Consider the following 72089-nt stretch of genomic DNA (forward strand, 5'->3'; position numbering starts at 1 on the left):
ACATTCACTTTTTTTTTTTAATTGTTTACATCCAATGTTTAAAAAAAAAAAAAAAAACAACAAAAAGCCACTGTTTACGTTCAGCACTAGCAATCATGTCATTCTGCCTATTTGCAATGAGACGAGCCAGTCCTTTACATGCTCCCCTAGGGTCCACATCATCATGCAATCTAACTAAGCTGCTCCCAAACACAATTAAATGATTAACCTTAATTTGTAGAATACCCACTCCTCGCCTTCTCCGAAGGAGGAAGAGGAAGCTGTCATGACATTACCAGTCTGGCTAGAAGACTGCAGAAGAAGGGTGTGTATAGGATTTGTTTTAAAAAACTGGAAGGGAGGGGGTAATTGCCTTGAGCGCCTTTAACATTTGATTTCATGGCACCTATTATTGAGGCTAGTGGCGAACCAAGTCTTGGGCACTGGGTATGCCTGGCTAGTAATGAGTAAATGGAGCAAAACTTGGTTTGCTGGACATTCAAACACATAAAAGTTTGCAAACCTTTTAAAAAAATAAAATAAAATTAGGCTCTCCCTCTTAGGCAGGTCTTGCTGGGTAGTTCTAAGTGGGTGGCGTTGAGGAGAGCAAGTGACATGGCAGTGCAGTAGAGGATGGCTCTGATCTCTCTTCTCATTCCTCTGCAAGGACACTGCCAATTGGCATGCTTTGCACTGGAAGTCCTTCAGCTACTGAGGAAGGGGGGTGACAGAGTTGGGGTACATTATAAAGGGGGGGGTGAATGGAGTTGGAGTAATTTGTAATTACTTGAGTTGGAGTAATTTGAGGGGATGAAGGGAGTGTGGGGTGTAGGAGGGGACAGGGTAAAAAGCAGGGAGTACTTAGGAGGGTACATAGATTCAGGTGCACATAATTTAAGAGGAGAAAATGTCTGTAATAAGGACCCCAGTATCTGGGGGGGGGGCTACTTTTATGGTGAGTGTACGGTTAGTGGGCTGCACACTCTGTAAGGGTCATATAGTTGGGAATTTAAAGTAAAGGTCCGGGGACAGTGGTGTGGGTAGCGTAGAGGCAGGTGGGGCCCCTCACCCTGGATCACTCTGTGGGCTCCCTAGGGAGGACTGCTGTCACACTCCCTACTCACCAAGGTATACTCCCATTACCCTTTTTTCAGGGGGCAACTTGGGTTACAGCCCTGTGCCTGACTACTCAACTGGACAGGGCCAAGGGCCACTCTGTTTTGACACTGGCCCCTTAAACTCAGTTGGATAGATTAGGCAGCAAGTAAATATGTTGTCCCTAAAACCGATCAGTTGAAAGCAGAAAAAATGGGCATCACCTCACAGCTTGATGTGTATGGTGCTGCATAGCTGCAGACTGATCAGGTTGCCTTTGCTGACCCGTTGTCACAGCCAAAAGCACATACAATAGGCATGTCAGCATCAGAACTGGACCGTGGAACAATGGAAGAAAGTTATACTGGTCTGATGAATCCTGCTTTTACATGATGTGTATGGCCGGGTGCGTTTGCATTGCTTACCTGTGGAAGGGATGCCACCAGGAAACAGTATGGGAAAAAAAGCAAGCCAGCAGAAGTGTTTGCTTTGGGCAATGTTCTGCTGGAAAACCTTGGGTCCCACTATTCATGTGGATGTTACTTTACTAAATACACATTATTGCTGAACAAATACATCTTTGTGGAAATAGCATTCTCGGATGACATTTGCCTTTCTTCAGTACGATAATGCACTCTACCACACTGCAAAAATGGTTCAACAATGGCTTAAGGAACACAAGTTTGAGTTGTTGACTTGGCCTCCAAAATCTTCAGAACTCAATCCATCGAGCATCTGTGGGATGCAATAAAAAAAAAAAAAAAACAAGTCCTATCCATGGAGGCCTCACCTCGCAGCTTACATGACTTAAAAGGATATGCTACTGATGGCTTCATGCCAGATACCACAGCATACCGTCTGGGGGTGTCCATGCCTCCATGGGCTGTTTTGGTAGCAAAAGGGGCACCTACACAACATTGCGTAGAAGGTCACAAAGTTATGGCTGATCGGTTACACATTATAATACACACACACACACACAAACACATATACACATTATATATATATATATATATATATATATATATATATATATATATATATATATATATATATATATATATACACACACCATTAGATCCAGGCAAGGTTTGTTAGTCTGTGTATGAAATTAAGCAGATTACTTGGATTGCGACCAGGTTTTGCTACTATAGAGCATTCAACTGCCATTTTCTTTTTTTATTTGCTCTTGTTCTCTTTATATGTATGTTTCCCCAAATTAACACTAACCCGACCCTTTAAAATGTACTACATTATAAAGTAATTTTATTTACAATAATATCCTGGAACACTGTTGATGAACTGAGAAAAAAAGAAAATTGCTAAATAAAATATTTATTATAAATGATGCACAATTACAGGATCTGTAACAGAAGACAATCCACTGCATGCTACAGTACTTTGTGAAATATTAAAACATCCCATTCTATTTAAAATGAAATATTATAGTATTTTCATAATATGTAACGGTAAATACTATTGAATTATAAAAAAAAGTATTGTCAAAGTTATGCCTTTTAAAGGTCTACCGAAAAAAAATGCAATGCAAACTTTGGAACCCAAACGCTAAAAAGCTACACAGGCTGCTAAGAGAATCACTTGCTAGCAATCACCTGATTCATCTAGAAGATTTTAAAAGCAGCTCAACTGTTTCTAAAATCATACAATTGCGATTTGATGATTACTTAACAGATAGAACAAACGGCTGATTGGCTGAGACACAGCAGCGGTGCCACTGGCTCCCGCTGCGGTCAAAGTCAGCTAGCTAATCAGGGGAGAGGGGGCGGGGCCTCCATGTCTGAACAGACACAGGGAGCTGTGACTCGGCTTGGGTACCCCCATAGGAAGCTGCTTGCTGTGGGGCCACTGAACGGAGGGGGGAGGGAGGGGCCAGGATCAGAGAAGAGGGACCCGCAAAGAGGAGGATCCGGGCTGCTCTGTGCAAATCCACTGCAACAGAGCAGGTAAGTATAACATGTTTATTATTTTTATAGGAAAAAAACAAGACTTTACAATCACTTTAAGGGCTCTCTATTAAGTAAGCTACACAAGCAGCATGTAGTAGCATCTTGTTGTTATCAACTGCACATGATTATAGCATTGTGGAATTACGCAAGACTGATCACCACTACATGCTTTTTGTGTAGCTTACTTCACAGGGAGCCATTTGCTACATCTGTAATAGAATCAATTAATATTCCTAGCTATTAATCGTTAGCCATATAAGTACCACAACTGAGCTAGTAAAATCTGTGTAGCTCAAGCCTAATGAGGTGACCATCAAAAAGTGGTTAAATCTGTCAGCAGCGAGATTACAGGATAAAGTTCACCTTTTTAAAAAAATAAATGGACATTTTTTTGCAGGTAAAAAAAAAATGTTCATTTACAATTTTTTTATTTTTTTTTATTTTTTTTTAGGAGCCTGGAAACATTGCACTAGCAATCAGCAGATTATGGGTGCAATGCACGTCTTCTACAGACGGTCAGTGTAAGCTGTGTCTGCCCATACATTGTTTGGCCAGGTAGTTACACAAAGATAGGCAGAATTAATGAACTACCTAGAACGCTTAACAGTGCTGTGGTGGTTCATTTAGAACTTCAACCCAACATTCGCAAAGGATATCGTTATTTGTAGTTCAGTCATTCACAGAACTCTGTAAATGAATGATGTGGGCGGAGCCCTGTGCGACCAAGGTCTTTTCAAAAAGTTACAGCTAGTATGGGGAACTTCTCCCCATACTGCTGTCACTCAGAGGGCTCAGTTTGCCAAACCACTGCAGGAGCAGGAAGATGTTACATGCTCCACCATAAAAACGGGTGGAACATGGGAACTTGTTCCCGAAGCTAAACTTATCCTTTAAAACAAAAACATAAACAGGACATTGTGCAGACTATACAATAAAATAATTTTGAATTCCATTATTTCAGGCTATATTTGCAAATGCATCTAATTTTAGAGCCTCATCATGCTCAAAGCGCTTGCTCTATGCATACATTTTCTATTATCTTTACAGGACATCCCTTTAACAATACTTCTGCCTTTTTTGCACAAGTACAAAGGTACTTAACCAATACATATTTGCTTCTTCCCAACATGGCAAAACATAATTTTGCTTGTGATCAATATCTTAACAAAACATATCTGCAGCTTAAAAAAAAAACTCACAACAAAAGCAGTCACTAATATGTCAAGAAAGTTGGAAAAGGCTGATAACTACTGCACTAGAAGACAAGATACCAAGTTTTCCTGATTTAAAAGATATATATATATATACAGTACAGATTTGTTAATAGTTGTATCGAATCATCAATGATAAGTTCATGTTGGATTATCTGAACATGAATAGAATTATGCTTCACTTTCCCTGGCAGATGAACTTTGCACTTCTTCATCCAAGAGAGGAACAATCAGGTTATCTTTGGACATAAGGTTATATTTCATTACAAACTTTGTGAACCGATGACACAAAAAGGTTTCATTCTATAAGGAAAAAGAAACATAATGCAACATTACTTTGGCTACAGCAGTGCATAATACAACTACAAAAATCTACTTTTCACAAAATGTAACTTCTCAGACTTAGTTTAACTTTTTTTTTTAGTCCAAAACATAGGTGGTGTACAAATCAGCTGTAAAACCACATGAAAAGGGGAGGAATTTCACTTTAACCACTTCAAGACCAGGCCATTTCTGACACTTGTTGCTTACAAGTTAAAATCAGTATTTTTTGCTAGAAAATTACTTAGAACCCCCAAACATTTTTTTGGGGAAAAAACAAAACAGTAAGGTCAGCTCAATTTATTTGTATAGTGTTACGCTGAGTCAATAGATACCCAACATGTCGCACTTTAAAATTGCGCACACTTGTGGAATGGGGACAAACCGCGGTACTAAAAAATATTTATAGGTGATGCTTTAAAAAAAAAAATTAACGGTTACCAGTTTAGAGTTACCGGTGAGACCTAGTGCTAGAATTATTGCTCTTGCTCCAATGATCATGGCGATACCTCATATGTGTGGTTTGAACGGTTTATATTTGTAAGCGTGATTTTCACATGCATTTGCCTTGGCACGCAAACATGGAGGGATGGGGTGCTTTTAAAAAAAATATTTTTTTTTATTTTTACACTGTCCCTTTAAAAAAAAATAATAATAAATCTGATCACTTTTATTGCTGTCACAAGGAATGTAAATATCCCTCGTGACAGTAATTGCCAGCAACAGGTAGCCTTTATGGAGGGATGTAGGGTCTAAAAGACCCCAAACCTCTCCTCTGCACTTATAAGTATTCAAAATGCCAAGACAGGCATTTTTAAATACGGCAAATTTTTTAAAAATTGCACCATTGGCTGTCAAGTAAACCGGAAGTGAGGTTGTAACGTTGCTTCCGGGTTACCACATCAGATGTGCCGGCTGGTGGCTCATGTCTCCCAGTGGGACGAGAGCCCCAGGCAGAACAGCAGTAGGACGCCCCTTCGATTTTGTGGCAAGTGGTTAAAGTAAAGCTGCCCGCACACTGCAATTTATTTTTTGTTCATCCAGCAGGCTAAACTAAATAAAGCCAACAGATTCCTCCAATACATTGTATTCTAACAGAGCGACCAGCCAATGTCAGAATACACTAATTGATAAAAATTTCCCAGCACGTCCCTTTGACAGAAGTCAACCAACCAATCGAACTGTCAAGCACAGATGACCTCTCACTGTTTGAAATTCATCCAGTCCATGCTGAACTGCGTGAATTTCAGTTAGTATATGGCTAGTTTAACTGAATCAAGAACACAACTGCAAGAGCAACATTCGTAGCTAATAGAGTTCAATGGAGTCCATATTGTTGGTGTTCGACTTGCAGTTCTATGGGAAAAATATGAAAAATGTATGTGTCAAGGTGACCAACAAATGATATGGTTCCCCAACGCACCTGTATCCATTGTGTTGTCGGTTAGGTAGTCTATGCAAATTTTCAGGCTTGCTTAATGCAAAGCACATTTTTAGTACACCGAATTGGACCACCCTGGTATGAATGGGCCCCAAGGTCAAAACATACCTTTGTTTTTTTTCTAATGCATTTTACATTGAATTCAAAAGAAATGCATCAAACTGCATGTCAATATACTTTATATAGCCTGTCAATGCAGACAGATGTGCATTTTAACACACATTTTCATGTATTTCAATTGACACCGCATCAGGTCAAGACACGAGGTGTTTTTCCAGTTGTAAAGAACTGAATGCTATAACCTGCTATATATAAAAGTAGTTTTGTATGACAGGTGTCCAGTAAATTGAAACTATTATAAAGGCAAATGTGGCCTCTTTATTAGGTCTTTAACATGAATACGTTAGACATTTCTATTATTTTGTCTGTCCCCTGAATACTGTGGTTTTGACAAAGCACTTCTATATTGTGAAATGCGTCAAACTACCTGCAAATCCATCATCCAAAAATGGAAAGAGTATGGCACAACTGCAAACCTACCAAGGCATGGTTGTCCACCTAAACTGACAAGCCAGGCAAGGAGTGCATTAATCAGAGAAGCAGCCAAGAGGCCTATGGTAAGTAATTCTGGAGGAGATGCAGAGATCCACAACTGAGGTGGGAGAATCTGTCCACAGGACCACTTTTAGCCGTGCACTCCACAAATCTGGCCTTAATGGAAAAGTGGCAAGAAGAAAGCCATTGTTGAAAAACAGCCATAAGAAGTCCCATTTGCAGTTTGCAAGAAGCCATATGGGGGACACAGCAAATATGTGGAAAGGGTGTTCTGGTCAGATGAGACCAAAATGTAACTTTTTCGGCCTAAAAGCAAAACGCTACATGTGGTGGAAAACTAACACTGCACACCACCCTGAACACACCATCCCCACTGTGAAAACATGGTGGTGGCAGCATGATGTTGTGGAGGTGCTTTTCTTCAGCTGGGACAGGGAAGCTGGTCAGAGTTGATGGAAAGATAAATGGAGCCAAATACAGGGCAATCTTAGAGGAAAACCTGTTAGAGTCTGCAAAAGACTTGAGATTGGGCCGGAGGTTCACATTCCACCAGGAACACAACCTTAACCACTTGCCGACCGCCGCACGACGATGTACGTCCTATTTTTGAAGAGGGATATCTCGGTAACGGCAGCAGCTGCTGCCACAACCGAGATAGCCATCTCTTCAGGCGGCGGTCGGCTGTACGATAACGGTGGTCTCCGCGGCGGATTCGCCGCGAGATCACCGCTATCGGCGGCGGGAGAGGTGCCACCCCCCCTTCCGCCGCCCTCCCGCACCTTCCGCCGCTTACCGGAGCCGATCGGGTCCTTTCATCTGCTGGGCATAGAGACAAGTGAGGCTAAGATGGCCCCCACTCGTCTCTATACCATAGGAGGGCGGAAGCGACGTCAAAACATCACTTCCGCCCATACCTCTTAAAGGTATATTTTTTTGAAATGTCAGATTTTCATTTTTTTTTTTTTTTTTTTTTTTTTTGCATTTTAGCCCAAATATGAGATCTGAGGACTTTTTGACCCCAGACCTCATATTTAAAAAGGACCTGTCATGCTTTTTTTCTATTACAAGGGATGTTTACATTCCTTGTAATAGGAATAAAAGTGATCCATTTTTTTTTTTTTTTAAACAGTGTAAAAATAAATAAAATCAATTAAAATAAATAATTCTAGCCCTAGACCTCCTCTGTAACGCAAAAAATGCAACCTGTAGAATTTTTTAAATGTCACTTATGGAGATTTTTGAGGCTAAAAGTTTGACGCCATTCCACGAGCGGGCGCAATTTTGAAGCGTGACATGTTGGGTATCAATTTACTCGGCGTACCATTATCTTTCACAATATAAAAAAAATTGGGCTAATTTTACTGTCGTCTTATTTTTTTTATTCAAAAAAGTGATTTTTTTCCAAAAAAAGTGCGCTTGTAAGACCGCTGCGCAAATACGGTGTGAAAAAAAAGTATTTCAATGACCGCCATTTTATTCTCTAGGGTGTTAGAAAAAAAACAATATAAAATGTTTGGGGGTTCTAAGTAATTTTCTAGCAAAAAAAACTGTTTTAAACATGTAAACACCAAGTCTGAAAAAGAGGCCTGGTCCTTAAGTGGTTAAACATACAACCAGAGCTACAATGGAATGGTTTAGATCAAAGCATAATAATGTATTAAAATAGCCCAGTCAAAGTCCAGACCTGAATCCAATTGAGAATCTGTGGCAAGACTTGAAAATTGCTGTTCAGAGATGCTCTCCATGCTCTCCATCCAATCTGACAGAGCTTGAGCTATTTTTCAAAGTAGAATGGGCAAAAATGTCACTCTGGTTGTGCAAAGCTGGTTTAGGTGGACAGCCATGTCTTGGTAGGTTTGCAGTTGTTCCATACTCTTTCCATTTTCAGATGATGGATTGAACAGTGCTCCATGAGATGTTCAAAGCTTGGTATATTTTTTATAACCTAACCCCGCTTTAAACTTCTCCACAACTTTATCCCTGACCTGTCTGGTGTGTTCATTGGCCTACATGATGCTGTTTGTTCACTAAGGTTCTCTAACAAACCTCTGAGGGCTTCACAGAGCAGCTGTATTTATACTGAGATTAAAATTACACACAAGAGAACTCTATTTACTAATTAGGTGACTTCTGAAGACAATTGGTTCCACTAGATTTTAGGGGTATCAGAGTAAAGTATTTATTTGTAAAAAAGTTTGAAAACCTTTTATCATTTTCCTTCCACTTCACATGTGCCACTTTGTGTTGGTCTATCACATAAAATCCCAATAAAATATATTTACATTTTTGGTTGTAACATGACAAAATGGGGTATTAATACTTTTTCAAAGCATTGTATATTTATTTGTTACCTGTCCCCATCCACATAGCAAAACTTTATATATATATACTGTATTTATTGGCGTACAACACGTGCCTGGGTATAACATGCACCCCAATTTAAGAGGGAAGTTTCAAGAAAAAAAACTTTTTTTTTTTTAAATAAACTACTTTGAAGCAAAATAATGGTCAGTGAGCATCAATGCAGCCTGATTAGTGCCCATCTGCAGCCTCAATACAGCCTGATCTGTGCCCATCTGCAGCCTTGCTCCTCACTGCAATCTAATAAGTGCGCATCTGCAGCCTGATCAGTGTCCATCTACAGCCTTGCCGAATAGACAGAGCCAGATCTCCTGTGTACTCGGCGTCATGCCCAGTCCCGCCCCTTGGCCCGGATCCTATGATGGACATAACACCAGTCCAATGCTGGGACCTCAATGCTAGGAGCTGTCCAGGGGGCAGGACTGAGCGTGACTGCGAGCAGAGCCGAGTACACAGGAGATCTGGCTCGGTCTATTTCGGCGGCGCTCGTTCCCTTTCCCCTCGGTGGCAGCCTGTATCGGCGTATAACACGCACACACAATTCCCCCCCCCCCCCCATTTTAACCACTTCAGCCACGGAAGAGTTTACCCCCTTCCTGACCAGAGCACTTCTTGCGATTCGGCACTGCATCGCTTTAACTGACAATTGCGCGGTCGTGCGGTGTTGCACCCGAACAAAATTGACGTCCTTTTTTTCCCACAAATAGAGCTTTCTTTTAGTGGTATTTGATCGTCTCTGTATTTTTTTTTGTGTGCTATAAACAAAAAAAGCAACAATTTTGAAAAAGAACACAATATTTTTGTACTTTTTGCTATAATAAATATCCCCCCTTTTTTTTTAAAAAGCCATTTTTTTCCTCAGTTTAGGTGGATATGTATTCTTCTACATAATTTTGTTCTAAGTCAAACAACGCCTGTACAGGATAATGCCTGCTCATATGGATACTGATGGAGCAGGCATTATCCTGTACAGGCGTTGTTTGACTTACTTTTTAATTAAAGTGATCAAACGAATCTGGTAAGCAGTTTGGACTTACATCTTCACAATTGGTGTATTGCTGCGTGTTTGGTGGAGGGAGTCGCAAGCCTGTTTTCCGATTTGCTGCTATATCACGATCAATATTTGTTTCCACACTTGGATCTGCAGAATTTATCTTTGTAGAGACACGTCATTGGGACTTGATTTTTTGGTGGTTCACCAATGTTCAGTATTTTTTATTGCATTTATTGATATTATATATGCATATTTGTATTTGTTGATTAGATTATTGTCCAAGTATTTTTTATTAATGTCACAGTTATTGATAATGGTGGTGTAATTTTTTATTTTTCAGAGCGCCCCTTAATTATTATTATCCATTTATATACAACTAGGATATTAATAAAGAAGAATATCAAGAGTTACAAAGAATTTGATTATATAAATTGAAGATAATGAAATACATACCTCATACTCATCAAAAATTTGCCGATGATGAAAATAAGCATGTGAAAATATTCTATAAATCCTACGACACACTGATCCTAGTTTGGCAACAGATGATTCCTTTATGCTAACCCTGTGGAAACAACATTAAGAAGCTTATTTTCTAGATGATTTTGCACAAAAAAGTATTATCCATACAGCCTCAATCCACTGCTTCTGGGCCGTTGGCATTACATAAGAGTTCTACACCTACAAAACCCAAGTTATATTTAAACTATGAACAATTGTTTTTCTCAAACTCTTCACATCTTTTAACAGTTTGCTAGAGATCCTAAAGATTCTCATCTTAGAGATTGCTTGTTTTTCTGCTGTAGAGAAACTGTCGTAATCTTTTTCTGGGAAACCCTTATAAACAAAATTTAAAACTGAATTTTGTTAGACAACACCTGTGATTACAGACCTATGCACTGTTACAATAAAGTAGTTTGGGAACTGGTAAATCAGATTATTAATGGTCTCATGTGAGCCCTAGTTCACACCAGTGAGGCTTTGAAATCGCACTACTTCAGCACGATTTCAAAGCCGCAGATTAGTGTCCTTTGGATAAGCATTTCATTGCAGCTTCATTTAACAAAAGTCAATGCACGTCGCAATGAAATCGCAGAAAAGTAGTGCAGGAACCTTTTTTTTGAGTCTCTGCGATTTGAATGGTTACATTGTCGAAAATAGGGTGCGACTTGTCATGCAGTTTTGAACTGTCAAATCACATGACAAATCACGGACAAACATCCAAGGCATTGGGATGCCAGCACGTATATACACATTGATTGAATAGCCCTAGGTGTACACATGCCCACAACTTTTCATGTTCAATATTTTTTATTCATTTTATGTTTCAACATACAAATACAACATGGCACCTCAGAGATATTTGTATAAAACAGTCAAATTTGCCTCTGCGGGTACTCAAGAGTCCACAATTTAACAAATATAATTAGACCATAGTAGGAAAAAAACAAAAAGGGTTTTGGGGTTAAAAAAAAAACTTCCCCTTCTTCAGGGCTCTAAGCAGTGGGACTCTTTTTTTATTTATTTATTTTTTTTTAATAAAATTTTTATTACTTTTACTGTGAATGACAAGCAGTCAATAAACCTAAACAGTAGATATACAAGGAACACGGAATACAGATACATGGTTCGTAACCAACAGCCATATGCCTAAAAGCCTATATGCGTACAGCAGAATCTATGGGATCGAGAACACAACCTAGCAAAAAGATCATGGCAGAACAATACAGAGTCAGCATAGAATGTAATCTAAGAGTCACTACGCTGTAGTTCAAGTCAGGGGGGCTCCTCCCTAAGTGTCTCCCTGGGTATTTTTAGTACGCCCAAAGAGTTAGTAATATCCCTCTTAAGATACCATTCTGTGTATCTGAATGGCTGCATAATCCTGTGTATATCCTCTTTCGTGAAGACATGTTCCATAAATTTGCGCCATCTTCAAAAGAAACGTGTGGTTGATTTAAAACTTAGCAGAATAGTATCCAATCGTTCTAGGTAGAAAAGAGTTTCCAGGGCTTTTTTCACAGCCTGTATTGAGGGCGGTGAGGGTTTGATCCATTGTGTCAGGATAGTTCTTCGTGCAACTAGTAGACACAAATGTGCCCATTGGGGTATAGCTGTATAGCTATCTGTGAGGTGGGGTTCAGCCGATGTGGTATATCCGAAGAGACATAGAAGTCGGTCCCTGGGCAGGTCCTGGTTTGTCACAGCATGAATAAATCGTAGCACCAAGTTCCAGAAGGTCTCAACATGTGGGCACTCCCATAAGCGATGGAGAAGTGTAGGACGCAGTTTTGAGCACCACGGACAACTTTCCTGGTTAGGATCAGTTCTGTTAATACGAAAGGGGTAATACGCCCTATGAAGAATCTTAAATTGGGTTTCTCTCCATGTTTCAGAAACTGTAACCTTTCTAATTTTAACATAACCCTCTAGTAGTTTCCCCGGAAGATCCATATCCTCAAAAATGTCTGCCCACTTTCGAAAAGGTTGTAAGCGGTATTTGGCAGAGTGGTATTCAATAAGGGAGGTATAAATAGTAGAGATAGAGTAGTCACCATTGTGTATTATCGTATCTATGAAGGATTTCTGGAACTGATTCGTTACTTGTCTATGCCTGTCACCCAAATAACTAAGGAGCTGGCGGTAGTGGAAGAAATGAGTTAACGGCAAGGAGAATTCTCTCGCTAGCATCGGGAATGGCTTGGGTTTACCTGAGTCTCTCGAATAAACATCATATACCTTCGTGAGACCCTTAGTTGCCCAGTAAGCAAATACACTATGCATTGTGGAAGGAGGGAACATGGGATTTGATTGGATTGGCAGATATCGGGAAATATCGGACGGTAGCAGTATCAATTTGCGCGTCTCCCGCCACGCTATCACTGTATCTCTAATCAATAGATTAGATCGGAAATGGGTGGGTAATTTGTTTGGATTCGAATGAAGGATAGCCGATAGGGAAAACGGCGAGACCGCCGCAGCTTCTAAAGAGTTATTCGAGTACCTGGATTTTCCTGAAAGCCAATCTAGACCTTGGCGAAGCAGACATGCTAGATTATAAAATCGGATGTTGGGTAGGCTCGCTCCTCCCTCCATCTTCGGGGGGCATAGTTTATTCAAAGCAATCCTCGGTTTCTTCCCGGCCCATAGGAATTTCGTCAAAGCTGAATGAGTCAACCTAATATCCGAATGCTTAACTAAGAGAGGAATAGTTTGCATTGGGTATAGTAATCGGGCAAATGAGACCATCTTAAAAAGATGACATCTCCCGAAGAGCGAGAGAGGAAGAGCCGTCCAAGCCTCTAGTTCGTGCACAATTTTCGATATCACCGGAGGGAAATTAAGTGAGTAGATAGTTGAGGGTGTCCAGCCAATGCGTATCCCAAGGTAAGTGATATAGTGGTTTGCTACGGTCAAGGGGGAGTTAGAGGTCCAGGCAGTGGCCAGATTAGGTCGAAGGGATAGAATTTCGCTTTTGTCAAAATTAATGCGCAGCCCGGAGTACGACCGAAACGTTTGGAACATGTCCGTAAGGCGTCTAAAGTCTCCCGACGGATCGGTAGAGAATAATAAAATATCGTCCGCAAAAAAGGCAGAACGAAGCGTGTGGTCCCCCAACCTGATTCCACTAATCACGTTAGGCAAATTGATCAGTCTCGATAACGGCTCAACGGCTAAGTTGAACAATAGGGGAGACAGGGGACAACCCTGTCTCGTCCCCTTCGACAAGGGGATTGTGGCCGATATAAAGTCAGGGGTCACTAACCGTGCCGTCGGGGATTCGTACATACGGCGTAAAAATTGCAGGATCGGACCAGAAAACGCTAACTTTTCCAATACTTGAAAAAGCCAAGACAGACTAATGTTGTCGAAGGCCTTTTCGGCGTCTAACGACATAATAGCTACATCTTTGTCAGGGTGGGATTTGGCGTACTCTAGAACAGTCAGAACCTTACGGGTGTTTAACGTAGCCGAGCGTCCTTTAATGAACCCCGATTGAGCTGGGTGTAGAAGTGATGGGAGTAAAGACGCAAGACGAGTGGCGACAATTTTCGACAAAATTTTCACGTCTACGTTAATCAACAATATTGGTCGGCATGACCCTGGTAGAGTAGGATCTCTATCTTTCTTGCCGATAAGTCGTATGTATGCCTGAGTTCCCGTAGGGAGGTATGGACCGCCCTCCCACATTGACTTAAAGACAGCTTGTAACGTGGCCGGGACAAAGTCTTTGGTCATTTTATAGAATTCGGCAGTGAGGCCGTCTGGACCCGGCGCTTTAGACGACGCCAAAGATTTAATTGTGATCTGAATGTCCTCAATCGTAACGGGAGCATTGAGGGCATCCAGAGCTTCAGTGGTGAGTTCAGGTAATTGCAATTGATGCAGGAGGGTCGCCGCTCCCTCCTGATCCACCGAATCCGTCGAGTACAATCGGGTGTAATAGTCCGTAAGGATTTTGCTAATTTCATCGGAGGAGGTGTGCAGCACACCCGTATCATCTTTCATGGACATAATACGCGTAGTTTTTCTAGCGCCGGCGCACATCCTGGCGAGTAGCTTACCTGCCTTGTTACCGAATTTGTGAAAATAAAGAGTGGAGTATGACGCTTTGGCCAATTCCTGCTGTTCTGCCCAAAGATCAAACTCCCTCTTGGCCTTCGTCCATAATTTAATATTGGCCTGCGAGCGATTAGATATTAAACTTTCGTGAGCATACCGTAAGTTCTCGCTCGCCGTCATATATTGTCGTTTGGCGTTACGTTTAAATTGAGTGACATACGATATGATCTTACCCCTTAAGAAGGCTTTGCCAGCCTCCCAGAATAAGTTCGGATTGGTAAGGTATTCCCGATTGTCGGAGACATATTCCGTCCATGCCAACTCCAGAACCGAACGAAAATCTTCGTTGTCTGCTAAGTACGAAGGGAATCGCCACATAGGTGGCAGGGACCCCGCGCGAGTATCTAGCAAGTTAAGGGCTATTGGGCTGTGGTCCGAAATCCTAGGGTCGTAGATTTCAGGATCCCGGGTCAATTGGAAAAGCGCTTGGGTGACAAAAAAATAATCTATTACGAGAAAACGAGTCGTGAGGAGGGGAATAAAACGTAAAGTCGCTACCTGTCGGATGAGCTATCCTCCACGGGTCCAGTAGTCGTAGTTGGTCAACCGTTCTGGCTAAGAGCGTTGGTGAGGTGATAGGTCTGTCCCGAGTCGACCCTATTGCTGCGGATCTGCTCGAACGGTCAAGGGTGGGTGACATCACCGTGTTAAAATCACCTCCCAAAACGTGTAAAGCTTCTGGTATCATCGTCGTCCAGATAATCAAGTCACGAAAAATGGAATTACGTACCGGTAAAGTCCTTTTCCAGGAGTCTTTCAGGACAGCCACCTTTGAGAGACACTGGCTCCTCCCCTCTTAGGAAACACCGCCTTCATTTTCATGATTTAAGCCTCCTCCTCCCTTCGTTCCTCAGTTCTTCCAGAGTACCTCCGGCCAACTGGGGAGACACAAGAACACGTCAAATAAACAAACCTTTAAGTCTTACCTGACGGCCTCATGTAATGAGTTCCCGATGATCTGCAAAAAACTTGGGTGGGAACCGGTGCTGTCCTGAAAGACTCCTGGAAAAGGACATTACCGGTACGTAATTCCATTTTTCCCCAATCGTCTTTCAGGACAGCCACCTTTGAGAGGATAAGCGAGTACCCTGTCTTAGGGTGGGACCTACTGCTTGCAGCACCTTGTGACCAAAGGGCTTGGTCTTTGGCTGAGAGAAGATCCAATCTATAGTGCTTCACGAACGTAGAAAACTTGAACCACGTTGCGGCTCTACAGATCTGTTCAGGAGACACACCAGCCCACATTGTCTGCGGAGTTGCCGCTGTCCTGGCTGAGTGTGCTTTAATTCTAACTGGAGGCTTTAATTCCCCAACCGCGCAAGTCTGCCCAATGGCTGACCTTAATCATCTGGTTAGCGTACGTCTAAAGGCTTTGGAACCCTTCCTAGCCCCTGGAAGTAACACCAAAGGTAAATCAGACTTCCTGAACTGGCTTTGTGTAACCAAAATAATGAAGGACACGTCCAAGAAGATGTGTTCCTGTTCGCTCACTGGTTTTGAACGAAAAATAGGCAGCATAATCTCTCGGACTCTCTGAGGATTAGAGACTACCATTAGGTAAAAAGGCCAGAATGATCTTAAAAACTGAATGGTCTGGAAAGGGAGTGCCTTAACAGAAAGGGTTTCGAGTTTACTCACTTTCCTTGCCGCAGTGATCGCCACAAAAAACAGTTTTGAGAGTGATCAACCATAACCAGCCAGATTCCAATTGCTGAAAAAGGTTCCTTTGTGGGAACCTGTAAAACTAATGAGTGACCCCGACTGGGAAGGGGGCGACCAAAGGCTTGGTCTTTGCCTACTTAAGGCTCTAGGAACCTTACTATACCAAGGTCTGATGTTAGATGCCCTTCCAGGAATACGCTAAAAGCGAAAACCTGACTCTTCAATGTTTATGGGGCTAAACCTTTATCTGCCCCTGACTGCAGGAACTCTAGAACGGCTACAAGGCTGTGCACATTGAAGGAGTTCTCTGAGCATCAGCTGTTGAACCGTCTCCATACCTTCAAGAAAATGGTCTGAGTTTCTATTTACCTGCAATTCAGAAGAGTGGCTATTAAACAGTCTGAGACCTCTTTGTCCTTCAGCAATTCCTTCTCAGTAGCCAAGCTGCAAGAATCCACCTGGGGACCGCAGACTGGACCCTGGGAGAAGGGACACTCCTAGACCGGGAAAACCCGGGGGGGGGGGGTTCTACTGACAGGCCCTTCAGAATGGAGAACCACGGCCTCCTGGGCCCAAGAGGTGTGATTAGAAAATGGGTAGTAATCTCCACCTGAAAACTTCCCTGACCCTGCAGGAATCAGAACGGGAGGGGAGAAAGCATAGCACTTAGAGAAACCCTAACTCTGTGCTTTAGTGTGTCTGCTCCCGACCTCCCATCTCCCCTGTTCATGGAACAGGAGATGGCTTCCTTTGCGTTTTCCCTTGAGAAAAAGAGAGGTCTATGCAAGGAATCCCCCAACTCTGGGTGATCCTATTCGAAGAACCTCCTGCTTGAGAACCTGGTTGCTCTGAGGAAATCTAATATCAGGATTTGCTCTCCTTCAAGACAGATCACTGAAAAGACAGGATTTTAATATTCGGCCCATCTGAGGATGGCCTTCGCCAGGACCCATAAGGATCCGCTGCAGGAGTCCCCGTCCTGTCGACGCAAGCCACTGCCAAGGGATTGTTTCCATGACTCTTACATGAAGTCTCCAGAGAACTCTGAGAGGTCCTGAGAACCAGATCTACTGTTCTCAACTCCCTCCAATTTGAGGATCTCTTAGATTCCTTCCTGTACCAAACAGGAGTCTAGGTGTGTACCCCAACCTAAGCCGTTCGTATCGGTTGTAACCACCCTGGATACTGGGAAACTCCATTCTAGGTCTTGTAACAAACGTGCTCCCTTTCCCAAAGGGACCTCTTTACCCGAGTTGGAACCAAAGAGTCCCAAGACCCCTGACTGTGGTCCCAAAGCTTCAAGATGAATAGTTTACAGAGGACGGTAACATGACCCCGTCCACTGAACTGCTAGGAGCGTGGCTGTCAGTAAACTCAACCTGCCTAACTGAGTTTTTGACAGTTGCCCTGGAGAAACAACAGTGCTCTGTCTATCTTCTGGATCTTCTCCAAGGAGGGAAGACCTTTTGTTCTGTTGAGCCCAGCACCTACCCCAGGAAGGTGACCCCCTGGTAAGGAATTTAAGTTGGGTTTCTCTAGGTTCAGAGGCCAACCCAGACTCACTAACAGGTCTTTTGTTACCTGTTGATCCCAAATCGACTGCGTCAGAGAAGGTACAAACCGGAGAAGATCTTCAGGACACACGATCACCGAGACTCCCCTGAGACGCAGGAATGCCAGAACTTCTACCATCACTTTGGTGAAGATAGGAGGAGGAAAGGGATAGCCCAAAAGGGAAGTGCTTTGAACTGAATGTGTAGCACCCCTACAGAAGTTATCACTGCCAGCCTAAGGAAACGCTGGTGGTTCTCTGCAATGGGAATATGCAGGTATGCATCCATACTATCCATGCCCTGAAACAGTTTTGGTGGAAGAGGTGCCCTCACCCAGTGACCAAAACCAACAAAAGCCATCTGTAGGTGACTAAGACACACAGACGTTCCAGGTTCAGGATGAGCCTGAACTTTTTTCCCAAAGGCTTGTGAACCACAAAAATGTGAGAATAGGAGCCCTTTCTATATATCCTGCTGGGACCTGTATTACCACTTCCTGTTCCTCTAACTCCTGAAGAGGAAAGAAGGGCACATTTTGGCAGCTCAGTGACAAGGAGTCTCAAAAGAGGAGAGTTCTGAAAACTCCAAACGGTAACCTCTTACGATGATCCCCAACACAAACTGATTGGAGGTGATCATCTCCCACTGGGGGAGGAAGGCCTCTTTTTTACTGCTCCCCATATTTCTTCTTAAGGGGAAAGGCCTTTTTCTTATCAGCCGTGCGATCTAGCCCTGCTTCAAGACCTGGCCCAAACAGCAGTAAACAGTAGCAGTAACAGCAGCCTCCTGTAAAAAAGATTCCAGAGCTTTGCTTTGGACGCCTTGTCCCCCTGCCATGCCTTGACCCCCTGCCATGTCTTCAGCCTTGAGGCCCTCCAGGCTGAGTTGGTCAGAGCCGAAGATCTTGCATACATTCGCCTGGATTGAATCGAAGCAGCGTATGCCAACACCTTAAGCAGCATGGGAAAGGAGGATAGAAAGTCTCCTCTGCCGTCATTGCTTCATGCATTAATCTGGCTAAGCCGACACTTCATATTATGAGCCACCACTGTGGCCGCTATGGCAGGCTTAGATATTTTCTTAAGAGAAAAAGCCCATGCATCCTTCAGAAGTGAGTCCATCATTTCAAACATAGGGTCTGAAAGCATTCCCATGTCCCTGAGGACAGGTCAGTATGCCTGGACGTCTGAAGAAAGGTAGTCTCTAACCTGGGAGATTCTATTCCAGACAAGAGCTTCCTCTTCCGCCCAAGAAAAAACCTTTGCTTTAATGCACCAGAAAAGAAAGGTTTTCCTTCGGGACCCCGCCATTCCTGATGGCATCGATCAAGACATCATGAACCGAGAACACCCGCTTCCCCCAGGTCCTAGTACATCTGATCGTGGGGTGACAATGCCTTCTTCCTAAAGTGGTATGAATAGCTCTCAAGAGCTTATCCACTTCATCCAGGGGGAAGTTTATAATCGAGGGGTTCTTTTGGGTTCCCCACCCAAGCCCTCACCTTTATCAGATTCCCTTGGGAGTCTGAGACGGCACTGTCAACTTCTTCCTCAACTTCCTCTCTGGAACCCTCTAGACTCTCCCTTAACCTGCAGGAGGAACATCCATCGGGTTAGGTGGAACACTCTGCTGTGCTGGTGAAAGAGTGCTCTGGAGCTGAGGCCACTGGAACCTTCCCAGAAACCGCCAGATATGCACCGTGTTCTGCTGCCTGTTTCCTGATGGCGCTCAAACAGGGACCTGAACCCTCTGAGGCCACTGGAACCTTAGGTTAAAGGTCTGACTGAGCTATCCGGTGCTTCAATACACTCTTTACCAAGTGCCTTTGAACCAGGGATTCCCCAAAGAGGCTCTATATGAAGGACGCTCCCTCCTAGAACCAAGGGGAGACTTGCTCATGTCCTTCAGAGACCTAGAGATAAAAGAGCAGCATAAAATCCTAAAAAAAAGAAACACCAGCACTACTTAAGAGGACCACCGGGAGTGCCCTCCCCTAGGATCAATCTCCATCTGGATCCCAGACGCACTGCCCTTCCCCCCGACCACCTAGGGGGAAAAAACACCAGTGGAGCTACTGGTTGTAAGGTAAGGGAACCCCTCGCCAGGGCTTTTACCTTTGAGTGGCTGGTGCCGTTACTCCTGGAGCTCCCGAAGCCACTGCTTTGGACATTCTCCTGTTGAGGAAGAGTGGTACGAACGTGCCTCCAACAGCTACCCGTGCAACTGTAGAAAGAGAGGCTGCACCAGCCGAACGCTAGGTTCCCCTCCACGTGCCGCGTCCGGAACTGGAAGACGCGGATCCAACGAAGAGGTCCGCCCCCACCGGAATTGACGTCGCCCGCCAACCGGTCCGGCCTCTGGCTCCCAGCCGACTGGATACACAGGGGGGCCTTGGACGTCCTCATTGCAGCGCCCCACTGGGCGAAACGCAGGGATGAACCTCCCCAAAAACTTCCTGCTTTCCCCAAGCGAAGATTGGAGTGCGTATATAGAAAAAGGTCAGTCAAAAGTTCAGCTTCCCCAGCCGACCGGACTGCCTGTTCCGTTAAAACACCCGCGGGTGAACGGACGGACAACCCTGTAAAACTTCCTGCTTTCCCCAAGCGAAGTTTAGGGTGTATAGACAGTACGAACGCTTCAGCTCCCCGCTGATCCGACTGTCAAGGGCCGACCGATAGACGGTCGGGTAACCGAGTGGGGCCGGGGCTCCGCTCGGATAGCTTCAGTCTCACCAACCGAATTCAGCTAAGGTTCCTTAGCGATGTCTCCCCACCGGAGGAAACACCATAACTGAGGAACGAAGGGAGGAGGAGGCTTAAATCATGAAAATGAAGGCGGTGTTTCCTAAGAGGGGAGGAGCCAGTGTCTCTCAAAGGTGGCTGTCCTGAAAGACGATTGGGGAAAAAAGGTAGAGTCAGGTGAGTTTGGGGCATAGACATTAGTAATAGCGATATCCGAATGGGCTAATTTGAGTGAAATGGTGATCATGCGACCTAGCTGATCCACTCGTACATTCTTAACTGTATAGGTTAGCTTTTTATGTAACAGAATCACTACCCCGGCCCTACGACCATCAGATGGGGACCCAAAAACCTCTCCCACCCACAACCTACGGAGGCGTTGCACATCATCAGCCGAGAGGTGAGTCTCTTGTAACAGAGCCACATCCGCTCATAACCGTTTCAAATGTCTAAGGATCATCAGCCGTTTACATGGGGAGCGAAGCCCCTTAACATTCCACGACACGATCTTCAAGTGATCCCCCTCGACCGACGAAGCCATAGTAGTAATAATTTAGATGTCAGCGCTAAGAGGTAGCGGGGAAACCTCCCCCATAATCTCGATCCGCCAAATAGGGGAACTCTCGAAGACCGTGTCGTTTCTGGGCTTAAAGGCATAGAGCATTCATAGAAGCACGAAGTAAAAAACAACATGTACCGTAGAGTATAACCTGCATGGAATAAAGAACAAATTAATACCCATAAGGTATCTAAACAATCTATCATGAACTTCCCTTTTTTCCACATCCAACCGTATGTGGATACCGACCCTCCCGCCTCCCCCTTACACTTGAGTATTGTCCAGGAGGGATCAAGAGCCGAGTTCAGCACCCCACATGGGGGACAGCATAGATGCTGCAGTGGGAATGACCCAGGCTGAGGGCGGTAAGGGTTCCCGCTTCCGAGCGAACAACCGTTGCAGATATAGAGTATAAAGCAGTGTCATGTGGGATCAGAATGGCGGGCTAAGAGAACATATCCGCCTCGTACACACTGTAGTCCAGCATTCAAAAGCAGGTTACCGCCTCGGTGGTATGTAGAGTAAATGTTTATAAACAGAACTTAAGCGACCGCTTTATAATCGCAGTAAACCAGTAGGAGCCCTGAGCCATAACACTAAAGAACTGCTAACTTGATGCAAACTGTAGAAGTGTAGGCACATGGGAGAAAAACAAGCGTGTACTTATCAGGCCAATTCCATCGTCAGTGCGGGGAGTAGTAGCGTGGTCTCCTCGTATCCAAAACGTCCGATTTCAGCGGCCACGATTTCCTTCACGATTCGATAGCTGGGTGAGTCGGGTGCGCTTATACGGCGGCTTGCTAGGGCTGGAGCGCGGTCTGCGATCTCCAGGGTCAGGGCAGGACGGAGAGCCGATCGAAGCATCTGTATGGTCCATTTCTGTGGTGGCTTGAGCCAAGTATCTTGCTGCTTCGTCCGGTGACGTAAAAGATAGGCGTTCCCCTGAAGGCGCTTCCATTCGTAGAATAGCAGGGTAGGCCAAGGAAAACTTTACTTGTTGTTGGTGTAGCGTAGTACACACCGGAGCGAACGCCTTCCTGCGTTTCATGACCTCTACTGAATAGTCGGCAAATAGTAGAAGTTTAGCTCCATCAACGGTCAAGGTACGATTGCGCCGGAATGCTTGTAAAATCGCTGCCTTGTCAGCATAATTGAGATACCTTACAATGACATGCCTAGGCTTAGTGCGGGTATCCTCATATTGGCCGATGCGGTGAGCACGTTCGATAGTACAGGGTATGCGGAGACCCAATTGTTCCGGTATGACTTTAGCACATATGTCAGCGAGGTGATTCGCAGTAACCGTTTCCGGAAGACCAATGATTCGTAAATTGTTCCTTCTGGAGCGGTTCTCGAGGTCATCGATCTTATCCCACAGATCTCTCGTCTCCGCCGTGAGACGGGCGATCGTCGCCGATTGTGCCGTAGTATCATCCTCCAGAAAAGTAATCCGATCTTCCGTCTGGGTGATTCGTTGCGCCTGTGCTTGTAGCTCTATATGGAGCTGCTCCAGCCCTTTGTGTACGGCTGCATCCACTGTGGCTGTTAAAGTAGGGCCTAGAAGGGCTACAACTTCTTGGGCTATGCCCACCGGTTATTGATTTCCCTGCATCTCTGCTGTGATCAAGGGCCCGACCTGATCCGCTGGTAGCGTGGTCGCCATCTTGGCCGTGCCGAGGGCCGCGTCTTCTGCTGAGGACGGCGAGGAAGAGACAGCCCGGGCATATGACCTCTCCACAAAGCGGTCCATGAGTCCCCCGTAAGTGAGGTGGAGTTTGGGGAGCAACCCCGGAGTTTTAGCAGGTCTACAGGCAGCGATATAGAGGGGTTCAGCGGGAGCTGCGTCCAGTCACAGCCTGCTCATGTGGCGCCGGAACCGGAAGTACCAGCAGTGGGACTCTTGACATGACCAGGGGTGATTAATAATGGTTTGCAAATGTCCTTGGATCTGCATGGGAGTAGCATGGGAAAATGTTCTCCTGCTTCACAGCGGCCTGAGCCCTGATGAAAGGGATTTTGTTTTACCCCAAAATGTGTTGGCTGTTTTCTCTGACTGCAAATTAATTGTATTTCATTTCATCATTAAACTTGTGGACTCTTGTTGTTATTGTTTGGCCCGTTCATTAGGTCTTATACACAGATTCTAAACTCTGGGTTGTCCTCCCTTTCATAAGGGATGTCCCTGTTTTGTGGAGTGCTGCCAAACCGTGGCCAGGGGCCCAGTTACAATCAACTGTCGCAGGGAGGGGGTATGGGGAAATTGGGCAACAGATGCAGTATTGGGAACATGTAACACGTTCCAAAAGGTAACCTTCTCCTTTAACAGACTCCTATTCCTTCAGAGGTCAAAGCAATTAATTTACGGATTACAAATAAAAAGTGCTTCACAAATATCTTTGCATGGCAGTAAAACGAAATGGTCATATTTGTTTACCTTCTCAGATTTAAAATACCTTAAAGGGTTTGTTAAAGTGGGGTACCCCCTAAAAAAAAAAAATTAAAAGTCAGCAGCTACAAATACTGCAGCTGCTGGCTTTTAATAATCGGACACTTACCTGCCCCAGGGTCCAGCGATGCGGGGGAACGAAGCCCCCCCTCGCTCCCCGCTCTGCTCGCGGCGCCGTCATGCATACTGTGGGCACCCGGCTGTGGCTTCACAGCCGGGCAGCCACTGCGCATGCGCGAGCGGCGCAGGGCGCCGTGATACGCCGTACAGTCACCTGGGACACATGACAGGTCCCAGGTGAATGTGCGGCGCGAGGGGAAGTGATGTCACCAGCCTGGGCAATGAGGAAGGCAGATTACGAGGGACCCCCTAGCAACCGGTATTTAGAGGTGAGTAAAAAATTTTTTTTTTGCCAATTATTTTTTTATTTTATTTTTTATGAATTTTAAGCACTTTTAATTTTTTGGTGGCAACACCACTTTAACGCAATATGATAACGTCCTGCCAGCCCCTCTATAATAGGCAGGCATACCACACTGTAAATGTCTCTTCTAAAAATGAGGATTGCAAATACCCTTTTAGGGTGATCTTCAGGCCGGTCACATGACTTTTGGCCGCTTAAGAGCTCCGATATATGGCTGACTGAAGTCAGAGGACCAAGATCTCCCTCTGACTTTAGTCTGGGAGGTCAGCCCCGTCTCGAAGATGTAAAGTGGCTGCGAGTCACGTGACCGGCCTGAAGCTTTAAAAATCTATTTATAATCCTCGTTTTTAGAAAAAACGTACACAGCGTGGTATGCCTGCCTAAAGAGGGGCTGGCAGTGACCATTGTACGTTTTTTACTTGCATTAATAGTGGCAGGGATGGAGGTGGGCGGAGACAGAGACACAGAACAGGGAGATGGGAGGGAGGAGAGCAGGGCTGCGGAGGCATGTATGGAGGCATGTATGCTGACCATGGTGGTCAGCAGCCCTGATTATCGTGGTCAGTGCAGAGAGGGGGACTCAGGAAGTTGCGGAATCAGCCAGGTTTTTACAGTTTAGGGGGGCGGGGGCAGATTACACAGCAAAAGCACTGTGCTGTTTAATCTGCTTTAAGGGAACATCATCTGAATTTTTTTGGGGGGTTAACACTTTAAGCTCCAGCTCATTCTGTGTATTAACAGTAAAATTTGGGTTAACTTGTTTTATTCATTATACAAACTTACCTGCTTGGGAAATATTTATTGCTATTCAAGAGACATGCAGCACCATCAAGTGTATGCCTTGTGTAATCTATGGCAGGACACTAAAACACAAAACAAAAACTAATTACTAATTGGTTGCAATAATAATAAGCTTTTATGCAAGATCCGTTTAATTTCTCTAGAATTTCCAAAATCATCATATAATCCTGGAGTAAAAATCTAATATTAGATTATTTATGGGATTAAGGTTTGAACATGCACTACAGACACAGATTTAGCCGTTGTCATATAGAATCATTATTGGATCAGGTTTGCACCAGGTCAGTGCATTACTAGGCCTTACTTCACTTTTGCTTTAAGGCCCCTTTCACACTGAGGAGCTTTACAGGCACTAAAGTGCTAAAAACAGCGCCTGCAAAGCGCCCTGAAAGAGCCGCTCAGTGCACTCCAATGTGAAAGCCCTGAGGGCTTTCACACTGGAGCGGTGCGCTTGCAGGACAGTCAAAAAAGTCCCGCAAGCCGCATCTTTGGAGCGTTGTAGGAGCGGTGTATTTACTGCTCCTATAGCGCTCCTTCCCATTGAAAACAATGGGGCAGCGCTCCAAACCCGCCTGCCAAGCGCTGCTGCAGCGGCGCTTTGCGGGCGGTTTTAACCCTTTTTCGGCCGCTAGTGGGGGTTCAAACTGCCCTGCTAGCGGCCTATCAGCACCGCTAAATATAACGCTGCTTTACTGCCAGAGCGCTGAGAGCCCCAGTGTGAAAGAAGCCCAAGTCATTCCAGAAGCATTTTGCCTGATAAAACAAAGTAACAAGTGAGACTCACCTCTTTTGGCGTTTTATGAGCTGCACAAAGAAATATCCATTGTTCTGTTGCTGTCATTTGGGTGCAAGAGTCCGGGTGACATTCAGCCTATAAAATTAAAATAAAACCCACATATTAAGCCAAGCTTGAAGAAATCTCTGCAATCACCGTACTTTGAAGGCACAAGCTTATCTGTAAAGCACAACAATGAACTTCTCTTATTTTTTCCCTTTTGATCTATTAAATATACCATCAAAAGTTTGTCTGTCAATAGCTTCCTGGGCTCTCGGCTTGCCCTTCATTCTTACTAGTTACAAATATTCTGATGTCTACAGACCCCTCTGTTATTGAGAAAACTAGAGGAGGAAGTTCCAGTAGTCCTGTCCTGGTATAAAAGGTCCCAAACTTCCCTTTACTCTCACGTTGCTTGAGCAATGGATGCCCTCAATAGCACCATTTGGCTTGCCCAATCTCCTCATCTGCCTCCTCCTCTTCAATAGAACTAGTGCCATCACAATGTTATGCTAGACATCCTGTTTGCCAATGCCTCTCCAAATCAAAACACGTTTGTCTTTCTGTCTCTCCACTCACCAACAGGAAAAGGATGTTATGTCAGGAAATAACCTGCAAAATCCATAGTAATTTAACTTGCATAAAAACGTGTGTGAATGTGCTTCGAAATGCACATTGAGGCAGGATGTCTGTGCCCTGGTTCTGGAACTCACAGATTTCTCTCTGGAAGACTATCCTGCAGCCTGCCTGCTTCACCTCAGCTCCTTCTCTAAACATATATACAGTCACACCTTGGTGATAAATCTCCTAAACATGGCCCAGACTGGGGCATTGGATCAGGTCTGTGACAGACATTATGAGGATGCAGGAGCTAACACTATCCCTCCGTAAACAAGAAGCTCGTTTTAAAAAGACGTTCTGCTGGACCCAATTTACCTACTCTGACAAATATTCTGACTTATTGGGCTCTAACCCAGATTAGGCAGCATGATTACACAGCAGTGACGGCGAACCTTGGCACCCCAGATGTTTTGTAACTACATTTTCCGCGATGCTCAAATACGCTGCGATGCAGAATGCATGAGCATCATGGGAAATGTTCCAAAACATCTGGTGTGCCACGGTTCACCATCACTGCACTACAGGGATCCCCCCCCCCCTCCTTTTACCTTTTCCTTCCTTCCCCACTTTGCTTTCTCGCTTCCCTTTTCAGTTGACCTTCTTGCTAGTGTATCCTCTTCAAACCGGTGATAAACTGGATGCCTGGACCAATACGCTGTCTCAAGAACCCTGTATCTGTTGTGCTTCCAACCCTGTTTTTTACCATCAATGCTCTGTCCTATGAGTGGAATTTATCTGGATTGTTTACTTGTTTTGTATATTGTTGCTATAAATAAAAAGGTATAAATAAATGATCATAAATGCCCAAAGGGAGGTAATGCACATACTTTTTTTTTTTTTAGCATTTATATCAGGGGTCTCAAACTCGCGGCCCGCGGGCCAACTGCGGCCCGCGGGACAATATTTTGCGGCCCCCCGCCTGGAAAAGCACTTAGCCACCTTCCCTCCGGTACTTGAAGAAGATGAAGTCGCCGCTCTGAACGCACTTGGTGCAGGTCAGCCTCCGGCGATGTTACACAGCGGGCAGCGCTCCACCGCCAAGTACAGTACCTCGGCGTCTCACCAGGGGGAGTAAGTGGCGGTGGAGCGCTGCCCGCTGTGTAACACCGCCGGACGCTGACCTGCACCAAGTGCGTTCAGAGCGGCGACTTCATCTTCTTCGATGGGAGGGACACGGAGAGGCAAGTACCAGCCTGTCAGTCACGCTCTCCACGCCTCACTTTTTTTCTTCTCTTTCCCGTTCAGGCGACAGGACGTTCTGCCATTGGAGGCCCTGCATGGGAGGAGGAGACGCAGGGGTTTCTCAATGGGCGTCTCCTTCTCCCTGGCTGTGTTGTGATCCAATCACATCAAAGAGTGTCACAGACAAGGAGTTTTTTTCTTCCTGGCTGTGACTCTCACTGTGATTGGATTGAGGCACATGGAGAAGGAGACGCCCATTGAGAAAATCCGGCGTCTCTTCCTCCTTGATGCTCAGTATTAGCATACAGGGCAAGAAATATACAGGGGGGCACAGCAGAGTGGAGGAGTGCTATTTTTATAAACCAGACAGGTGCGTGCCCACCCTAAAGGTTTTTGAGGAAAACTTGATGCGGCCCAGCCTTACCCAGAATCTACCTCCAGCGGCCCCCAGGTAAATTGAGTTTGAGACCCCTGATTTATATGAATGTCTGAACAGGCCCTTAGATGAGCTTTAGGTTTTAAAATACTTCAGACAGTACAGCACTACTGAGAAGCAGTAATGTTACTTTATATCTGCTCTTCCACACCCCAGTAATATAGCTATAGCCATCCATACTGTTCATTTTGTTACCTTTAAGATACACTGAACCCCTGTATATTCACACACTGAATATACAAAAAGGAACTTTGAAGACTATAGATTTCCTTTAAAGTAAATATCAAGGCAAAAAAATAAATAAAAATACATGCACATTTCCTAAAGCTTTATCCCTTTAAAAAATTCTTTATCCCTTTAAACATTCTGGATGTGCCAGAAACGTAGTACACTCCTACCTTCCTCTTTGATGTGACAACACAGCTCTGAATTCCAAAGCGTCCCATCAGCTGTGCCCATTAAAATTGGTGTAATGGCCATTTTATTATTGATAGATCACAAGGAACACAGAGCTCTCCCCATCCCCTACCCCTTCTTATACTGATAACGCCTCCATGTACACAGGCAGTCAGCTCACAAGGTTTCTGGTAAAATCAAGAGGTATTTTTTTGCATTTATTGAACAGATTGAACAAAAACACTTTTGAATGGCCTATGTAGAAGACCAAAAGGGAGAAAATAATAGAAGCTCATTTACTTTAGATTTACTTACATCATAAGCTAGCACAAGACAGACAGGTATCCATAGTGACAACCAGATCTATCTGTCCCCACACAGCGATTAAGCAATTAAGACCCCTTTTTATTCAGACCAGTGCAACAAATCTTTTGAGGCAAGCAGAGTGGAAGAATCAATTATGCTGGAATGTGCTGAATTGTAGGAGACGTACTTTAGTCACATTGTAGCATTCTGCATCAGCCCTTGTACAACACACACACACTAATTGCTTTTTGCTTGTACCTTGCTCTCATGTCTTCTAAATATCAGTTAGTGAAAATACATCAGGTCAGCAATACACATAGGAACACATCAGGAATTGGAGCGGTGTTCTCTCCCAAATGTTCTCTGTGCAATGCACTAAATATTTTTGCAATAATATAAATACTCTGTAAGGCGGATTGGCTCAACTGGCATTGACAGAGGTAATCATGCAAGAGACAGGGACACCCAGGAACAATCCAAACAGGTTTTTCTGGCACTTTTATCCAGCAAGGCATCAAAACACAGCATCAATGCAGGAGAGCCTTGTACAGCAAGTCCATAGAATAACAAAAATATAACCCCTATTCGTCCAAGCCACTAACTAATCTCAAGTCAGTTCCTGACTAACAACTTGCCCCCAATAGGTTCAAAACAACAGGCAGCACATATATCTTTTTTTGTGTTCTTTCAGCAGTCTGCCTTTGCACCTAGCAACAGGTTCTAAGAGTAGAGAGAGTGAGCCTCTATCATCATACAGCTCAGATATAAATTAGAAGTATAGGCATGTGGGCGGCTGAGACTAATAGTGAGGTCTGGCTACCAGGTAAGATGTGAACCTAAGAATAATGGAGGCTTTATCCTACCTACATAAAGCTCTACAAAGTCTCCAGGACCCAGAAAAGAACATATTAAGATTCTGAAAAAAATAAATAAACACCAGACGCAACATCTGGAGTCCCTCACCATGTGTAGATTAGAAACCAAAAGTGACACTTGTACACCATCCTGCCAGCCAGTGCCTCACAGCACTCACACATTTTTTTGCAGTTGCTAAGAGACAACAATATATTACCTGGAGTTTAACAGCAAGTCCATTGAGTTCAAGACAAAATTGCCTAAAAAGATGAACATGAATTAATAAGCTATATAAAAGACAGGAAGGGATTTGGAATCTCACAATTGAGAATACAAACAGCTGAAAAAAAAAAAAAAAAAAAAAACACTGTCTCCCAATGCCCACCCTATCCAAACAAAAGACTGGCTGGAGTTCTACTTTGAACTGTTACAACCAAACACAAAAGTAACAAAATAACAAACAGGCTTATACTTACCTGCCCTGTGAAATGGAATAGCACAGAGCAGCCCCAAATCTTCTCTTCTTGTGTGCCTTGCCTGGGCTCCTGGCTCCTCATCTCTGGCGATTGCTCCCATAGAAAGCGTCTTTCTATGGGGGCACTTGTGCGGGCTCACTCTGGAGCCTTGCTGTGTGTGTCTATAGACAGGGACAGTGGGACTCGGCCCCAATCGTTGCTCCCTTATCACTCTTTGATTGACAGCAGCGGGAGCCAATGGCTGTCTCAGCAAAGCCAGTGAGCTCAAGGTTTGAGGGGAGAGAAGAGCCGCAGACCTGCAAAATGCTGGATCGAATGAGGGCTCAGATGGGGGGGGGGGTGAGTGGGGTTACTGATGCCTAAATATTTAATCTTTATAGCCACTTAATGAAACCCCACCTGCCCTAAAAGTTATCTTAGTGCTTGGCTCATTTTTCTGCTGTGTGCTCTATAATAATTCAGTGTACAAGAAGTGTATCGAATGAGATCACTCACACATTGGTAGTCTTCAATGTATGTACTGTATGTTGTCCTGAAGTCAGTTTAGGATTCTCAGTTACCAAGAGGTGTACTATAATAGTGATTTGAGAGAGCAAAATCTAAGTGTAAGCAAGGCGTTAAAACATAATAACAGTTATTACCCAAATTAACCAAGCACTACTGGTTTCAAAACGGCAGTGGATTGTTGTTTCTATAAATCCTACCTTGCAGCAATTATAAAATGTACAGGTTTTCCGAAAATACATATACAGTGAGTACACCCCTCACATTTTTGTAAATATTTTATTCTATCTTTTCATGTGACAACACTGAAGAAATTACACTTTGCTACAATGTAAAGTAGTGAGTGTACAGCTTGTATAACAGTGTAAATTTGCTGTCCCCTCAAAATAACGCAACCCACAGCGATTAATATCTAAACTGCTGGCAACAAAAGTGAGTACACCCCTAAGTGAAAATGTCCAAATTGGGCCCAATCAGCCATTTTCCCTCCCTGGTGTCATGTGACCCGTTAGTGTTACAAGGTCTCAGGTGTGAATGGCAGGTGTGTTATATTTGGTGTTATTGCTCTCACTCTCTCATACTGGTCACTGGAAGCTCATCATGGCAACTGATGGCAAAGAACTCTCTGAGGATCTGAAAAATAGAATTGTTGCGCTACATAAAGATGACCTAGGCTATAAGAAGATTGCCAAGACCCTGAAACTGAGCTGCAGCATGGTGGCCAAGACCATACTGTGGTTTAACAGGACTTATTCCACCCAGAATAGGCCTCGCCATGGTCGACCAAAGAAGTTCAGTGCATGTGCTTAGCACAGGGCTCGACAAACCCCGGTCGCCAGGTCGCATTTGCGCCTAGATTTCGTGTCCTGGCGACTGGGGCAACGCTGCTGGGGTATCCTGTCTCCATTTGGACCCCGAACTCCGCCGCGCAATTCCATCGTGCCGCGCCGGCCAGTAATTGAGGCCGCGGCTTTGCGGCCTACTAAAATCTTTCGGTAGTCTGGCGCCATCTTGTGGTGGATGTAGAAATTACACCCTATTCCAATAATGATAATTCCTAATGGAGTGAAGCTCCCTGACTGTTTTTCACTGCCCGCCCATTTCCTTCCCCTAATTAAAATAATTTTTTTTACTTTTTACAAAAAAAAAAAATAATAATAATAATTATATATATATATATATATATATATATATATATATATATATATATATATATATATATATATATATATATATATATATATATATATATATATATATATATATATATATATATATAATGTAATTATTTTTTTTTTTTTTTGTAAAAAGTAAAAAAAATTATTTTAATTAAGGCAAAAAAAAAAATATTATTTGTAATCCTCCCTGCTTGACCCCTTTCACAATGGCTGTCTGATCAGGTTCACCTGTCAGTTTTTCAGGCGGACCTGATCTAACCCTTAGCGGGGATATGACGTTAAGAAGCGGGAACATGGCGGAAATAAAAGTCACATTCTTTTGTTAACCACTTCGTGCCCGCGCTATAGACAAAAGATGTCTACAGCACGGACACCAATTGCCGGGAGGGCGTCCCTGGACATCCTCCTGTTTAACTTCCCCTCTGAACGCCGCCATGGGCGCACATCGGGGAAGTTCTGTGTTGGCCGTGTCCCTTGGATACAGCAAATCACAGATCATGCTAAATGGCCAATCACAGCGGCCATTTAGCACTCAAGCGGTGTGTCCAATGAGAGGTGATCTCATATGTGGGGGGCTGGAGGCTATCTTCCCCTCACTTGTCTCCATGTCAGGCCAGGGACAGGTCCAGATCGCCGTCACGGACCTGGCTCCTAACTTTTTTAGCTGGCTCCCAGATTCCAAACAAATTTGTCAACCCCTGGCTTAGCATCATATCCAGAGGTTGTCTTTGGGAAATAGACATACGAGCACTGCCAGCATTACTGCAGAGGTTGAAGGGGTGGGGGGTGGGGTCAGCCCATCCATGCTCAGACCATACGCCTCATGCTGCATCAAATTGGTCTGCATGGCTTTCGTCCCAGAAGGAATCCTCTTCTAAAGATGATGCACAAGAAAGCCCGCAAACAGTTTGCTGACGACAAGCAGACTAAAGACATGGATTACCGGAACCATGTCCTGTGGTCTGATGAGACCAAGATAAAATTATTTTATTCAGATGGTGTCAAACTTGTGTGGTGGCAACCATGAGAGGAGTACAAAGCCAAGTGTGTTTTGCCTACAGTCAAGCATGGTGGTGGGAGCGTCATGGTCTGGGGTTGCATGAGTGCTGCTGGCACTGGGGAGCTACAGTTCATTGAGGAACCATGGTATAACAACATGTACTGTGACATACTGAAGCAGAGCATGATCCCCTCCTTTCAGAGACTGGGCCACAGGGCAGTATTCCAACATGGTAACGACCCCAAACACACCTCCAAGACCAACACTGCCTTGCTAAAGACGCTGAGGGTAAAAGGTGATGGACTGTCCTAGCATGTCTCCAGACCTAAACCCTATTGAGCATCTGTGGGGCATCCTCAAAATGGAAGGTGGAAGAGCGCAAGGTCTCTAACATCTACCAGCTCTGTGCCGTCATCATGACGGAGGGGAAGAGGACTCCAGTGGCAACCTGGGAAGCTCTGGTGAACTCCATGCCCAAGAGGGTTAAGGCAGGGCTGGAAAATAATGGTGGCCACACAAAATATTGGCACTTTGGGCCCAATTTGGACATTTTCACTTAGGTGTGCTAACTTTTGTTGCCATCGGTCCAGACATCAAGGGCTGTGTGTTGAATTATTTTGAGGGGACAGCAAATTTACAGTGTTATATAAGCTGTACAACTTACTATATTCATTACATTGTAGCAAAGTGTAATTTCTTCAGTGTTGTCACATGAAAAGATATAAATATTTACAAAAATGTGAGCGGTGTATTCACTTTTGTGAGATACTGTAAAAGTCAGTTTTCACGATAAGAAATGTATCACCACATACCGAAGATGTTCATACTTCCACACTCCTTCATCTTGACCTTCAGGGGGCTCTAGAATTCGATCAATGTTTGAACAATCAGTTCTTATGTTCTGCTGGATGTACTGCAATTAGATATTTGAAAAATTAGCATTTGCAATTTAATGACAAACCTCTGTACAAAACAAAAAAAAAAAAAAAAACGGTCCATACAGAACACTACATAAATGATGATACAAGGTAAAAATAATCTATATAAAGTTTGAAACAGACTTGTATGGATAAGGGACCTGCTCATAAGCACTTACAATCTAAAGGATGGGGGGGGGGGGGGGGGGAAGTAAGGCGACTATAAAACAAATTTCTATCAGCGCAAATAATAATAACCTTAAATCACCATGTAGTGATATGTGTAGTAGGCAATATAACAAAATCCCACCAAAAAGGCAAAGAAAAAAAATGTAAAAATTTAAAGAATGCCCCCCCACTAGTAAGGATGGCCGAGCGGTTCGGACCGAGCACAAGTTTGGGCCGAACATTGGCTGTTCGGAAGTTGCCCGAAAAACAGAGTTATAGGGTCGTTTATTCAACCTGGCGAAGGACCACAATGCACTGCTATGCCACACAGTGCATTGAAAGCCCTGATTGGGCGAAGCTTTCATTGCTTCAGCCAATCAGGGCACAGAGCACTGTCAGAGCCATGATCGGATGCAGTCATGATGACTCTATCCAGTCATGGCTCATTGCTCTTAATCCAGCCCCACACTATAAAAGTATTCTCTTTCTATAGTGGCCATTTGTAATGCGATAACAGCATGGAGAGATATAGAACAGGGCTCTGTTCAGTACTATTAGACAGTGTGCTATTCTGATTCTATTGTCAGTAGAATATCAGTTTAGTGTGCATCTAGGTTCAGTGTAAGTGTAGTGTGACCACCATTCATCTTTAAAATTAGTATGAATGTAGATATAGTTCAGTCAGTTGAGTAGTGATCATTCGTTACTGCAAGTTTAACGTCACAGATTTCTGTGCGTTACTGCAGTTTCAACACCATATAGTTCTGTGCGTTATTGCAAGTTTAACACTGTATATGTCACGACACTGTAACCTACCAGGAGTAAGGAAAAGCGTTTGATAAACTCCTCTTTAAGGTGTCCTCAAGAGATTTCATCTTCTGCACTTTGTGGGGATGGGATGAGTTCTGAGACTTTCCCCTTATAACGGTTGCCAAGGAGGGTTGCCAACCAATAGTGATCCTTTCCCTTTACGCCACATATTTCTGGGACCTTTTGCAGGCTTTGAAGCAAGAGGGAGCCCATGCACCGCAAATTTGCAGATTACTGTATCTGGAACTGCCTCCTCCCAGCCACGTATTACTCCAAAGAGTTCTGGGGATGGAAAACCATCCCTTACTGTTTGATGTATTTCTTCCTCTGCTTCAATGCCTCTGCAACTGACAAAATTCTCCTCTTCCTCTTGTGTGTTCTGTGGCATAGGAACAATGGTGTCTGCATAAAATGAGCCTTGAGAGGAAAGGATGTCGTCCTCCTCGTCCCGCTGCTCTGCCTCGAGTGCCCTGTCCATAATGCCACGCAGAGTCTGCTCCAGGAACAGGGATTGTGTCACTAATGCATGCATTATCACAGCTCACCCTCCTTGTGACCTCAAATGGTGACAGTATAGTAATTTATCTTTTATGAGCAGCCATTGGCGTGGGGAAAAATATTTGTGCCATATTCACACAGGTAGTCATTGACTGCCCTCTGCCACATGTGCAGCCGCTGCAGCATTGTCAAAGTCGAGTTCCACCTGGTGGGCATGTCACAAATTAGACGTTTATGGGCAGGTGGAATTCCCGCTGATTTTCAGCCGACCGAGAACTGGCTGTGTATGGTCACCTAAAATGGGTACAGACTCTTCTAGCCTGCTTTAGTAGATCTTCCAACCCTGAGTACCTATTTAGGAAATGCTGCACCACCAAATTGAGGACATGTGTCAACTTTACCCGTCTAAGGGCAGACAGGAGGTTTGTGCCATTATCACACACCACCATTCCTGGCTCCAGCTGGCGTGGCATGAACCACCTCTGGACCTGTCCCTGCAGAGGTGCAAGAATCTCTGCCCCGGTGTGGTTCCTGTCCCCTAGACACACAAGCTGAAGTACTGCATGGCACCTTTTAGCCTGACTCATTGAATAGCCCTTTGATTGCTTAGGGGGTACCTGAGGTTCATAGGACAATTCAGCAGAGGAGAGCATGGAGGAGGAACCCCTCCCCCAATCACCGGGGCAGGCTCTTCTAGGTCCTCTGGGCATCTTCGTGGTACAGTGAGTGGGGTAAGAACCGTAGTTGTATACCCCGTTTCGAAATTTCCCCCTTTATCTTGTTTTGCATTTCAATATATATATTTTTTTTTTTTTGATGTTTCATTATGTAAATTTATACTCCTTTACATAAGTATGTATTTCCTGAAGAAGCTTAGTTAAAGCAAAACTAGTAGAAATACGTCACCACCTGTACCAGTTTGTGAATTGTTAAATGGTTTTACTATATCAATAAACATTGTTTGTATTTTAATTTTGCTTTAATAATTTTGTATTAACTTTTCAACATGTACCGCAATAGTCCGCCAGCTCTTTTCTGTCTTTGGTAGCTCTGGTTTGGGGACCAGACCTCCCAGTCCATATTAGATATACCATGGAATACAATGAAGACAGCCATCATCAAATGGAGAAAATATGGCACAAAAATATGGCACAACAGTGACATTAACAAGAATTGGACATTCCTCCAAAATTGAAAAGATGAGAAGAAAACTGGCCAGAGAGGCTGCCAGGAGGCCTACAGCAACATTAAAGGGGCTGCAGGAATATCTGCCAAGTACATGTGACAACAATCTCCCATATTCTTCATATGTCTGGGCTATGGGATAGAGTGACAAAACGGAACCCTTTTCTTACAAAGAAAAACATCCAAGCTCTGATAAATTTTGCAAAAACACATCTGAAGTCTCCCAAAGGCATGTGGTAAAATGTGTTATGGTCTGATGAAACCAAGGTTTTGGCCATAATTCCAAAACACATTTGGTGCAAAAACAACACTGCACATCATCAAAAGAACACCATATCCACAGTGAAGCATGGTGGTGGCAGCATCATGCTTTGTGGCTGTTTTTATTCAGCTGGAACAGGGTCCTTAGTCAAGGTAGAGGGAATTATGAACAGTTCCAAATACCAATCAATATGACAGGCATGTCCAAAGTCCAGTCCGCGGTCCGGTTTTGAATGGCCCGCCTGGTTATTTAAACATATAGATCTTTTGTGGCCCCCGGCGATCTACCAGCGCCGGGGCCACAAAAGATATATAGTCCGGCTGCGTCGGAGGGAGAAGGCGAGTGCCGTGCACACAGGAGGAGAATTTCCTGTTTACACGGCAGCCTCTGTAATAGGAAGTCCTGTCTCCGTCATTGGACGACTATGCTGTCCATCAAAGGAGGCGGGACTTTCTCTTAAAGAGGCCGTTGTGTAAACAGGAGATTCTCCTGTAAGATGTCTTTGGCGCTCGTCCTGCCCTCCATGGCTGCACTGATGGTAATGGTGGCTGCATTCCTGGCAATTGCAATTGTGGAGCTGCATTCCTGGCAATGGTGGGTGAAATGCCCGGCAATGGTGTGTGCATTCCCTGGCAATGGTAGGCGCTGCATTCCTAGCAATGGTAGGCGCTGCATTCCTAGCAATGGTAGGCGCTGCATTCCTGGCAATGGTAGGCGCTGCATTCCTGGCAATTGTGGGTCTGCAGATGGACACTGACCCTTATTTTGCTTCCCAGTTCTTTATTTAAAATGTTAAGTTTTTTTTCCTGAAGCTTCCCTCTTAAAGTGAAGGTGCGTGTTATACACCAATAAATACGGTGTATCCAAATAATACACTTGAGTTCAAATATTCACCACACACAGCCACTAAGGCAAGAGAATTCTTGCGGGGAAGCGTATTAGTGCTCGGACGAACACACTTAGCCCTTGTACACACGGTCGGAGATTCCGACAACCAAATCCATCGGATTTTGTCCGAAACTGTTGTATACACACGGTCGGACGAAGTTGTCGGAAAATCCGATCGTTCAGAACGTGATGACGTTATTTCGTTACGACGGGACTACGTTCAGGCTAGTAGCCAATAGCTTTGATGTAGGAATTTGATCTGAGCATGCGTGGCACTTTGTCCGATCGGAATTCTCTACACATGATCGGAGTATGTCCGATCGGAGCAGTTTGTCGGAAAATATTTCCAGCAAGTTGGAAAATTTGGTCCAACGGATATTCCGACGGAAACAGTCCGATGCATACCACACACAGTCGGAATATTCAACAAACCGCTCCGATCGGACACATTCCGACGGAATCTCCGACCGTGTGTACAAGGGCTAAGACCGAATTTTACTGGTTCAAAGAATGTTAGGCAAAATGGTCAGCCCTCGCGCATGTTCACTTCATCAAATCTGGCCCTCTTTGAAAAAAGTTTGGACATCCCTGCAATATGATGAACATGATGAGGAACTTCATCTTTCAGCATGACAACGACCCAAAGCATACATCCAAATCAATAAAGGAATGGCTTCATCAGAAGATTAAAGTTTTGTAATGGCCCAGACCTGAATCCGATTGAAAATCTGTCTAAAGAGGGCTGTGTACAGGAGATGTCCTCGAAATCTGACAGATTTGGAGTGTTTTTTCGAAGAAGAGTGGGCAAATATTACCAAGTCAAGATGTGCCATGCTGATAGACTCATACCCAAAAATCAATGAGTGCTGTAATAAAATCAAAAGGTGCTTCAACAAAGTATTAGTTTAAGGGTGGGCACACTTCTGCAACTATATTATTTTATTTTTACTTCCCTTCACCTAAACAATTTCAGTTTGTTGTTCAACTGAGTTGTACAGTTTATAGGTCACATTAAAGGTGGACAAAGTTCTGAAATTAATTTTCCTGTCTCATTTTTTTTTACATCAAAGAAACCTGACATTTTAACAGGTGTCTGTAGACTTTATATATTCAATGTATAGTGTGAACCTGGCCTTAATGACTATTGGGAAAAACACATTAGGAGATCCATTTATAAAGTAAAAGCATGGTGCTTAAAAAGAAAAACATTTATAAAGCACAAAGCTGCTTACACTCTGTCTGGCATCAATTCAGTAAGTTAGAATTTGAGAATAATTATAGGGGATTTCCTACTCTGAGGCAAGGCAGAGCAGAGCGGGTTCTGTCTGTGTCTGCTCTACAGAAACTGAGTGGACGCAGACCTGTCATTTGCCCCACTCTGCACCGATCAGCAGGTATCAGCTCACAGATCCCCTGCTGATTAGAACGGAAGACACCTGTGTGAAAGGGCCCTTAGAATAGTATCTGTACAGTTGGAGTGTATGCTGAAGCCACTGTTTGAACCAAAAATGCCTCCAATCTGGAGAACAAGAATTGTATCTTGTTGCAAATCTGCCAGCCTGCACATTTTATTTTTAATATGCTTATCAGACTATATATACACTGTTTCTTTGTGATAATAACATCACACAGTTCCAAGTAAGCACAGCATAAGCAGCTGCCAATACAGCAATATACGATTTTAGGTCCTGAGCAGCAGCATATTTACTTGTGGCTTTTTTTTTATTTTTTTAGGCTTTTTACAAAAAATAACTCCTAAGCAAACCCACAGGCACATACACCATTTACACATACCCCTACATGAGTTATTTTACCTGCTGTACAGCCAAAGTACTGTCCATCTCTTCAAAGGATTCATCAGGCCAGTTGTAAAAATCCTGGAAGAAAACATTACATAATAAAAAATTAAAACTAAAGAAGCTATATACCACATTTCATAACCCTTAAAACAAATTTCAGCATGAATGTCAACTCCACCCTACACAGATAACCTCACTGACAGGTCAGTCTTGTGTGGGCTTTGGCAGATTTCAACCCCTGCTGGCTTTTTATAATTCTTGGACACCGCACTGGCAAGACCTCACTATTCTATAAGAGAATCAGCCAACCTTTTTCAAAGGAGGCCTATATTCGTTATATTTACACAGTTATGGGCGCTGGAGGCAAGAGGTGTTGCCAAGATCAGAAGTCCCAAGAAGTCACATCAGGGTGTAATGATCATAGACTGATACCAGATCAAATTCAGGTACTTACAATGAATGTTTACATATAAAAAATAATTAATGCTGTATTGATTACAGAGCTGCATTAAATTGCATCTTTTGTATCTGACTAGAGTTTAGCTTTAAAGAGGAAGTAAACCCTGATGGGTTTACTTCCTCTTTGATTCCCTGCAAAGGTAAAGCATAATGGACTACTAAGCATCGCATAGTAGTCCATTATGTGTCACTTACCTGACACAGAAGCCAGCGAAGTCACCATTGTCCCCTGTAGTTCCGAGCGTCCATCTTCTTGGTGGGTCTCACTGCTTCAGCGCTGTGATTCGCCGGAGCAGGGATGACGTCACTCCCGCGCATGCACACGGGAGCCGACACTTGCGGCATATCGCTGCGATCTGCAGCTTACCCAGCGCGCCGCTGTCTTCAGGTAAATATCTCCTAAACCGTATATGTTTAGGAGATATTTCTTGGACCTACAGGTAAGCCTTAATCTAGGCTTACCTGTAGGTCAAAGTGGTTTGTAAGGGTTTACAACCACTTTAATGTGACCCCCAGTCTGAGTTAAAGTACTGTATATGTCCAATATACACTGAACAGCCAAAACTTTATGAACACCCAACAGAGTAGGTCCTCGTTTTACAATCAAAACAGCCTGTTTTGCCCGCCAAAATAGCCTTGACCCATCGCAGGATGGATGCCACTAGACCTCTACAGGTATGCTGTGGTATCTGGAACCAAACCATCAGTAGCAGATCCTTAAGTGTCGGTTCACACTGAGGCAGCATGACTTGCAGCGTGACTGCCTCAAGCAACCTGGACACGACCGCTGTGGCGACTTGCAAAATGACTTCTCTATAGAAGACAATGCAAGTCGCCCCCAAAGTCATACAGGAACCTTTTTCTATGTCTGAGCGACTTGTGTCGCTCCGATTAGAACTAGGGATACACCAAAATTTTGTCCGAAAATGCCCTTTTCTGCAATTTGCCGAAAGAGAAAAACGGCAGATAATGGAGCCGAAAATGGGGCATATCCTGGGTGGGGCTCTGCCCCTGGTGCCGCCCATCATAGGGGTGTCCTATAGTGCAAGACAGCCACCTCTGCCGCCTGTTTGATCACAGCGCCGGGAACATCACAGCTTTCATTTCAATAGCTGTTCCCGGCGCTGTGATCAAACAAGCGGCGGAGGTGGCTCTCCTCTCTTCCCTTCACAGGCTGGCTGCACTGGGGGACATACTGGCTGCAATGGGGGACACTGGCTGGCTGCATCTGACAGGCACTGGTGAGGCTGCATTGATCTCCTGTACCACGTCCTCAGTCTCTGACCATCTCCTGTACCACATTCCCCATCTCTGACCATCTCCTGTACCACATTCCCCATCTCTGACCATCTCCTGTACCACATTCCCCATCTCTGACCATCTCCTGTACCACATTCCCCATCTCTGACCATCTCCTGTACCACATTCCCCATCTCTGACCATCTCCTGTACCACATTCCCCATCTCTGACCATCTCCTGTATAAAAAAAAAATTTTTAAATATGTTTCGGTATCGGTGCGGTTTCAGTATCGGTTTCGGCCTAGTGTATTTTTCATTTTCAGTATCGGTTTCGGCACCAAAAAACCCATTCGGTGCACCCCTAATTAGAACGGTTCCATTGCACAGAACGGGATGAGACTTGTCAGTACCTTCCAGACCTTATAATAGATCTCCCTAGTGACCGCTTTCCTGTCATTCACTAGGGTAGACACCACCGGTTCCGAGATACCACAAACCTTCAAAACCCTGGCTTCAATAGCCATGCTGTCAAATTTAGGGACTGTAAATTGGGGAGGAATATAGGACCTTGAGCAAATCAGGGCGGCGCGGAAGTGCTCATGGCCTATTTATTGCCAATCTCACAATCTCTGGGAACAAGGACCTTCTGGGTCAGGCCCGTACTACCAGGATGACTGGAACCCCCTCTTCCAAAACTCTGTGCAACAAAAATGTGGAAGGAGAGGGATCGGGGAAAGCATAAACCTGGGAGAACTGGCTCCATTGAACTACCAGAGCATCTGCTCCTATTGCCAGGGGATCCCTTGTTTGGGACACAAATTGATGTAGCTTGTTGAACCTGGGATGCCAATAGATCAACATCAGGCCATCCCCATCACTGTCAAATTTCCCAAAACACGTTCGGGTGTAGGGACCATTCCCCCGGGCAGACCTGCTGGTGGCTGAGATTATCTGCCTTCCAGTTCTCTATCCTGGATTATGGACTGCCAATATAAGCTTAGGCAGAGGGACATGTGCCTGTTCTATGTGGTTCACCGCCTCCTGAGCTGAACAGCTCCCGGCATCACCTTGGTGGTTGATATAGGCCACCACAGTGGCATTGTCGGACTGAACCCTGAGAGGGCAGTCCTGACGCTCCACTGTCCAGGACCATAGGGACAGACGCACCACCCGCAACTCCAGGATGTTGATGGGCAGGCTCTTCTCTTGACCATCTCCCCTGAGCTGTGAGCCCTTCTATGGTCGCTCCCCAGCCATAGAGACTGGCATCTGTGGTCAGTACACTCCAAGACACCGGGAGGAAGGATCTTCCCCTTCACAGGTTCTGATCCTGCAACCACCAGCTTAAGAGCACCCGAGGCGAGAAGGCCATAGGGTAATCTGAAGCTTGCACGCTCTTGTTCCAAGCAGACAAGATGTCCTGTTGTATAGGCCTGGAATGGAACTGGGCAAAGGGGACTGCCTCAAAGGAGGACACCATCCTTTCCAGGAGACTCATACGGAGCCAAATGGAGGGTTTCCTGGTGCCCCTTACCTAATCCTTCAGGGCACAGATCTTTAAGGGTGGCAAAAATACCCCTGTCTGTATTGTATCTAGGATCAGACCTAAATACTTCAGAGACTGAGCTGGCCTCAGGGCTGACTTTTCGGTATTTATGACCCAGCCCAGGTTTTCTGGGCCTGCAGAGAGTGATCTCTGAGCTCTCGCAGGTCATCAAAGTATCCGAGCACCAAGATTCCCTGGGCCCTTAAAGGCCCAATACTGGTGCTAGGACCTTTGTAAACACCAGGGGTGCTGTGGCAAACACGAAGGGCAGAGCCACAAACCGGAAATTACGTTCCTCTACTGCAAATCGCAGGAACCTCTGATGAGGTTGAAAGATAGGTATGTGTAACCAAGCGTCCTTGATATCAATGGAGGTTAGAAAGTCTCCCATCTGGAGCGACTACCGAGCAGACTGACTCCATCCAAAAGGATTGGATTAATAGATACTGGTTCAGGTGGCTGACATTATAAAAGAAAAGATTCAAATAAAACCCTGTGCCCCTTTCGGATACAGGGACCTGTAAAATCACTCCCGATGCACTAAATGATCTAGTGCCTGAAAAAATAAAAGTGTCTTTTTGGAAGATCCAAAGGAAGCTGGATCTTAGAAATCTCTGAGGGGGAAACCCCTGCAATTCCAGCTTGTAACAGCAGGATACAGTTGAGGTGACCCCTTCGTCCTGAACCATTGTTCTCTAAATGTCTGCAAAATTAAGCAGATAGAGTGAGGGCGTCCCCTCAAAAAGGAGGGCTTGTTGCCGGGTTTAGAGTTTTGGACCCAGGGTTTCTTCTAGCTCTGGCCCTGTTGGCTGTTATACTGCCTTGGTGTAGAGAAACCCAAGGAAGCAGTCCCTCAGGTTTTAAAACAAGGGACGCCTGGTCTCCCTCTTCTCATGAAGTAGAGAGCTCTTCCCTCTGGAAATCTTTTTGATATATTTGTCTAAATCATCACCAGACAAGCGTGCCCCATGGAAAAGGGACCCTGTCAAAAACTTCTTACAGGGAAGCTCCGCTGACGAGTTCTTAACCCACACAAATATGTGCATGTGTACAGACAGGAGAGCCAGATGAGAAACTTGCTGTATCGAGTCCTTCAAAGCATCTACAGCAAAACACCATGCTCAATGTATATCTATCCGCCCTATTTTCAGCAGGATCCTCCTCTTGGTTAGGCCTGCCAGGCCGTCTGACCTGATCCCTTAGAGACTGGCAGACTATTTCTGCGACAGCTAGCTGAATAGCTGAACCGGCCAAAGAAAACGAAGCCCTTATTAGTGACTCCAGTTTCTTATCAACAGGGTCCTTAACCACTACAATACAGGGCACTTTCGCCCCCTTCCTTCCCAGCCCAATTTTCAGCTTTCATCGCTCTCGCACTTTCAATGACAATTGCGCGGTCATGCTACACTCTACCCAAATTCAATTTTTATAATTTTGTTCGCACAAATAGAGCTTTATTTTGGTGGTATTTATTCACGACTCAGTTTTTTGTTTTTTTTGCGATATAAGCACAAAAAAAGCAGAAATTTGGAAAAAAAAACAATATTTTCTTTTTTCTATTTTAAAAGAAATCCAATAAAATCTAATTTTGGCATAGTTTTAAGCCAAAATGTATTCTGCTACATGTTTTTGGTAAAAAAAAAATTCAGTTAAGTGTATAATAATTGGTTTGTGTGATCACGGACATATGTACACAAATGATCATGTACATATGTGTGCAGGCGATCACGTACATATATGTGCAGATAATCATTGGAACATGTGATTTTAGTGGAACATATGTGGGGGGGACATGTGTTTTTTTTATTTGGGGACATGTCTTTTTATTATTTGGGGACATGTGTGTTTTGGGGACATGTGTGGTGACATATGTATTGTGGTGACATGTGTGTTTACACTGTAGGTTTATACTAGACTGGTGATCAGTTAGTAAAAAGCTGTAAAAACAGCTCATACTCACTGATCACCAGCCGGCTGCAGCGATCTGCTCTACTCAGCAACGACTTCCGTGTGAGGAGAGGAGAGCCGATTGCCTAGCAACCGGCTGTTTGTTTACATCACATGACGGCCGTGATTGGACACACCCATCATGTGATCAGGGGGGCCAATCACAGAGCCCTCCTGCCAATCCGAGATGTGCCGTGTCCGGGTGACACGAGCGCATCGGGATCGCGCCGCTGCGCGGGCACGCCCGCGCGATCCCCCTCCTTCTGAAGGACGTTCCTGAACGTCCAGTCAGAAGGAGGCGGCTCCCACCCAGCCGTATATGTACATTGGCCGGGTGGGAAGTGGTTAAGGCCCTGTGCGTTATCCACTGGACAAGGTAAATTCTTGTTTAAGGAAGAGACTGCTGAATCTACGGCTGGCATGTGCCATTTCTTAACAAACTTTTCCTCCAAGGGATATAAAAGGGAAAACCTCTTAGGAGGAATGAAAATCCTGACAGGATGTTCCCAATCAGCATACACAACTTTCTCTGACAGTGGGTGCAAGGAGAAAGTCTGTGCCGCCTAAAGAAGCCTCGGGTACCCAAAGGAGGACCAGGGGGGCTCAGAAACCTCTGCAGGAGGTAACTTAAAGGCAGAACGAACCATCTCGTTAAGAGTCTGGATCAAAAGCCTCTGTGACTAAGAGGCTGATACCAACGGACATCTTCTGGCGCAGATACCTCAGAAGCAGACTCATCTGCCTGGCCCTCCACAGAATCCTTAGCACTTCCCCTTCATCAACCCATTCCTGCTCCAAGTTAGGAGGATCAGAGGAGGGGGATCTGTCACACTTCTTGCCACCTGGGAGATGGAGACGATCATGCCAGCAATCATGTCCTTTAACCCAGCTAGAGCTAAGGACAGATTATCCCTGGTAACAAAGGCTGAAGCAGCATCATTGGCAGTAGGCACAATACCACAGGCACAGCAGCTCAGATTGCCCAGAAGCCTCTGGTCTCTCAGGGGATACAACACTAGGGTTACGGCTAGGCTCTTCAGGAACTACTGACGCGACATAGATGTGCCCTTTCCTGTAGTGTTAGCCTTGCTCCTCTTTTTTGTAGACATTGCAAGCCACAAAAAGTAGTGTCGAAGCATGTGCAAAAGAGGTGACCGATGGAGCTGCCACGACGAGTCGACATAATCGATTATGTCGACTATAAAAATACGTCGAAGCGCGTGCAGGGCGTCAATGCGCCAGTATCTCTCATTATCTCCCGCTCTCCTCCGTGCCGACGTGCCCCTCTGTGTCGCTGTCCCTAGGGGTGCAATGGATTGTTACCGATCCACACGGGTCACCCCGCTCGGATCAGCACATGCCGCGCTCCGCGGTCTCGGCCTTAGGAAAGGCCGCGGCTTCGGCCTAGCTCCGAAGCGGCGGCCATCTTTCTACACCCAGGCTGTTTACACTGATTGCTCTGACGGAGCGATCACTTGTAAACAAACCGGCGTCATGACGCCGGTTCCTCTCTCCCCTTTCTGTACTAATCTGTACAGTGGAGGGGAGAGATCGGATGGAAGCAGCCATCCCTTCATACCCTGAGGTACCCAGCAATACCCTGCCTGCCAATACTCTGCCATTGCCTGCCAGCCCATACTCTGCCAGCCCATGCTCTGCCGTACCCTGCCAGCCCATGCTCTGCCGTACCCTGCCAGCCCATGCTCTGCCGTACCCTGCCAGCCCATGCTCAGCCAATATTACAGTGGAGGAGATTGTGGATATTAGAGTGGAGACTATATGGTGGTGGAATTTTCACAGGTTTTTGAAAATTAAATTATTATTTGCTGATCTGAAAAATGATCCGATCCGTGAGTTTTTTGATCTGTTGCACCCCTAGCCAACCCCCCCTCTTCACCCCCTCCGTGCTGCTGTCCCCCTCTCTTCTCCCCCTCCGTGCTGCCGTCCCCCTCTTTTCTCCCCCTCCGTGCTGCCGTCCCCCTCTCGGTATCTCAGGATGGAGAGTGGAGGTAGGAGCCAGTAAACTCGGCTCCTTCGTTTTCAGAATGGACAGAGTCAGTAGCCACTGACTCTGTCCATTCACATAACTAAAACATTGGAACTGCCTGTGATTACGATGTCTCAGTTAATGAATGGAGAGAAGCCGCTGTCTTCTCTCCATTCATTATCAGTGCAGAGAAAGGGACTGGGGAATCTGTCTCCAGTCCCTTTCCCTGTCTCAAATGGGAGATGTCAGAGGTCTGTTAAGACCCCCGATATCTCACCAAAAAATATTAATAAAAAAACAAAACACATTGACACTGTCCCCACCCTCCCCCTTATGTACTTATTTTTTGTAAAGTTATCCAAAGGATTAATTAGCTATTCAAAAAAAAAAAAAAACACTAGATTCATTAAAAAAAAAAAAAAAAAAAATCGGATAGTCGTTGACTAATCGAAAAAAATAATCAATAGATTAGTCGACAGACAAATTAAATCGTTAGTTGCAGCTCTAGTGATCGCACTCCAATCTTCAGAAGTATGAATGCATTAATCATAAAAATACATGCATTACATCAGTACACCATGATACAACAGGACTATAGCAGCAAGGTTAATGCGTTTCATGAACCAAATTGCTTAATCATAAACGAATGCAGCCACCTCATCTAACGATAGATAATCTGCAATATATTACATTTTTGGTTAATTACAGATTGAGGAAGAGAGATCTTTCCTGCACAACAGAGTTAGGCAGCACTATAACCAGTGCTCCCAACTGCACATATATGAGGCACAGAGGTACAGTGAGACTAGTCCTACAGCCTTCTGGGGTGTAATGTGTTCTAGAAGGCTACAGTTGGGGTGGGTGGATGTGGTGTTATTCTTGACTAGAGGATGATTGAGAAAAAAAGGAGTAGGCACCTGTCAAATAAAAAAGGTACCCGACACCCCTCCCCCCCCCAAAAAATATGCAAATTATAGGCTGGGGAGGAAGAGGATGAGTGGTACTTTGATTTTTGGGTAAAGGTCTGCTCCAAATAAACTTAGGCTTTGACAGCATGCCTTGTGAGATTCGTTGATGTAACTACTGTGCTGATCACCGTTCTTGCAGCTGGAGAAGTTGTACCTGAGGACCTGCAGTGCAAGTATCTCCCTGCATCTTCTTCATCCATTCAGTGGATCTGTGCTTCCTCCACCTCTCCTGAGGCTTCTTGATTGCTACCCCACCAGTCATCTTCACAACAATGCATGGCAGGCCAGTGATGAGCAAAAAGCTCACCTGCAGGGGCTCCACAGACATTACTAGTGACTAAGGATGAGCTCAGGCGTGTTCGCATTCTCCACGTGCAGAGCCCGCCATGAAGTCGGCGCAGTGCTGCGTTAATCACAGGCAGTGAGACATTGCCCCGATGTGTGGCTGCAGAGATCAGGCAATGTCTCACTGCCTGTGATTAGCGCAGCGCTGACTTCCTGGCGGGCTCTGCATGTGGAGCATGCGAACACGCCAGAGCTCATCCCTACTAATGACCAGCCCTTTGTGTTTATCTCCCACAGTACAGGTTAGGTTCTCTTTATTAGGGTAAAGTGGCATTCCTTTTCCTGAACCTCCAACCATTGACATGACATTGACTGACAGCTGTGAGGGCCAGAGGATGTTCAGCTGTCAGTCAGTGCTGGAAAGGGGAGCGCGCACGGCCTGTACGAGAACGAGCACGCAGGTGGTGGAACTGGAAGAGCGATGTCCTGAACATTGAGCCCGTTTCCACAGCCGAGCCCCACCGTCCTTCCCCGGCCGGAGAGTGTACATTCCTCTGTCCCCTCCACAGTCCTGCCTCCTCACACATCAGCTACAGCCGTGTAACCCTGTGCGGGAAAGTCACCGCTCTACATTGTAGGCTAAGCGCCCGCGCCCGCTCTCTATAGGCGGCGGACTGAGCCTTCCTACTCCGCACTCATCCGTCTACCTAGCCCGCTGTCCGGGTGTCATTACCTGAGCTTTGGTGCCCGGCCTATTTCTTCTCAATACAGCGGTGCCTTCCGCCATTACCATGGTAGACGCTACAGAATGCGGAGGTCCGAGGAAGAGTGACGTCACGCCCATGTGATCTAAGGGGCGCGGCCTGGGGTGGATGGATGCCTGGGAATGGCAGCGTGCTTCGGCTGTAGGAGAGTCTCTGCGGCTTCTTCTCAGGCACCAATCACGTGGCGGGACAGGTTGGAGGTGAAGTTTGTGGGCAGCACGAGCAGAGAACTTCCATCTCCTTCATGTTACTCTGAGAGAAGAACATACAGGGTCAGGAGATGTAAAGTCGCCAGGCCTGCCACCATATCCATGCCACGTGGGCTCCCCTGAAAGGGGAGATATCATGGTTATGAACACATTTATTTATTTTGGCACTGAAAGTGTCCATTGCGAGGAACACCCCCCTTCCTGCCCATGCCAATTTCCAGCGCTGTCATACTTTGAAGGACAATTGCGCAGTCATGCAACTTTGTACCCAAACTAAATTTTTTAAAAAAATTTCACACAAATAGCGCTTTCTTTTGGTGGTATTTAATCACAAAACCCTTTTTTCGTAATTTCCGGTTTAAAAATGTTGGAACAGGTAATTTTTCTCCTTTACTGATGTGTGCTGATTAGGGTTGGCCCTGATGTTTGTTTCGAACATCGGGTGTACGTTTGTTCGCAGACAGATCGAACATATGGGGCGTTTGTGGCAAATTCTAGTGCTGTGGAGCGCCCCATAATGCACTGCAAAATCACAGTGCATTGACGGCTGCTGATTGGTCAAAGCATGCACCTGACCTGCATGCTTTGGCCAATCACAGCGCAATCTGCTGTGAGAGCCATGAATGGCCAAAGACAGGGTGCCTTTGGCCAGTCATGTCTCAGGGGACTAAATCCAGGCCCCACACTATATAAGGCTGCTTACACGGCAGCCATATGTAGTGTGATAATGTGGAGATTGTGAGAACTTGAACTAGATTAGGCAGATTAGTTAGTGAGTGAGTGTGTGTATGTGTATATATATATATATATATATATATATATATATATATATACATACACACACACACACAGTATCTCACAAAAACGAGTACACTCCTCACATTTATGTAAATTGTTTATTATATCTTTTCATGTAACTGCACTGAAGAAAATTACATTTTGCTACAATGTAAAGTAGTGAGTGTACAGCTTGTATAACAGTGTAAATTTGCTGTCCCCTCAAAATAACAACACACAGCCATTAATGTCTAAACTGCTGGCAACAAAAGTGAGTACACCCCTAAGTGAAAATATCCAAATTGGGCCCAAACTGTCAATATTTTGCATGGCCACCATTATTTTCCAGCACTGCCAAAATTGGAACTTCAACTGATTTGGATCCCCCCCCCCCCCCCTCCGGTCTCACATTTGGCACCTGTCTAATCCAGGTATTTGCTCCCACTTCCAGGCATAGATCAGCAGAAGACAGCATTGATCAGTGAGGACGCGCAGCATTACTCGTGCATGCGCAGTAGGGAACCAGGCTGTGAAGGTGCAAGGCTTCACTTCCTGATTCCCTTACCGAAGATGGCGGCGCCTTCACCTGAGGGACAGATCGGCTTCAGGTGAGGACATCGCGGGCACCCTGGACAGGTAAGTGTCCATATTTTAAAAGCTAGCAGCTGCAGTATTTGTAGCTTCTGACTTTTAAAAAGAAAAATTTTGGCGGAACTCCGATTTAACCCTCTTGGGCATTGAGTTCACCAGAGCTTCACAGGTTGCCACTGGAGTCCTCTTCCACTCCTCCATGACGACATCACAAAGCTGGTGGATGTTAGAGACTTTACGCTCCTCCACCTTCCTTGTGAGGATGCCCCACAGTTGCTCAATAGGGTTTAGGTCTGAAGACATGCTTGGCCAGTCCATCACCTTTACCCTCAGCTTCTTTAGCAAGTCAGTGTTCTCCTTGGAGGTGTGTTTGGGGTTGTTATGTTGGAATACTTCCCTGGGGCCCAGTCTCTGAAATAAGGGGCTCATGCTCTGCTTCAGTATGTCACAGTACATGTTGGCATTCATGGTTCCCTCAATGAACTGTAGCTCCCCAGTGCCGGAAGCACTCAAGCAGCCCCAGACCATGACACTCCCACCAGCATGCTTGACTGTAAGCAAGACACATTTGTCTTTGTACTCCTCACCTGGTTGCCGCCACACACGTTTGACACTATCTGAACCAAATAAGTTTATCTTGGTCTCAATAACAAAAAAGTTTGGCACCAGGAAAATGGGACATATATTGCACTGGGAGCCATGTAAATTTCCTACAGGAGCCCAAAACGCAGCTGTGTGTGTGAATACAAATACAAACATTCAAAAACAACCACAATTGGAAGCGCTGATTGGGACAGTCTTGTATGGACAAATTCTCAGGAGGCTCAATACGATAAAATCGTGTGCCGATTTATTAATAGCATGTAATGAATAAATGAATAGTTAAAATTTCCTTGCATAGATGGAGCAACTAGAAGGCTTGCTCCCCGCTGTGACAATACCTTGTAAAAGAGGTCGGTGGTGGGCTGGCTTGGTGAAGCAATTCTGCGTTGGCAAAACCTTTATACGTTCCTCAAAGATCCACTGAGGAGGAGGAAACCAGCATGTGCTGAAATGCATGGACTGTATGAAGCCTCAAAGCCTCTGTGGTAGATGGCGAGACAGCCACGAACAAAATGTGGGACCGAGAGACAGCAGGAACAACTGCCGACAGGAACCAGCAGACGGAAACACCCGAGCGACATCTCGACTTGAAGAAGGGCCATGCCCCAAAACACGTTGTTAGGACAACAGCTATTCTCCCCATTCACTCTCCTTGGCTTGCTCTCCACCATCCTATGCTTCAAGTCTCGATCTGGACCTGTGCTCCCCGAGCGTATGACGTCACACTTGGGTGTTTCCATCTGCTGGTTCCTGTCGGCGGTTGTTCCAGCTGCCTCTCGGTCCCTCATCGTTCCGTGGCTGACTCGCCATCTACCACCGGGGCTTTGATTGAGGCTTCATACAGTCCATCCGGGTCTCTGCACATGTTGGTTTCCTCCTTCTCAGTGGATCTTTCAGGAACGTATGAAGGTTTTGCCATCACAGCATTGCTTTACCAAGCCAGCCCACCACTGACCGCCTTTACAAGGTATTGTCACAGCAGGGAGTAAGCCTTGTAGTTGTTCCATGTATGCAAGGAAATTTTAACTATTCATTTATTCATTGCATGCTATTAAGAAATTGGCACATGAGTTTATTGTATTGAGCCTTCTGAGAATTTGTCCATACAAGACTGTCCTGATCAGCCCTTCCAATTGTGGTTGTTTTTGAATGTTTTTATCTTGGTCTCATCAGACCAGAGGATATGGTTCCAGTAATCCATATCCTTAGTCTGCTTATCTTCAGCAAAGTGTTTGCAGGCTTTCTTGTGCATCATCTTTAGAGCAGCTTCCTTCTGGGATGACAGCCATGCAGACCAGTTTGATCCAGAGTGCGGCGTATGGTCTGAGCACTGACAGGCTGACCTCTCCACCCCTTCAACCTCTGCAGCAATGCTGGCAGCACTCATATGTTTCTTTCTCAAAGACAACCTCTGGATATGACGAGGAGCACGTGCACTCAACTTCTTTGGTCAACCATGGTGAGGCCTGTTCTGAGTGGAACCTGTTCTGGTAAACCGCTGTATGGTCTCGGCCACCGTTCTGCAGCTCAGTTTCAGGGTATTGGCAATCTTCTTATAGCCTAGGCCATCTTTATGTAGAGCAACGATTTTTTTTTCAGATCCTCAGAGGTGCCATGTTGAACTTCCAGTGACCAGTATGAGAGAGTGAGAGCGATTAACATCAAATTAAACACACCTGAGACCTTGTAACAATAATGAGTCACATGACACCGGGGAGGAAAATGGCTAATTGGGCTCAATTTGGACATTTTCACTTAGGGGTGTCAGGTCACCTAGAGGCGAGGTGACAGATGCACACCGTAGGGATCAGGAGTGCACCGCAAGGTTTTGGACCCTACAGCTGACTGCTGCGGATGGGAGAAAGGTCCCACCGTGGTTAGAGCGTAAGATTCCCTGGGGCGCGGAGTCTAAGAGCCAGCAGGTGTTCACCAGAGCCTCGAGTGGTGAGGATGGACTTGGCTGCAACTGGCTCCAGGTCACGACCCCCAGGGTCCCCCAGCTCATACCCACAGTAGGCAACAGGAGGATAGGGATGGTGAGGGACAAAGCCAAGGTCGGGGCCACAAGCAGACAGAAATAGTCAGGGACATGCTAAAAGGTCAGGATCACAGGCAAACGGATAGTCAAAGACACGCCAAAGTCGGTAACGGAACAACAGAAGAGCACACGGCAGGTAACAGGAAGCCAAACACACAAAGGAATACACAATGGTTGATCAGCACTGATGGCCTGCAGTGCACAGGTTAATATAGGGCTCCCTGATAGGGCCTGGGGTGGAGCCATGCTTAGAGGAGAGGTTATAAAAACCACCAGGTGGAAGTGGCTGGCCTCTTAGTCTGAACACATGAGAGGAGGTAAGCAAACACAGGAAGATCACTGCCTAACCATGACAAGGGGTTGTTGTGAGTGTGGTATGGAATCTTAATAAGATATATGGGGAATTTAAATTATTGTTTTTTGTTTAGTGCCTCCAACCTTACGGTAAAATTGTGAACTTTGTTCAGATAATCAGTACATACCACAATAATTTCCTGAGTTTGTTAATCTATGGGGAATTCTTACCAATGTTTAAATATCTTCCAATGACATTAATAAGAAAATTATTTGATTTTATTAATTTGCAAGTATAGTTACACAATTTCTTTTTTAATTCTCTTTATTTATACCAATCAAAAAAAAGGAAGAGAACAATATCCATAGAAAGAGTAACTACCCAATAACACATCTAGGCAAACAATACAACTTATATCCAGAGTAATACACATCCTTATTCTCTTAAATTGTTGTGGATTAAATAGATTTATTTTCCCTCCTGATATACCTTTTGCCTCCAGTATATTTGCTTCTTATGCGCTCCATTGGTCTCTCTCTTTTCACCTCTCTCTGTTCACATCCCTATTTTCCCTTTCCATAAAGCCAAATATATTCAAATTCTTCCTTCTACTTTTTCTTTATAATCCCCACACCCCCCAGTTTTATAGACCACAAACCAGCGGAGCCACGAGGAATGAAAAAAAAAAACGGAAATCCCCTATCCCCCCTCCCCAACCCCTCCCTCTCCTCCCGATCCCCCTCCCTGTGGCAGAGGGAAAACCCTCCCCTGTTTATAACAACTTTCAAGAAGCCCAATTTTTTTTCTGATGGTTCAAAGCGTTCCACGCTATTCAGAGCACTCAAAGCTATTCAAAGTACTTGGGGAGACACCATCCCTTCTGAGTATACAAATAAATTCCATGTTGTCCAAGTTTGAATATATTGCTAATTTCTGTCTTGTGCTGAGAGGACTAAGTCCTCTAGAGCACCAACATCTCTAACTCTGTTAAGCCACATAGCAATTGAAGGTGGCCTAGGGTCTTTCCATCGGAGTGCAACTCCTGCCTTAGCTGCATTCACTAGATGGCATAGTACAGATTTCTTGTATGTCTGCAAAGGAATTTCTGAACAGTGAAGCAAGAAAAAAGAAGGGTTGTCTGGTACTGGGAATTCTGTAAGTTTTTAAGCAATCTTTTGTACCTCCAGCCAATATTGTCTAATCTTAGGGCATGACCAAAATATGTGAATCAAAGTCCCCCGTTCCCTATTACACCTCCAACAGCGGTCTGATGCATTTGGGAAAAACTTACGAAGTCTTGACGAGGTATGATACCATCACGTCAATACCTTATAGTTAGACTCCTGGGTCCGTGAACATATCAACGATTTCAATGCGAGGTGTATTTTCTTCTGCCGTTGTGTAGGTGTGAAGACCTTTCCAAGGTCTTCCTCCCACTTCCCGATCCCTGACATCTTAAAATCTTCTGAAGGTGCAATCAACATTGCATATATATTAGAAATCGCCCGAGGGAGGGGTTCCTTCTCCTTGCAGTATACTTCAAATGTAGTCAGTTGTCGTTGATAATTTGTCACCGGTCCTAGTGAGTTAAAGAAGTGTCGCAACTGTAGTGCTTGCCAATGGTTTATTTCGTACCGGCCCCCTGGTTGCGTCAATAAGGCAACCGTGGGCCAAGTTTCTGATTACAGGAAATGTGATGCTTGCGTATAGCCCCGATCTCTAAGTCCCTGGTAGGCCCCTGACTCCAATCCTGGCCTAAAACCGGGATTTCCCAAAATGGGAAACAATGGTGATTTAGTTGTAGAATATTTTGAATTTTGGCTCATCTTCGAGTCAATTCGCAAAGTTGGGCCTATAAGTGGGTGCTTTTTGAGGGAGTCTGGTAGTAGTGCATAACACCATATTGCTCTACGCAAAGGTATACAGCTAAGCTTTTGTTCTATCTCTGTCCAAAACTTACATTTTGTGTGTCTACACCAATCTATCACTCTGCCTATGTGCACTGCCTGATGGTATTTAATCATATCCGGGACTGCCAAACCGCCAAAGTACTTGAGAATTATCATAAGATTTCTATTGATCCTTGGTCGCCTATTTGCCCATATAAACTTAGTAAAGAGGGCATCTATCTGGCAAAAAAAACAGTTGGTATATCTATAGGTACCGCCCGGAATAAATATAGAAATTTTGACAGAATATTCATTTTAATTATATTACAGTGGCCGAACCATGAATGTAGTCCCTTTTACCACTTGTCTAATAGGGCACGGACTTCCTTGAGTAACGGTGGAAAATCTACTGTAAAGGTCTTCGCGGGCCTTGAGGGAATGTGTGTACCCGAGTACTTTAGCGCTGCAGTCACCCATTTAAAACCAAAGTTAGGTTCTATAGTTTGCTGTATCGATAATGGCAGTGCAACCCCCATGGCCTCTGATTTTGCATAGTTTATTTTTAAATTTGATATCTCTCCATATCTTTCAATTTCTTCCATGAGGTTTGGCAGTGAGATATGTGGCCTAGACAGGGAGAACAACAAATCATCCGCATAAGCCGATATTTTATAATTATGGTCTCCTATTTGAATTCCCTGAATATCTGGGTTTTGTCGTATTCAATAGTGGTTCCAGTGAAAGGACAAACAACAGGGGGGAGAGAGGGCATCCCTGGCGCGTTCCATTCTAGATTTTGAAAGGATCTGAAAAGATCCCATTTACTTTAACCAGGGCTTGTGGGAAGGAGTATACCCCAGTAATCCACCGCAGCATACCCTCTCCCATCCCCATGTGTCTCAAGACTTCAACCATAAATTGCCAGTTAACTCGTCGAACAACGCTTTTTCTGCATCCGTACTCAGACGCTGGGAGTTTTTGTTTGGTTGGCATGGTATACCAAGTTCAATACTTTGATGGAATTGTCCCGAGCTTCATGTGAGGGAATAAACCCAACTTGATCCAAATGCACCAGTTGGTGGAGGTGCGATTGGAGGCGGGAAGCCAATATCTTGGTAAAGAGTTTTAGGTCTACATTCAACAATGAGGTCGGCCGGTAGCTGCCGCACTCCGCCGGGTCTTTCCCCTCCTTCAGTATAACCGGAATATGCGCCATAAGTGTATCCGGTGGAGGTGCAGCAGCCCGGCCGAGCGCGTTTCAAGCCTTTATCATGTATGTACCCAAAACTGCATTGTGAATCCATCAGGACCTGGTGCTTTCCCCTGTTTAACTGATTTTATCACCGTTCTTAATTCTTCCATGGAAATTGGCACTTCCAAGCTATTACGGATCGGGGAGGGCAGTCTATAAAGACCTACTGAGGAAAGATACTCCTTTATTTTAGCCGCAGATGAAGGCGGTGTTATCAGATTGTATAGAGAGGAATAATGTTCTTTAAACTTCTGGGCTATGTTTTTTGGCATTGAAATTAGTTGTATATAGACTGTCTTCCCCTTTTCCTTAAGCTTTCCCGCCAGTAATCTACTGCATTTATCTCCTATTTCATACATTACTTTCCTTCCTGCCTGTATTACCACTGGCCTTATAGCGGAGGAGGCCTGTCATCTGTCTCCTCAAATGTGCTAGGCCCTTCCCTATGAGTGGGGTCTGTACTTTCTTGTGTTGCAATTCAAAAGTCTGGATTTCCTCTGATAGTTTATTATCTGCACTTCTCGTGCTTTCTTCAGTTGGGAGCCATGCTTAATCAGAATTCCCTGCATTACTGCCTTATGCGCCTCCCATATCATGCCTGGGTCACCCCCCGGGGGGGTCATTCACCCGAAATTATGCTATAATTTCCTTCATTATATCCTCCCACATTTTGGGTCTCTGTAATAAGCTCTCGTTTAAACGCCAATGTCGCCCCGAGGGGCGAGCCGAGCATGACAGGGATATATGCAATGTGATCGGGGCATGGTCTGACCATGTTATGTTACCTATAGTCACGTCTATTACGGACGCAAGTAAGTAACGTGGCACGAAAAATAGATCTATCCACGAATACTGTTGGTGAGGGTTGGAGAAGAAGGTATAAACTCTCTCCTTCATGGAAAATCCGCCACACATCTACCAGCTGCATCTCCTGTATCTTCCATACAACTCCCTTCCTGACACCACCTGGGATGGAAGATGACCCAGAGGAGGTGTCTATTCTGGGGTTTAGAGATATATTAAAGTCTCCTCCCAATATCATCTTTTCTTCTGCAAAATCTGCTAGTTTTCTCAACGTTTTATTTATAAAAACATCTTGATGTATATTTGGTGCATAAATCGTGGCCAGTGTCACCTTTACTCATCCAATGTGGCCTTTAAGGAATAGGAAGCGTCCATTCACATCCACCCGTCTATCCACCAGGGACCAGGGTATCCGGTTGGAAATGAGAATGGACACCCCCTTAGATTTTGCTTCTTGATTATGTGCGTGGTATGTACAGGGGAAAAATCTATTCTGTAGGAGAGGGAGTGTCTCCTGTACAAATGCTATATCCGTATGTTGGCGCTTTAAATCATTTAGCAACATCCTCTTTTTCTCCAGAAGATTAAGTCCCTTTGCATTTATGGAGGTTACCCTTACCCCCTCCATCTCAAAGGACAGGGGGAGTAAGGGGGGGAGAGGAAGGGAAAAAAAATACATTAATTTCCCCCTCGCAGGGAACCCCTAAGGGAGGCGCCCACTGAGCCTCTCTAAGGCCCACGTGGGAGCATACCTAATTATGGTCTTGATCTGGATTAGGCCGAAGAGCTCTGAATCCCAATCCCTCCAGCCGGCCATACAACATCCTTATCCCACCCTAGATCCTGGCTGTTATTCAGCCCTTTATCTTCTACCTCCTCTCCTCCCCCCATCACCGCCATCCAAGACCATCCGACCCGGGGGGCACCCCCTCCCCCCCGGGCAGAGGGGAGGGAGCTCCAGCTTTACACACCCCCAACCAATTTATTTTATATTCAATTTCCAATTTAGAAACAGCAACATTGCGTCATATAACAAACCAAAATCAGTAATCATGCATATAATCAACAAAGTTCAGCACCTAAAACAGCAGTCACTGTAAGTCGCCCACTTTCTCCGGAGCTTTTTTAAACAGTTGGCAATTAGACACAAAAATAGAACGCAACCTTTGTGTCTTTTTCTCTCCCCCCTCCACCTCACCTTCCCTTCCCCTCTCTCTCCCTTCCTCCTCATTCTCACCCCACCTTCCTCCCCACCCTATTCATAGCGGGTACCTAAACAACTTCCACTCTGTTATACTGATACATCCCTCCTACCCTCTACCTCTTTACAACTCTTACTTTCATACAGGGTATATTCCTGATTTCTCGCCTATTCCCCCCCCCCCATTAAAGTCTATCCCCTGCTTCCTAAACCCTCCCTTATTTTAGGTTTCCAATCCAAGGACATTTAACCTCTCCTATTCTATTCCTAGGGAAAAACACAACACCCCCCCCCCCGTGTTACCCATATGGGCTCTAGTCTATTTATTGGAGCCAACTTATAACTAATAACTCTATGATATAGTGATGTGTTAATTATAAGAAATATCTCACTTGTGTAAAAAATTCAATTTTTTAAAAAATGAATTTGTCTTTTTTCCCTTTCTTCTCCGAGTGGTCACCTAGTCTCTTCCTCCAAGGTGGGGAGATATAGTATCTAAGTTCTAAAACCCAGCCTGGTGCCATTATAATTAATGTCTCCGTTGAATAAATATCCTTTTCACTTCTTCCAGAGGGTTTAAAAGGGGCACCTACATACCAAAAAAAAGGGAAGAAGAGAAAAAAAAAAGGGGGGGAGGGGGGACCGCTCCGAATCTTCCAACATTTTCCTCCCTTTCAAAGGGGTATTGTCCTTTCCCTTATTGCTCCATTTCCCTCTGCAGTGCTTAGTCTCCCTTCTCTAGTAGCCTCTTTATTTCTTGAGGGGTTTATGTCTATGTGAACAAATGCATAACTCCTGCACATTCTATGATTGTTTTTTATAACAATGATGGGTATCTTAACACAATTCTTAATTTGTTCTCTATTAAAATATCATAATTCGAGTGAGCGAGCTAGATGCAAGTGTGAGTCAGGAGCCCTGGTGAAATAGGGACAACAGCGGCACTAACCTGAATTCACCAATCCTGACAACGGGCACAGCTCATGGACTTCACGACCATGTCCGGAAAGAGGAGAAAGGATGGTAAACCCCAATGTCTGATGGACTTTTTTCCCCCAAACGGCAAAGCAGATGGGCAAGATGGTGCCGAGGCCTATACAACTGCAGTGGCCTCAGCACAACCATGACCGTCACAAAAAGGTAATCATCCCCAAAATAGAGGCTCCCCAGAGGATAGGATGCATTACCCACCTACCCAATCCTCCTGTAGCCCAGCTAAAACAAAACCTAAGCTAGATGTTGATGGATTGCATAGTGCAGGGAGCCCGGCCTCAGATTCAGGGGAGGACACTAGAGAACTCCCTGAATCGATTAAGTCTTTCCCCGCGCAAAATTAACCAGTGATTGATACGGTACTGAAAGAGATGCTTCTTTCTTTAAGAAGTACACTGCAATCTGATATGGCTGTATACTTGCCCTGCATGAACAGATACATACTATATGTGGGGAATAGAGTTGATCATATAGAAACAAAAATGGAGAATACGCTGCCACTATTAAAGTGGTTGTAAACCCTTACAAACCACTTTGACCTACAGGTAAGCCTAGATTAAGGCTTACCTGTAAGTCCAAGAAATATCTCCTAAACCTATATGGTTTAGGAGATATTTACCTGAAGACAGCCACCACTGTCTATGGCGCATGCGCCGTAGACAGCGGCGCGCAGGCACACTGGGTAAGCCGCAGATCGCAGTGATATGCCGCGAGTGTCGGCTCCCGTGTGCATGCGCAGGAGTGACGTCATCGCTGCTCCGGCGAATCCCAGCGCCGGAGCAGCGAGCCCCACGGAGACCCACCAAGAAGATGGACGCTCGGAACTAAAGGGGACAGCGGTGACTTTGTTGGCTCCTGTGTCAGGTAAGTGACACATAATGGACTACTATGTGATGCATAGTAGTCCATTATGCTTTACCTTTGCAGTGAATCAAAGAGGAAGTAAACCCATAAGGGTTTACTTCCTCTTTAATGAATTGGTTGATGCTCATGATGAAACTGAAGCAGATAATGAACGGATCAAACTAAGTTAGCAGGCATTGAGGAAAGGTCCAGGAGGAACAATGTAAAAATTAGGGAGGTCCCTGACACTGTGCAGCAACAAGACCTGGCCTTTATACTGCTACCCTGTTCAAGTCCCTCATACCAAGTCTCACAGACTTAGACATAACCATCAATAGGATCCACTGCCTGCCTAAGCCGTCCCACTTGCCAGACCAAGTACCCAGAGATGTAATACTCAAGCTGCATTTCTTTCATGTAAAGGAACAGCTCATGACCACGATGAGAAAACAAGAGCAGATTCCATCACAAAAATTTGTGGTTGAATTTGATAAAATTGAAAAAGGTGGCTACTGTCCAGAGCAGATATTTAATGTGGATGAAACTGGACTTTTTTGGAAAAAAATACCCGAAAGGTCCTACATGCACAAAGAAGATAAATCAATGCCCCGTTTTAAGACTTTTAAAGACAGGGTCATGTTGTTGGGAGGAAGTGTGGCTGGGTTCACGTTAAAGCCTCTCCTCATCTATCGTCCACAGCAGGGTCATAGATAAAAAAAAATTCATGGGGGAGGATTCTGGTCTTTCAAACTTAAAGGCATCATTTACTCTTTAATGTTGGGGGAGGTACAGTAAAACATGTGACAGCAGAGTGGGGCCATGAGACTTTGCAATGTAACGCAGCAAAAACTATCCCCATTCAACTGAATAGAATGCAATGCACGCAGTTGTGGTGCTGTAGAGCTCCTCCTAAGCTCCCTAGTTTTTTTTTTTTTTTTTTCAGCCTGCTGGGTTGAACTAAAAAAAACTTATCATGTGAACCATTCTTTAGATCTCATTCATATGTTCTAAATGGCCATGGAATGGCAAATAAACCATGAATACCTACAGCCAGGATCCCAGATGTTCCAATTTTTGTCCGCTGCTCAGCCTGTTCAGTGATGGGCTGAAAAGAGCCACTGCTGTTAACATGTATCTGAACATCCAGTGGTCCCCATGTTTAAGCTCCGGGGGACAAAGCAAAACACATTGGGGCATGGCCTGGTGGGCAGGCTGAGGGCTCTCCCATCACTACTACATTACCATAGTACTCTGTAGATGTGCGGCACCAGGGATTTATTTTTTTCTTCAGTGACTACAGGAGCTGGGATTAGCTCCATCCCTCGCCGGCACTCCTGCAACATCTACATTACTCCCCACATCGATTGAGCCTAAGCAACACACTAACAAACCGTGGGTTACAGTGGTTACCTGCTGTTAGGGACAAATTTCTGACCCTGGATGCAGAGAGATTTTATCCAAAGGCAAAAATGCATCCCTACCTACAGGTAACCACTGAATGCGCAAATACATGTGGATACATGTTTACAGCAGCAGACAGCCTTGGCTCTTTTCAGCACATCACTCAGGTTTACAGGCAGAGCAGATATTAGAACATCAGAGTTCCCAGGTGAAGGTATTTGCAGTATACTTGCTGCACCATGGTTATGTAATTTACATAGGTTGGACTTGTGTCTTTTTTCAACCTCACCTATTATTTAACTATATGTAACTATGTAGGATGTTAGAATGAGACCCAAGACTGGATTTAAGCTAACCTTACTGTGCAAGTTGAGCAGGTGCAAGGGGCAACATATTGTGGTAGGTAGTAAATTCAGTGATTTATGTAAACCTTAAAAAACTATGTCCTAAGAAATTTTATGAAATGTTTTAAGAGATGAAAAAAATAATATTGTGCACTGCTACCACAGGATCCCCTTTGCACCTGGTCAATATGGTTTCCGTTTATTCAGTCTTAATGTGGTAAACCCAGCTTTTGAACTTTTAGCTACAAGTAAACCTATAATAATGCTTCCCTGTAGGTAAATATCTCTTAAACATGTGGTGTTTAGGAACTATTCACATGGAAAGCAGCTGTGATATCACCGATGCATGCGCTCTGAAGGGACGGCATAACGCTTGGTTGTACTTCTTATGAAGGGGAGTGCAGTTCGTTCTGCACTTTTGTGACCCTTTTTCGTCGACAGCCAGCTATAGCCCATTGTCAGCTGACATCACTCAGCAGGTCCAGGCTGTGGAAAGATCATAACTTTAAAGTCATGATTCACCCAGATGCCTGGGCCAGCAGCGAGCCAGTCGTTCTTGCCCCCTTCACAGTCTGGCATTCCAGTGAGCTTGGGGAAGGGGGAGCAGAGTCAGGGACTGACAGTCAACACTCTGCTCACTGAAGGCTGAGAACTTAGTGATCAGCGGTCTTTGATCGCTATGTTGTTTGTTTTAGAAGCAGCTGGGGACAGATGCAACATTGGATCTATGCTCATCCACCTGGGTAAGTATAATTTTAAAAATAACATCTCTTTTAAAGGGGGAAAAAAAACCTCTCCCTTCTAAGAACCCTCCCTCCCCAAGCAAAGATCCCCACTGTAAAATATCTCTTTCCCTCAAATATCCCCCCAAAAATGAAACCCCCTGTCTCTAAACCAACCCCCCCAAAGCAAAAATATCTTCCACAGTCAACACCCTCTCCCCCAGCAAAGATTCCTAATTATGAAGAAAATCTCCCTATATCCAATCAAATTCCCTCCCAGAAGCAAATCCTTGCCATTAACCACCCCCTGTAAACTTCTCTACAAGAAACTCCCCCCTTCTCCAAAAGCTAACCCACCCCCCTTTCCTTAACCTCCGACCAAAAGAAACTCCCCCAGGCTGGAATTCTCATTCCTCCTTCCCAAAACAGAAAATTGATGCCTCCCCACTTACCAGACCTCAGATTCCGCACGGCACAGAAGTAGGAAAACTTCTGCATCCCCAGTCTCCCTTCAACTGTGTCATAGGATACCTTGAAGAGGAGTCTAGGAGTTCCCTTAACCATGCACTGTCAATTGCCGGCATCTGAGAACTCGCAGTAATTTCATGCTTTTCAGGGGGCCCTTATTAAACTGAGGAGTTAGGGCACAATAGAAGGGGGCTAGCTTCTGCACTCTGAAATGTTGATTGCTTCTAATGTGCTGGTGCTGATGCTGAGGCTAAACAGCAGGGACAGTCTGTGCATTTTGCCAGGATGCTCTGGGGGAGTTGGAACACCCCTGACCCCCCCTTATCTATGCCCCTGGTTCACAGGACCCACGTGCATTGAAGAAGGTTACTAAGCACACACTGCCTGTTTATTATCGTGCTAATAACAAAGCATTTGTGACACAAGCTTTAATTGATGACTGGCTCATCAAGTGTTTCATACTCTCGGTCAAGCATTATTGTCAGCAAAAGGGTTTCCCTTTAAATTTATACTCCTGCCTGATAATGCCCCAGGCCACCCCCAGCATCTTGATGACCTACATCAAGACGTAAAGTCTAGTGTATCTGCCTAAAAACACAACTGCTATCCTACAACCCATGGATCAGGGTGCAATAGCAACATTCAAGGCCCACTATTTGCACACTAGCTTTTCCAAAGCTGTGGCAGCAACTGAAAATGATGAAGTTACCCTTTGTGATTTTTGACCATTTTACACTGCATAACATACAATGCATCAGCTTGGAAGGAAGTAACAGAAAATTGTATGCAGGATATTTGGAATAAATGTTTAAAGCGTTTTGTGAACAATAGCAAAGGGTTTGATGAAACAGATGTTGAAGTTATAAATCAAAAAAGTGTGCAACTTGGAGGGAGAGCCAAGTAATGAAGATTTAGACCTTTTTTTTTCCAGAATACAGTACAGTAGTTAAGAATAGACATGTGCACTGACAAAAAATTTGTTCATTTTCGTTTTTTTGCTTTTTACGGAAATTCAGAAAATTGAAAATTCGGAATTTGGAAATTTCGGAAATTTCCGAATATCCAAAAATGTTCAGAATTTTCGGAACTCTGAATTTCAAAATTTTTGGATTTTTGGGAATTCAAAGATTTGAAAGTCCAAAAATTTGAAAATTGGAAAAAAAGAAAGAAAACAGAAAATTGTTCCATACTTACCGTAATTTTCTTTTCCTGGTGCCTATCCATGGCAGCATACCTGTGACAAGCTCCGCCTTGGCTCCTCCCTCAGGACTAGTGAATATTATAAAAGAAAAGGTTAGTACAGCCCCCGCATTCTCGTTAATATAGAATACCGAGGGTGGGAATGTATGCTGCCATGGATAGGCACCAGGAAAAGAAAATTACGGTAAGTATGGAACAATTTTCTGTTTTCCTGGTGCCTCCATGGCAGCATACCTGTGACAAATAACTAGCTGAGACGGGTGGGATAATGCTTAGAGGTTTATTTAAAGAATTTATTATTTAGAAGAGGCTAAGGCCGAAGTGATTGCCTGTCTGCCAAACTCCACTGAGGAGAGAGCTCCTGGGTCCACCCTGTAATGTTTCAGGAATGTGTGTTGGGATGACCAGGTTGCTGCCCGACAAATAGTTTCGATCGACACATTCGCTCTTGCCGCCCAAGCGGCAGAGACCGCTCTTGTGGAGTGCGCCCTGACCGCTGAAGGGGTCTCTAGTCCCTTTGTCCTGTACACCTTGTGGATGAGTTTGACGATCCATGAAGCGATCGTTCTGGCTGATGCCTCCTTTCCTTTACGTTTTCCCCAGGGAATTATGAACAGTCTGATGGAAGCCCGGAATGGAGCTGTGGCTTGGAGATAGCATTTCAGAGTGGAGGCGATGTCTAATTCATGAAGAGTGACAGAGTCCTGTTCAGAAAATGTTGGGAGTGCCCAGGGTTCTGACATGCTCAAGGATGAAGCGACCTTGGGAATGAACCCTCGTATTGTTCTAAGTTCCACTCTATCTGGGTAAAAAATAATATGATCCTGATCTGCTCCCAAAGCTTGGAGCTCTGACACCCGCCTGCCGGAGGTTATGGCTATCAGAAAGGCTAATTTTAAAGTTAGGTTCCAGAGTGATATTGAGTCCGAAGGGGCAAAGGGTGGATTGGCTAAGGACTCCAGGATGACCGTAAGGTCCCAAGTGGAAGCACATTAGGAAAAGATACATGCTGTCCCAAAGATATTTTTACGAATTCGGAAACAAAAGCAGCAAAATGTTAGCAAGGGCACTCCATTCTAAAAAGACTGACTCCACCGTTCATTGCTTAAACTCCCCAACGGGAATTAAACGCACCAAAAATGATGAGATTGCACGGGAGTTTGAGCAATTCTACGCTAAACTATACAATCTAAAAGGATCTGATAACCATCCACCCCCTTCCCAAACTAGATTACGACAAATGACGGAATTTCTAAATAGATATTGCCCGAAACTCTTAACACAGGACCTTATAGCTGACCTGGAAGGCCCCATTACCCAAGCTGAATGGGACAAAGCACTTAAACAAACGAAATCCGGCAAAAGCCCAGGCCCGGACGGATTGCCTGCAGTTTACTACAAAACTTTCGCAGATATTTTACATAAACCATTCCTATCAGCTTTCAACTCTCTTTCTGACACGACCCACATGCATAAGGAGTAGTGATGGCCGAACGGTTCGCCCGGCGGTCGTTTCGCGGCGAATTTCCGACATTCGCGGTCCGCACGTTCGAACGCCTTTTTCCGTCGTTCGCCGCGGCGGACTTACGTGTTTAATGTATACAAGAACTTTAACCTTTGGTGACACGTTTATCATGTGATACAGGACAGCCAATTGAGACATGACAGCACATGGACACTTGTACATTCCCCCTAACCTATAAATACACCCGATCCGGTGGCCATTTTACATTCTTTCTTCTGTTAAGATAGGGACAGGTTCCTGTGTGGAGTAGGGAGAGATAAACCACTAGCTATTTGGTACACAAAAGTTCTTTTCAGGACTGGTATAGGTGTTAGGTGTTGATAGGTTTGCTGTGCTGCTGATTCTTGCAGCAGCCTGAGTGTCTTTTGTTAGTTTAGAGAAAGGGAAAGGACGGTGTATGCTACAGGGACAGCCAGATTAGTCTTTCATCATCATCATCATCATCATCATCATTAGCTGTTACTATCAAGGTCCACAAAAGAGCTGTTCCAGTAACCACTAATCGTTCTCTTTTTTTGCCAATTTGTATAGGGACAGGAAGGAAGCAGTGTTGTCAGGCAGTGAGGGTAATTTTAAAGACTTGCTGTTATTATTAGTTCCACAAAGGTTCTTTTCAGGACTGGTATCAGTGGTACAGTAATAGGCTTGTACATGTATAATATTCTTTCTTCCAAATATAGAAAGGATATTATACTTGACTGCTGCCCTTCTGCTGCAGTCTGCTAAACATTCACAACTCACTTGTTCCACAAAAGTTCTTATAAGGACTGGTAACTTGGTATAGGGTGCTACGGTACATAGGCTTGAGTGCGGTACAGTCTGCTGTTCTGTAAGGACCGCTATCGGTCCACAATAGATAGGGTTGACGTGCACCACTGCTGACCGCTGCCCTATACTGCAGCAGTCCTTCAGCGGTATAGGGACTGACGTACAGTCTGCTAAACACTAATACACAACCTGCTTGGTCCACAAAAGTTCTTATAAGGACTGGTAACTTGGTATAGGGTGCTACGGTACATAGGCTTGAGTGCGGTACAGTCTGCTGTTCTGTAAGGACCGCTATCGGTCCACAATAGATAGGGTTGACGTGCACCACTGCTGACCGCTGCCCTATACTGCAGCAGTCCTTCAGCGGTATAGGGACTGACGTACAGTCTGCTAAACACTAATACACAACCTGCTTGGTCCACAAAAGTTCTTATAAGGACTGGTAACTTGGTATAGGGTGCTACGGTACATAGGCTTGAGTGCGGTACAGTCTGCTGTTCTGTAAGGACCGCTATCGGTCCACAATAGATAGGGTTGACGTGCACCACTGCTGACCGCTCACCTATACTGCAGCAGTCCTTCAGCGGTATAGGGACTGACGTACAGTCTGCTAATCACTAACACACAACCTGCTTGTTCCACAAAAGTTCTTATAAGGACTGGTAACTTGGTATAGGGTGCTACGGTACATAGGCTTGAGTGCGGTACAGTCTGCTGTTCTGTAAGGACCGCTATCGGTCCACAATAGATAGGGTTGACGTGCACCACTGCTGACCGCTGCCCTATACTGCAGCAGTCCTTCAGCGGTATAGGGACTGACGTACAGTCTGCTAATCACTAACACACAACCTGCTTGTTCCACAAAAGTTCTTATAAGGACTGGTAACTTGGTATAGGGTGCTACGGTACATAGGCTTGAGTGCGGTACAGTCTGCTGTTCTGTAAGGACCGCTATCGGTCCACAATAGATAGGGTTGACGTGCACCACTGCTGACCGCTGCCCTATACTGCAGCAGTCCTTCAGCGGTATAGGGACTGACGTACAGTCTGCTAAACACTAATACACAACCTGCTTGGTCCACAAAAGTTCTTATAAGGACTGGTAACTTGGTATAGGGTGCTACGGTACATAGGCTTGAGTGCGGTACAGTCTGCTGTTCTGTAAGGACCGCTATCGGTCCACAATAGATAGGGTTGACGTGCACCACTGCTGACCGCTGCCCTATACTGCAGCAGTCCTTCAGCGGTATAGGGACTGACGTACAGTCTGCTAAACACTAATACACAACCTGCTTGGTCCACAAAAGTTCTTATAAGGACTGGTAACTTGGTATAGGGTGCTACGGTACATAGGCTTGAGTGCGGTACAGTCTGCTGTTCTGTAAGGACCGCTATCGGTCCACAATAGATAGGGTTGACGTGCACCACTGCTGACCGCTCACCTATACTGCAGCAGTCCTTCAGCGGTATAGGGACTGACGTACAGTCTGCTAATCACTAACACACAACCTGCTTGTTCCACAAAAGTTCTTATAAGGACTGGTAACTTGGTATAGGGTGCTACGGTACATAGGCTTGAGTGCGGTACAGTCTGCTGTTCTGTAAGGACCGCTATCGGTCCACAATAGATAGGGTTGACGTGCACCACTGCTGACCGCTGCCCTATACTGCAGCAGTCCTTCAGCGGTATAGGGACTGACGTACAGTCTGCTAATCACTAACACACAACCTGCTTGTTCCACAAAAGTTCTTATAAGGACTGGTAACTTGGTATAGGGTGCTACGGTACATAGGCTTGAGTGCGGTACAGTCTGCTGTTCTGTAAGGACCGCTATCGGTCCACAATAGATAGGGTTGACGTGCACCACTGCTGACCGCTGCCCTATACTGCAGCAGTCCTTCAGCGGTATAGGGACTGACGTACAGTCTGCTAAACACTAATACACAACCTGCTTGGTCCACAAAAGTTCTTATAAGGACTGGTAACTTGGTATAGGGTGCTACGGTACATAGGCTTGAGTGCGGTACAGTCTGCTGTTCTGTAAGGACCGCTATCGGTCCACAATAGATAGGGTTGACGTGCACCACTGCTGACCGCTCACCTATACTGCAGCAGTCCTTCAGCGGTATAGGGACTGACGTACAGTCTGCTAATCACTAACACACAACCTGCTTGTTCCACAAAAGTTCTTATAAGGACTGGTAACTTGGTATAGGGTGCTACGGTACATAGGCTTGAGTGCGGTACAGTCTGCTGTTCTGTAAGGACCGCTATCGGTCCACAATAGATAGGGTTGACGTGCACCACTGCTGACCGCTGCCCTATACTGCAGCAGTCCTTCAGCGGTATAGGGACTGACGTACAGTCTGCTAAACACTAATACACAACCTGCTTGGTCCACAAAAGTTCTTATAAGGACTGGTAACTTGGTATAGGGTGCTACGGTACATAGGCTTGAGTGCGGTACAGTCTGCTGTTCTGTAAGGACCGCTATCGGTCCACAATAGATAGGGTTGACGTGCACCACTGCTGACCGCTCACCTATACTGCAGCAGTCCTTCAGCGGTATAGGGACTGACGTACAGTCTGCTAATCACTAACACACAACCTGCTTGTTCCACAAAAGTTCTTATAAGGACTGGTAACTTGGTATAGGGTGCTACGGTACATAGGCTTGAGTGCGGTACAGTCTGCTGTTCTGTAAGGACCGCTATCGGTCCACAATAGATAGGGTTGACGTGCACCACTGCTGACCGCTGCCCTATACTGCAGCAGTCCTTCAGCGGTATAGGGACTGACGTACAGTCTGCTAAACACTAATACACAACCTGCTTGGTCCACAAAAGTTCTTATAAGGACTGGTAACTTGGTATAGGGTGCTACGGTACATAGGCTTGAGTGCGGTACAGTCTGCTGTTCTGTAAGGACCGCTATCGGTCCACAATAGATAGGGTTGACGTGCACCACTGCTGACCGCTCACCTATACTGCAGCAGTCCTTCAGCGGTATAGGGACTGACGTACAGTCTGCTAATCACTAACACACAACCTGCTTGTTCCACAAAAGTTCTTATAAGGACTGGTAACTTGGTATAGGGTGCTACGGTACATAGGCTTGAGTGCGGTACAGTCTGCTGTTCTGTAAGGACCGCTATCGGTCCACAATAGATAGGGTTGACGTGCACCACTGCTGACCGCTCACCTATACTGCAGCAGTCCTTCAGCGGTATAGGGACTGACGTACAGTCTGCTAATCACTAACACACAACCTGCTTGTTCCACAAAAGTTCTTATAAGGACTGGTAACTTGGTATAGGGTGCTACGGTACATAGGCTTGAGTGCGGTACAGTCTGCTGTTCTGTAAGGACCGCTATCGGTCCACAATAGATAGGGTTGACGTGCACCACTGCTGACCGCTGCCCTATACTGCAGCAGTCCTTCAGCGGTATAGGGACTGACGTACAGTCTGCTAAACACTAATACACAACCTGCTTGGTCCACAAAAGTTCTTATAAGGACTGGTAACTTGGTATAGGGTGCTACGGTACATAGGCTTGAGTGCGGTACAGTCTGCTGTTCTGTAAGGACCGCTATAGGTCCACAATAGATAGGGTTGACGTGCACCACTGCTGACCGCTCACCTATACTGCAGCAGTCCTTCAGCGGTATAGGGACTAAGAGTTTTGTCACAGGGTCATTTAAAAAATGACATGCAGAGGAAGAGGCAGGCCCTTCCGCAGGGGTGGTAGGGGTAGGGCAGGAGCAACAGGCTTGAGCCAAAGTGGGAAGTTGCAGAAGGTGCGTTCAATTACTTTAAAGGATGCACCAGACTTGGTTGAGTGGCTCGCTCAGCCTTACTCTTCTGCACCCTCCTCATCCTCTCGATCTGCACCCTCTTCTTCACTCTCTGCTATGTGCACCCCCAAAGACACTACCACCAACAACACGACCACCACCACCACCACCACATACCTTCCGCTTGAGTCACTGGAATTATTTTCCGATCCATATCAAGAGGACATTTCTGATGCGCAGCCACTCTTGGTATTGGATCAGGAAGAGGAGGTAGCAACAAGCGCTACTCAGCAGTCTGACGCCAGTACCCAGATCAGCCCAAGGAGGAGGTTGGTCCCCGGTGTTGCTGCCTACTCCGAGATCTCTACTTATAGCGGTGGGGAAGGTGACGTTGATGATGACGTGTCTAGTGATGTCACGTGGGTGCCCACAAGAGAGGAAGAGGAGGGGAGTTCAGAGGGAGATATGGACCAGCAGATAGGGAGGAGAAGCAGCAATGACTTACATTGCACAGCAGGGACAAAGCAGACTGCAAATGTATCAGGAGCGAGTCATCGACCATGTACGGTCACATCTGGCGCTCCCAGGACACCGGCACATGGCTCCGCAGTGTGGGCTTTTTTTAACGTGTCCGCTGCTGACAATAGCGTTGCCATCTGCAATCTTTGCAGTCAACGCGTTAGTCGCGGTAAGCCCAATACTCACCTAGGGACGACCGCCTTAAGAAGGCACATGAGCAGCCATCACCGAGCCCAGTGGGAGCAACGGAACACACAAAGCCACACTGCAGGCTCTCACCGTCCAGCCTCGTCTTCTACTTCTCCTTCTCCTCTCTCCTCACAATTGTCCTCCACTCCACCTTCCATCACGCCAAGCTCACATTTTTCTGCAAAAAGGCAGGCTTCCGTGGGCCTAATGTTTGAGCGTAAAAAAATGATGATGCCGGATAACCCTCTTGCCCAACGGTTGGCGGCTGGCTTGTCAGAACTCATAGCCCGCCAACTACTGCCATATAAACTGGTGGACTCGGAGGCCTTTCGCAAATTTGTGGCCATTGGAACACCACAATGGAAGGTCCCAGGAAGGAAGTATTTCTCAGAGAAGGGCATCCCAGAGCTATATGGCCATGTTCAGCGGCAAGTGAATGTATCTCTGGCACACAGTGTCGGTGCCAAGATACATCTGACCACAGACACGTGGTCTAGCAAACACGGGCAGGGAAGGTATATCAGTTTTACTGCCCACTGGGTGAACCTTCTGACGGCCGTCAAGCATGTAACCCGTGGCACCCGTGTAGATTTGGTTTTACCGCCACGGATTGCATGCAGGCCTGACTCTTCTTCTCCTCCTCCTACTCCATCCTCCTCCCTCTCCTCCTCAGCTGCCTCCTCCTTTTCCGCTGCTAGCGTCTCTTCCACTGCACCGCCCAAGCTCCCCAGAACCTATTCCACATGCCAGGTGAGACGTTGCCATGCCGTGCTGCGTCTGTTGTGCCTGGAAGCAAAGAGCCACACTGGCCCGGCACTACTTTCAGCTTTGCGTTCACAGGCAGATGAGTGGCTAACACCGCTCAATTTGACAGTTGGTAAAGTGGTGTGTGACAACGGTGCCAATCTGCTTAGCGCATTGAAACAGGGCAAAATCACGCACGTGCCGTGCATGGCACACGTCTTAAACTTGGTCGTGCAGCGATTCCTTGTCAAATACCCTGGGGTCCAGGACATCTTGCGGCAGGCAAGGAAAATCTCGGCCCATTTCAGAAGATCTTACACGGCCATGGCTCGCCTTGCTGACATTCAGCGGCGACACCATCTGCCGGTCAGACGTCTTATTTGCGATTGCCCGACGCGATGGAACTCAACCTTCTATATGCTTGATAGGCTGCTCCAGCAGAAACGTGCAGTTAACGTCTACCTGTATGAACTCTGCGAAAGAAACGGTTCTGGGGAGCTGGGTTTTTTTTCACCGCGCCAGTGGCTGCTCATGCGCGACACATGCAGACTTCTGCGGCCATTTGAGGAGATCACCAAACTGGTCAGTCGCAGCCATGGCGCCATCAGTGACATGGTACCTTATGCCTTCTTTCTGGAGCGTGCATTGCGTCGTGTCATTGATCAGGCTGTGGAGGAGCAGGAGCGGGAAGATGAGGAAGTCGCAATGCTGGATGAATTCCCAGGGGGGGCTA

The 72089-nt window shown here is 45.3% G+C and overlaps 1 protein-coding gene across 1 annotated transcript; it reads right to left on the reverse strand.

Annotated features, from left to right (window-relative positions):
* Positions 1 to 2393: 2393 nt before the first annotated feature.
* On the reverse strand, positions 2394 to 48301 carry MOB4 (MOB family member 4, phocein). Its single transcript, XM_077448703.1, has 8 exons — positions 48155 to 48301; positions 39005 to 39067; positions 33275 to 33375; positions 29522 to 29564; positions 25518 to 25604; positions 24716 to 24795; positions 10378 to 10489; positions 2394 to 4555 (listed from the first exon to the last, which is right to left on the reverse strand). Exons 1-8 carry the CDS (start codon positions 48263 to 48265, stop codon positions 4424 to 4426), a joined length of 729 nt encoding a protein of 242 aa, XP_077304829.1. The 5' UTR covers positions 48266 to 48301; the 3' UTR covers positions 2394 to 4423.
* Between the last annotated feature and the right edge of the window lie 23788 nt (positions 48302 to 72089).

The sequence above is a fragment of the Lithobates pipiens genome, unplaced genomic scaffold (genome assembly GCF_037356315.1).
Source record: "Lithobates pipiens isolate NorthernLeopardFrog02 unplaced genomic scaffold, aLitPip1_a1.2 Scaffold_22, whole genome shotgun sequence".
Classification (NCBI taxonomy): domain Eukaryota; kingdom Metazoa; phylum Chordata; class Amphibia; order Anura; family Ranidae; genus Lithobates; species Lithobates pipiens.

Excerpts from the sequence above, each read along its gene's own strand:
- MOB4 (XM_077448703.1), bottom strand. The coding sequence starts at position 48,265 with ATGGGCGTGACGTCACTCTTCCTCGGACCTCCGCATTCTGTAGCGTCT. Across the intron at positions 29,565-33,274 it reads TGGAAGTATGAACATCTTCG|GCAATTTTGTCTTGAACTCA; the intron begins GTATGTGGTGAT and ends TCATCTTTTTAG. Across the intron at positions 25,605-29,521 it reads GACTTGCTGTTAAACTCCAG|GCTGAATGTCACCCGGACTC; the intron begins GTAATATATTGT and ends TTAATTTTATAG.